General features: G+C 37.9%; 3 protein-coding genes across 3 annotated transcripts; 2 read left to right on the top strand and 1 right to left on the bottom strand.

Annotated features, from left to right (window-relative positions):
* Window positions 1-41848: 41848 nt before the first annotated feature.
* On the top strand, window positions 41849-47778 carry LOC127771784 (uncharacterized). The gene is made up of 13 exons (XM_052297716.1): window positions 41849-42059; window positions 42179-42304; window positions 43185-43282; window positions 43797-43883; window positions 44053-44183; window positions 44269-44341; window positions 44452-44497; window positions 44592-44701; window positions 44787-44894; window positions 45250-45309; window positions 45858-45919; window positions 46164-46476; window positions 47164-47778. The coding sequence occupies exons 1-13, from the start codon at window positions 41864-41866 to the stop codon at window positions 47383-47385; spliced, it is 1632 nt and encodes a 543-aa protein (XP_052153676.1). The 5' UTR covers window positions 41849-41863; the 3' UTR covers window positions 47386-47778.
* A 1719-nt stretch (window positions 47779-49497) lies between these two features.
* On the bottom strand, window positions 49498-53935 carry LOC127771396 (protein TIFY 9). Its single transcript, XM_052297299.1, has 5 exons — window positions 53752-53935; window positions 53443-53633; window positions 51906-51993; window positions 51729-51783; window positions 49498-49896 (listed from the first exon to the last, which is right to left on the bottom strand). Exons 1-5 carry the CDS (start codon window positions 53870-53872, stop codon window positions 49785-49787), a joined length of 567 nt encoding a protein of 188 aa, XP_052153259.1. The 5' UTR covers window positions 53873-53935; the 3' UTR covers window positions 49498-49784.
* Window positions 53936-62036: 8101 nt separating this feature from the next.
* Window positions 62037-67584, top strand: LOC127772277 (histone H2A.Z-specific chaperone CHZ1). Its single transcript, XM_052298297.1, has 2 exons — window positions 62037-62701; window positions 66331-67584. The coding sequence occupies exon 1, from the start codon at window positions 62139-62141 to the stop codon at window positions 62670-62672; it is 534 nt and encodes a 177-aa protein (XP_052154257.1). The 5' UTR covers window positions 62037-62138; the 3' UTR covers window positions 62673-62701; window positions 66331-67584.
* Window positions 67585-72089: the final 4505 nt, after the last annotated feature.

Raw genomic sequence — 72089 nt, 5'->3', positions numbered from 1 at the left:
TGTGCACTTGTGCTTGCAAGGGCAATGCATATGCTACCTGCTACTGTTTTACTCCCTGCCCTGGCCTGCACTAGTGCACTGCTCTGCTGCCTGCCCATTCACGAATCATCATGATCTGGTCTACGTGCAGGCAGAGCCAGCCAGCTAAGCCACCTGTCTCTGCAGGCTCTCCCTCCTCCTCGGTAAAGAAAAAACCATGGCCGGCAACCTCTGTCTTTGCCCTGCGCGGCTCAGGGGATTTTTGCCCTGCCTTTGCCCCCATGGTGAAACAGAGGGTGCTGGAATCAGGGTTCTTTTAGTTTACACGTTTTTTTCTCCATCAAGAGTTAAATGAAGATTAAAATTTTTATGGCATGTTTTCTAAATACTAAACGGTGTGTTTCGTACGAAAACTTTCTATATAAAAGTTGGTCTAAAATATCATATTTATCTATTTTTCAAGTTTTTAATAATTAAAACTCAATCAATCATACGTTAATATATACCACCTCGTTTTGCGTAAAAAACTTCATCTTCATCTTTTGAAGAAAAGAACCCCCGCTAAGTTTACACGTTCTTCTCTTAGTAAGATCAACTACTTCGTTATTACGTTTTTTAAACTATTAAATGATAGTTTCGCACAAAAAAATCTATATGTTGAAGTTGCTTTAAAATATCAAAGAAATTCATTTATCAAGTTTGTAATAATTAAACTTTATTACTCGTATGCTAATAGCTTTTTCATTTTACTTGCACCAGCTTAATCTTCATTTTTATCGGTTTCAAACACGATTGAGTCCCGAAATCGTTGGTTATTGGTTTATGAGAGCCAACCGGTATTTAGCCAGTTTTCGTACGACGTTGATTGATAGTTATTGATTTTTTATCAGTTTTGGTAGATCGTTGGGAGCAGTTTTTACTTCGAAAACGGAAAGATAAAACCCGGCTGGAACTGATTCAGTAAGGGGAAATAGTCTAAATATACAGTATTTTACTTCCCTAAAATAAATTTACTTTTGTAATGAATATGTGATCAATGTAGAAACAAAAGTACACTTATTTTAGGAACCTGGAGCAAACTGGCCGACTTGTCAAGCTACTAGAGGTTTCGAATTAGCTTGAAATTTCAAACATCATGGCCTCTGTCGACGTTTAATGTCGCGATTCCGGTATTTGCATATATGGGGATCGTTCGTACTAGGATATACTAGGATGTATACGAGATTGTAATAAAAGAGATGGAGACGAGGATTTTTATACAGGTTCGGGCCCCTGGATTGTCAGGTAATAACCCTACTCCTGTTGGCTGAAGCCGGTCGTTGCTCTTATTCACCATAATCATACCAGTACAATATTTGGGGTAGCCTATCTAACTGTTGTCGACTTGGCAGTCCGAAGTGCTGACTCGTAGTCGACAACAGGGTAGCCTTCCTCCTCAAATCCGCATCCGGCAAGATCAAAGACAGCGCTATGTCTCTCCCATCAGTATCCGTAGACACCGTAGGGGACTAGCCATGCTTATATCTGAATTCGATATCCGGCGTCTTGTCTTGGCGTATGTTGGCTTGTATGTTGATCTTGTGTCTTGATCTATTATTTCGTCCCCCGTCTCCTCCTAGGGGGTCTTGTATTTATACCCATAGATATCTCCTTATCCAAGTAGAACTAGAGAAACCAATATAGATACAATCCGAGTAGTTCTTGTCGTTTTCAAGTAGAACTCTATTTATCTTTCCTTATCCGGAACTCCTTCTATACCCGAAGGTTGTTTCCGTATAAAACATGGTATGTGATGGGTCCTGCCGAGATTTAGTCAACTACTATTAGGTATGTGGTATCTATAACCCTGACAGCCTCATGGGTAAATCGTCCTTTTGTTTAAAACAAGAGAAATAAAAAGATCTAACTGAAATCGACTAAGATTTCAATGGGATTTGTTTGAATTGAAATCTGAATTTAACAATTAACGAAAATGGAAAAAGGAAATCCTACAAATACTATATGTGTCTATATTCATTAACATCTATATGAATATGAGTAATGCTAGAAAGTTTTATAATATGAAACGGAGGAAGTAGCTAGTAACAGGATTGCAGTACTTTTTGGTGAAGACACTAGAACGGATACCATCATCTCAATCGAGCGGCAACCCCCATCTCAATCGGGCATGGCGTCCGTCACAAGCTAGAAGTCATTGATGTGAAAAGTTATCTCAATCGGGCAAACGACCGTCACGGATGAACCTATCTCAATCGGACCATAATTAAAGCACGTCACCGACACTAGAACGGATACCCTCATCTCAATCGGGCGGTAAGCCCCATCTCAATCGGGCACAGCGTCCGTCACAGGCTAGAAGTCACTGATGTGAAGAGTTATCTCAATCGGGCAAACGGCCGTCACGAATGAATATATCTCAATCGGGTCCTAAGTAAAGCCCATCACCGATAGCTTTGACCCAGACGACCAGTCAAACTATAGCCTGTCACAGATGACCTATCTCTATCGGGCCACAGCTAGCGCCCATCACAGATGACTACTAACCTTTATCGGGCCTAAACTAGAGCCCGTCACAGATGATACTCATCTCAATCGGGTCTAAACTATAGCCCGTCACAGATGACTACTGACCTCAATCGGGCCTAAACTAGAGCCCGTCATAGATGACCTCATCTCAATCGGGCATTTAGTTATGGCCCGTCACAGATGACTATAATCCACAAAAAAAATAAATTTTTTTTTGGCTAGCCTCAGGCCTTTGCTAGCCATGCCCGCTGCAAAAATGACAGAAACAAACACAGATATCCAATATCCCCAGCTCCCCAGCATCACCCATTCATACATATGCATTCACTTACACAGACATCAACATATTTCACACAACCACACATTCACAGCCATCTCATATTTCACATCCATTCACATATTTCACATCCATTCAAATATTTATCATATTTCACCTGCAAAACCGAGTTAATTGGATCAAATATTTATTTAGCAAGTCTTAACATAAACATATGAAATATATACATAAATATAAGCATCACAGTTACATCACCACAGTTGCATAATAAGTGTTCATCATTGCCTAAACATAGAAGTTCAACATTGTTCATCATTTTAGTTTAAGCCTAAACATTCCTTTGGGGTTAATTATTTCGCGGAGGATGAAGCTGGCTATCTCCTCGCGAACCTCCTCAAAGCTGGTAGTCAGAGACTTGGTTATTGTGCCCTACATTGTCATAATTCCAGATTAGTTGATCGATCATATATAAGTACTAAAATGTAATTAGTCTATCACAATTGAGACCACCGACCTCAAACTCAGCCAAAGTCTTCACCTTTTCTCTATACAGAAGTCGCATGTTGTGGCACACATGGAATCCGCACTGGTCACCTATTTGTTGCTTCACCGGGAAGTCCTTTTTGTGGATGAGGGTGTCATGTCCTGTCTTCCTGAGGCCTCCTATTTGCACATATTAGGCCCGCACTTCATCTATCGCTAGTTGAATTGGGGTCCAATCATATGCGTTCTTATCAATTCTGGAGTTCAGGTAATGACATGTACTCCATTTAGGTGTTATGACCAGACGGATCCAATGGGCACTGCGGCATTAATATAGTGAAAGTTAATTAAGTACTCAAGGAATGTGTCATGTTGTTGTGTATATTTAGTTAACACACTTACTATTGATTATAGGCACACATAATGTACTCCTTGCCTCGGCGGGACCACAAGGTGTCGTAGATGTAGTTGACCATTCCTTGACGGTCATTCTGGAGATTTGTGACAGTGACCACTTGTGGATCAAGGAAGGCAACTTCCGGTGCATGCTTCTGACACTATTGCCAACTTAACCTACACACATGATCAACGATCTTGTAAGCAAGTTAAACCGATTGTTATTACCAGAATGAGTTGGGCGACAATACTTACAAGGAGTAGCACTTAAGGAGGCTTGTGTCCACCGCTCGGAGCCTGTAGAGGTCGAAAAGATCCTTGAAGTCGACCATGATATAATTTGTTGGACCAAGGAATGGCTTTCCATCGTGCTGTCCAAGGATATCGGTAGCTTTGCTTGGCTTCCTAGCGTTAGATTTCTCCATGTAGTATAAGTGAAGGTCCTTGCAAGTGGTGCCCATTGCGGCAAGCACATCATCTCCAACCAATGGCAAGCCTAGTTGGAACTCCTGTGGAGCGACGTATTTCTTCTTGACCTCTTTGCCCTTAGTCTCTTCCTGGCCCTTGCCCAGATCTAGCTTTCTTGGAGCTAGAAGCGAGGCCTGCACCTTTCCTCCCCTTCCTCTCCCCTTTGCTTCGGGTTTATCGAGAGTAATTCTCTGAGGGGAAGAGTGTGCCTTCCTGCTCTTCTTCATCGGTGGGGGTTCATGAATCGCCTTGCTGTCGGCCTCCGTTCGGTCCTCCCCAAAATCCGTGTCGTACTGCAACTGCACATCGTAAGATTGTGCATGACGATCTTGAGCAGGAGGGGCTGAAGGAGTAGAGGCGGGTCTCTTTGGTGGACGACCGCCTGGTGCAGTGGTTGGCCTCGCTGTAACCCTGATCTCAATGAGGTCCTTGGGCCATTGGATGAAGGTACCACGGGCATTTCCTAGTGAGAGGACCTCGTCGTTCGGTGGATACTTCAGAGGGAACAGCTCGTATTCGGGCTTCACCGAGTCGACTTGAACTTTTGCACAATCGGCCCTGAGTTGCGCTCCATGCACTCTTGTCTCTGGGGTCGGCTTGTACGCAAGTCCCTCGGCTGCTGGAACAGTGAAGGTCGGCATCACCCTAACTGTGAGGGTGCAGCTCGTTGGTTCCTGCGATAGATTAATCAATTTTTTTTAGAATATTATATATCATATGGATTCGTTACGTCTTTCATGTATTGAGTAAGTTCACGGTTACCGTTATGTGGTCGACGGCGCTGTCGACCGATGTTGGATTTTCCGCCAACTCAGTTGATGCGCAACTGCTGCGTTTTTCGGTGGGACTTCCTAACTCTTTGTGCGCAGCAGCAGCGGCGGCCTAGGGGATCTGTTGCTCTTCTCGGATCTCTTGCCTAATCTTGGCCCTCATCGACTCGAGCTTTTCGTCGAATTTAGATGTCAGCTCAGCTCGTATCGACTCCCGGATCTTGGCTTCAAGGCGTGCATCTTTCTCCGCCTTGTTGGAAGTCCGCTTCTTGTACTGCCACGCGTAGTCTGGAAATCCATACTTCCAGGGAACAGAAGACCCAACGCCCCGTGTCCGTCCACGGTGTTCCTTGTTGCCCAACGCTTTCGTGAGGAGGTCGTCCTCGCGTCTTTGAGAGCAGGCCTCTTGCGAGGCTTGTTGCTCGGCAACCAACTCCTTCTGCATTACAATTTAGTGGGGTCAAATAAACTGCACGATGGGAAACAATGCGAACATCTAGTTTGATTAGGCACTTACTATAGCTTCGTATACTCGTTGATCTTCTGCATTTGGCAAGAAGATTGTGCCATCATCATGTTTCTGGTACCTAGCCCTGGCCCAGTTCCTAGCCCGAGGGTGTGGGATATCGCCAAACACGAGTGGTGTGCACGATTCCTCCACTTCTTCATCCTCACGCTGCCATTCCTCTTCCTTACCGGCATATCCGGTGATACCAAGCCGGTGCGGATGCTGGTTCCTGGTCTGGAGCAAGCGATATGCCTCGCTTCTAGCTCTGGACTCGGGGGTCGACTTCTTCGCATGGAATTCCTCCCAGACCTGTTCCGTGATCCAAGGAAATTTCTCTCTTGGATCTGGATTTGCCGGGTTGTAGACGAACTCGCCGACTAGCTTAGTCTTGAAGTTCTTCCAAGCAGTTCCAATAACCTTGAAAGCAGCCCGCCTGAGATGGTCCTCATGCTCCGCAGGATAATCAAAGCTCTCCTTGAACGTTAGCCAAGCAATGTCCTTCTCTGCGGCCGGCACGAGCTTGAAGTCATCTTGCAGAATACTGAATTTCTGCCTCCCTATGACCCCGCAGATAGACCTAAATTGGCTCAATATTTTCCTTGGAGATGTCGGCAACCCTACGGCGTCCACCGCTGTTATGCGGAACCGTTCCTTAGGAATTTTGTTCCTTGTCCTAGAAGTACGTGCCCTTGAGGACCCACTAGTTGTCGTCGACATTGGTTCGCCTTGCTGAGACATTGTCTACTTTTTTCCAAAAAAAACAAAAAAAACACAATTGAGTGCTACAATCTATTACAATCTATTAACCACATTTCACAATAATTTCATTAATGCACCACATTTCATCCCAACATAAATAAACCACATTTCATCCCAACATGAATAAACCACATTTCATCCCAACATGAATAAACCACATTTCATCCCAACATGAATAAACCACATTTCATCCCAACATGAATAAACCACATTTCATCCCAACATAAATAAACCACATTTCATCCCAACATGAACCACATTGCATATAAATAAAGTTAAATGAACCACATTTCATCAATCACTACAATCATCTATCACAAAATTCATAAATGCACCACATTTCATCCCAACATCGACATGTCTCACTCACAGTTCAATCACATATCATCCACATCCACATTTCAATGACATGTCATTCACAGTTAGCAGAGGGCGGCGCGATGGAGGACTCACCTGAGGATGGCCGGTGGGGCTCGGTGGCGGCGGCGCCCGGGCTCGGTGGAGGGCAGCGCCGGTCGGTGGAGACGCCGATCGGGCAGGTCGGCACCGAGCGGGCGGCGTCGTGCTCGGTGGGGGTCGGCGACGTGGGTCGGTGAGGACGCGGGCGGTGACGACGAGGAAGGCCAACACCGGTCCAGTTGGTGTAAAGGCTCGGTGGCGGCGGCGACAGGCTCGGGGGGAGGGGTCGTCGGTGAGGAGGCTCGGCGGCGGAGATCCGAATGGAGGGCCGAGGAGGCTCGGTGGTGACGGCGGCGGGCTCGGTGGCGACGGCGGCAGGCTTGGCGAGGGAGGATGACGGCGGCGCTAGGGTTCTAAGGAGGCGGGAAACTAGAGCCGGACTAAGAAAAATTTTCGATCCGATCTGAGAAACCCTAGTTATATTAGAGTGATGAGTCATCTCAATCGGGCTTTGCCGTAGAGCCCGTCACAGATGACTCATCGGTGACGGGCTCCATACTAATGCCCGATTGAGATGACATTCAGGCCCGTCACGGATGACTCATCTGTGACGGGCTCTAAGATAATGCCCGATAGAGATAGATTAATCTCTATCGGGCTTGAACTAAGGCCCGTCACCGATGACTATTTTTCCATTTCCCAGGTAAGTCTTTATATTTGTGAGTACAAAATATATAGCTGCTGTATAATAATTCATTTTATTAGTCATAACATATTTTCGGATAGTAAATGATTTCAAATCGAAATATGGTCAACAACAAAATTGATCCTCTCATCAAGATCTACAACTTTTATTTTGGTCATTTGTCTATATAACTTTGTTTCCAACAGCTTGAAATTGATTTTGACAATATGACAAATGTAAACAGCATTTGTAAATATTACATGACTTTAAATGGGAAAGCCATAAACAGCTAACTTGTACAGCTAATCAAGATCTACAACTTTTATTTTGGTCACTTCTTCATCCGATAAAGTGATAGTACCAATGTTTACAAAATTGACATATCTGTGTTGATATTTATAAACCAGATGAGAGAAATGTGATTTTTGTGAATAATATAACTATCACTTTGTCAGATGAAGAAGTAACCAAAATAAAAGTTGTAGATCTTGATGAGAGGATCAACTTTGTTGTTGACCATATTTCCATTTGAAATCATTTAGTATTTACAAATGATGCTTATATTTGTCATATTGTCAAAATCAATTTCAAGCTGTTAGAAACAAAGTTATATAGATAAATGACCAAAATAAAAGTTGTAGATCTTGATGAGAGGATCAATTTTGTTGTTGACCATATTTCGATTTGAAATCATTTACTATCCGAAAATGTGTTATGACTAATAAAATGAATTATTATACAGCAGCTATATATTTTGTACTCACAAATATAAAGACTTATTCGGGAAATGGAAAAATAGTCATCGGTGACGGGCCTTAGTTCAAGCCCGATAGAGATTAATCTATCTCTATCGGGCATTATCTTAGGGCTCGTCACAGATGAGTCATCCGTGACGGGCCTGAATGTCATCTCAATTGGGCATTAGTATGGAGCCCGTCACCGATGAGTCATCTGTGACGGGCCCTACGGCAAAGCCCGATTGAGATAGATTAATCTCTATCGGCTATAAACTAAGGCCCATCACCGATGACTCATTTTCCATCTTTCATTTGTTGTGAGTGCAAAATATATAGCAGTTGTGTAATAATTCATTTTATTAGTCATAATACATTTTCAGATAGTAAAAGATTTCAAATGGAAATATGGTTAACAACAAAGTTGTAGAGCCTTTCAAGATCTAATATTTTTATTTTGGTCATTATTCTATATAATTTTTTTCCCAACAGCTTGAAATTGATTTCGACAATATGACAAATCTAATTAACAGCATTTGTAAATACTAAATGATTTCAAATTGAAATATGGTCAACAACAAAGTTGATCCTCTCATCACGATCTACAACTTTTATTTTGTTCATTTGTAATAAAACAAAATTAGCCAAATTAATGACTACACATATCAAGTCTTTGCAATAAAACAAAATACTTCATTCATTACAATAGATAAGTACAAATGCATCAGTCACAAGGTTATGCCTTCCGTATGATCTGAACGAGCATATGCCATAGGCTCTTGGGGATCATCGTCAAGGTCAATGTGAGGTCTTATATGAAGATTATGGTTGTATTCTTCTTCATCGACGACGTTGTCAACTCCTACAATTCGGCGCTTTCCATCCCTCACGATGTGCATCTTCTTATTTGAAGGGTCTTTTATGTAGAATATCTGCTCGACCTGTTTCGCAAGTACAAATGGTTCATCGCCGTATCCCACCTTAGATAGATCTACTAAAGTAAAACCTTCCTTGTCGGCTTTGACACCAGTACGTAGATTCACCCAACGGCAGCGGAACAAAGGAACCTTGAACTTGACGTAGTTTAGCTCCCAGATCTCCTCAATGTGGTTGTAGTATGTGTTTGACCCAACTTGATCCTGGAATGCATCTATACGGACACCGCTGTTTTGTACTGTGCTTTTGTCATCTTGTTTGACGGTGTAAAATGTATATCCATTTATATCGTATCCTTGCCATCTGTCTATGGTCCAAGACGGTCCCATCCCCAACAACTGTACTGTCTCATTTGGGACATCCGTGGACATTGTCACACGATTCTTGAACCATTCGTTGAACCGAGAATTATGTTCTCTGTTAATCCATGCATCAGATCGCCCCAAGTTCTCATCTCGGATTTTCGCTAAGTGCTCCTCAAAGTATGGGCCAACATCTGCCATATGTTGGAGCACAGCGTAATGAGCCTGCGCGTAAGACGCTTGATTGGGCCTAATTTTTTTCCTTCCGATTGTGCCAACACCTGACAACCTTCCCTCGTGACGAGACGCTGGAACTCCGATAGGATCGGCATCGGACATGTAGTTGACACAGAACTCAATAGCCTCCTCGGTCGTGTAACCTTCAATGATGCTCCCCTTGGGTTTAGCTCTGTTACGAACGTACGACTTCAGAACTCCCATGTACCTTTCAAACGGCCACATTTCCCTTAGAAAAGCCGGGCCACATAGTTTTGTTTGCTTCACCAGATGAACAGGGAGATGAACCATTATATCAAAGAAAGACAGTGGGAAAAACATCTCCAGGTGATAGAGGGTATTCACAATATCGGTCTGCAGCCCATCTAGTTCTTCTGGATCTATAACCTTCTGTCCAATTGCATTGAAGAAGGCGCATAGACGTTGGATCGTGTGACACACTTTCGGTGGTAGAATGCCTCTGATAGCAACTGGCAAGATTTGTGTGATTAGCGTGCGGCAATCGTGAGACTTCATTCCAACAAGTTTTAGATCGTCCAATTTAACATACTTACTTATCCTCGCTGAATAGCCCGATGGAACTTTAATATCCTTCAAGCATGATAACATTGCGATCTTCTCATCCTTTGACAATGTGTGGCAGGCTGGAGGGAGGTACACTTTACCTATCTCTGCATCTCGTATGGGCTGGAGTTCGCTGCGAATATTCATGTCCTGTAGATCAAGGCGCGCGTTCAACCCGTCCTTTGTCTTCCCGGGAATATTCAACATCAGGCCAACCAAACTCTCACACACATTCTTTTCTACATGCATGAGATTAATGCAATGACGGACATCAAGATCTTTCCAGTAAGGTAGCCGCCAAAATATGGATTTTTTCTTCCACATACCCTTCTCCTTTGTCTTGTTACATTTTCTTTTCTTCCCAAACTCATTGCTTATGTCCTTGACCATATTGTGGACCTCATCTCCGGACAAATCTTTGGGAGCAGGCTGAAGTTCTCTCTTACCATTAAAAATTTTCTTCTTTCTTCTAAATGTGTGACATAGCGGGAGCCACCTCCGATGACCCATGTATACCATCTTTCGTGATTTCTTCAGCCACCGGCTTTGTGTATGTTCCTTGCAATCGGAGCATGCCTTCTTTCCTTTTATAGTTTGTCCGGAAAGATTACCGAGTGCAGGGTAGTCATTAATGGTGCAGAACAATAGAACTCTTAGCTTGAAGTTCTCCTGACCATATGCATCCCAAGTTTCCACTCCTTCTTTCCAAAGAATCTCCAGATCGTCGATAACAGGCTCCAGGAATACATCGATATCATTGCCGGGTTGCCTTGGACCTTAGATTAACAAGCACAACATAATATATTTCCGTTTAAAGCATAACGATGGCGGGAGGTTATAGTTCGCAATAAGAACTGGCCAAGTGCTGTGAGTACTACTCATGTCACCGAAAGGATTCATGCCATCCGTACAAAGACATATCCTCATGTTTCTAGGGTCGGCAGCAAAGTCTTTGTGTTTTCGATCTATATTCCTCCATTCAATCGAATCCGCTGGGTGTCTAAGCATACCATCATTCCTTCTTTCCGTGGCGTGCCAACGTACTAACTTCGCTTCGTTTGGGTTGGCAAAGATTCTCTTGAAACGATCAATGATAGGTAGATACCACACAACCTTTGCCGGACCACCCCTCTTTGACTTATTTCCTTTGTCAGCACTTTTCTTTCGCTTGTATCGAGAAGCCTTGCAGACAGGACAAGCATCCAAGTCCGCATATTGCTTGTGGTACAATATGCAGTCATTGGGACAAGCGTGAATTCTACGGACCTCTAACCCTAGTGGACACAGAACCTGCTTTGCTTCGTATGTCGTCTCGGGCAATGTATTCTCAACAGGAAGCATAGCCTTCAAAATTCCTAAAAGATCTGTGAAACTCTTGTTTGTCCATCCACTACTTGCCTTCAGCTTCATTAGGTCCAAGGTAACTGACAACTTAGTGTGTTTTGCTTTGCATCAAGTGTACAAAGGCGTCTCGGAATCACTTACCAACCTGCTGAATTTCATTCCATCTCTCTCATTCTGGGCTGGGTCCTCAACGTTACATAACATGTCTTGCAGCAGATCGTGATCCACATCAACCATTTCACCGCCCAATGGAGAAGGTATAAACATGTCATGCTCATTTTCATCTTCCTGATTATGCGCACCACTTCTGTCTACTGCTGCTCCACTTCCTGATTCTTGCTCTCCATGCTTTACCCAACATGTATAGCCCTCCATGAATCCTCGTTGTATCAGATAACCGTGTACGTCCTCTCCGCTATCAAACATATTCTCGTTCTTGCAATCTGCACATGGACAACACATGTAATCACTGTTTCTTCTTATCCGATCCTCCTCCGCGGCGTTCATAAAATTTATTACGCCTTTTCGGTACTCCGTAGAATGACGTTTCAAATTTTTGGCATACATCCAACTTCGATCAATTGCTACCAAAAAAAAACAAATTAGAGTCACATATTATAAGATCAGTATTGCAAAAGTAAGACGTGATGAAATTGCTCAATTAATGATTTATATTACTCACTTGATTGATCCATTTTGATCACTTTTGGGAATTTAATTTCTGTTTTCCTTGGAAAAAGGACAAAAAATCGCCCCCTACAGCCTCCCACCAAAATAGTGAACAGTGGGATACAGTTACACTAGGTGGTGGGGGGTATTTATACTATGCAACAAATATCTGTAATGGCCCTAAAACAATCAACCGTGACGGGCATACAAGTAATCTCTATCGGGCCTTAATAAAAGGCCGTCAAAAAAGAGTGTCATATGTGACGGGCAATAAACTTATCTCAATCGGGCCTCTAGTTGGAGCCCGTCACAGATGAGGGTCATCTGTGACGGGCTTCTTTTAGGGCCCGATTGAGATATGGAACCCTCATCTCAATCGGGCCTCAACTATAGCCCGTCACAGATAAGTGTCATCCGTGACGGGCTTTAGTTTTATGCCGATATACCATGGCTGTGCGACCATATCTCAATCGGGCGAAACTTCGGCCCGATTGAGATTACTTCCTTGTGACGGCCCGCAAATTCCAGTCTTGTTATGGGCCGTCACAGATGGAAGGATCTGTACTAGTGCGATAGCTTTGACCCAGACCATTAGTCAAACTATAGCCCGTCACGGATGACCTATCTCAATCGGGCCTAAACTATAGCCCATCACATATGACCCTTATCTGTGACGGACATTAACTATAGCCCATCACAGATGAGTCATCTCAATCGGGCCTAAGTTAATGGCCGTCACAGATGAGTCATCTCAATCGGGCCTAATTTAATGCCCGTCACAAATAAATATAATCCCAAAAATAAATTATTTTTTTTTGGCTAGCCCCAGGCCTTTGGTAGCCAAAGGCATGCCGTCCCGCCTCTCTCAGGCAGTCTTTTTTGTCCTAAAACGCGTGCACCCAAGAAGAACTTCCCAATCGGTCACCCATCGGGAAATTGCTCCAGGCCAAGCACGTTTAACATCAAAGTTTTTTTGAAGATCAGCTTCTGGAAAAGTAGTTGTAACTTGTTGGTATGAATATTCTATTAATCGTATTAAGCCCTAGGCCAGGATGTCACACCACAACATCCCTCATTCATATATATTCATTCACATACACAACCATCAAAAATCATAAACAACAAAATTGTATAACTCATCCAAATCTACAACTATTGTACCGGTCCTTTGTACAAATAAGTTCATTTGAACAATTCAAATTTTGAATTTTCAAAATTTGACAACTTCAAACAAAAATTAGGATTAATAAATGATTTCAAATGGAAAAGTCACCAAAACCAAAGTTGTAGAGCTCATCAAGGTGCAAAATTTTTATTTTGGTCATTTCTCCATCTGACTCTATATAAACAATTTGAAATTTGAAATTCAAAGTTTGAGAAATTCAAATACAATTTTTTGTTAGTGAACGACTTCAACTGAAAAAGTCATTAACAATAAAGTTGTATAACTCATCAAGATCTATAACTTTAATTTTGGTCATTTTTCTATATAACATTTTTTGAACCGTTTGAATCTGAATTTGAAAATATGACAACTTCAAACAACATTTTCAAATACTAAATGATTTCAACTGAAAAAGTTATCAACAACAAAGTTGAATAACTCATCAAGATCTAAACTTTTATTTTGGTCATTTCTTCATCTGATAAAGTGATAGTAACATTGTTCACAAAATTGACATATCTCTTATCTGGTTTTATAAACAATAACACATATATGTAAAATTTGTGAACAATGTTACTAACATTTTATCATATGAAGAAATGACCAAAATAAAAGTTTTAGATCATGATGAGTTATTCAACTTTGTTATTGATAACTTTTTCAGTTGAAATCATTTAGTATTTGAAAATGTTGTTTGAATTTGTTATATTTTTAAATTCAAATTCAAACGGTTCAAAAAAGTTATATAGAAAAATGACCAAAATAAAATTTATAGATATTGATGAGTTATTCAACTTTGTTGTTGATAACTTTTTCAGTTGAAATCATTTAGTATTTGAAAATGTTATTTGAAGTTGTCATATTTTTAAATTCAAATTCAAACGGTTCAAAAAAATTATATAGAAAAATGAGCAAAATAAAAGTTATAGATCTTGATGAGTTATTCAACTTTGTTGTTGATAACTTTTTCAGTTGAAATCATTTAGTATTTGAAAATGTTGTTTGAAGTTGTCATATTTTCAAATTCAAATTCAAACTGTTCAAAAAATGTTATATAGAAAAATGACCAAAATAAAAGTTATAGATCTTAATGAGTTATACAACTTTGTTGTTGATGACTTTTCCATTTGATATCATTTACTACGCGTAAAATTATTCTGACTCATAAATTGAATTATTATACTGCAAGTTAATTGTTTTGCTATAGTTCAACTTACAAATATAAACATTTCATATGTAAAATGGAAAAATACTCATCGGTGACGAGCTTTAGTTAATGTCCGATAGAGATTAAGTCATGTCAACCGGGGATTAGTATATAGCCCGTCACTGATGAGTCATCCGTGACGAGCCTCAAGTTGGTGCACGTCACGGATGATGGTCATCTGTGACGGGCCCCAATTTAAGGCCCGTTTGAGATATGGAATGTTATCTCAATCGGGCCTAAAGTTGGTGCCCGTCACGGATGATGGTCATCTGTGACGGGCCCCAACTTCAGGCCCATTTGATATATCGAATGTTATCTCAATCGGGTCTAAACTACGGCCCGTCACTGATAGGTGTCGTCCGTGACGGGCTTAAGTTTTATGCCCATCTAATATGTCTGTGCGACCATATCTCAATCGAGCACTTTTTCGGCCCGATTGAGATGACTTCCTTGTGACGGCCCACTATTTCCAAGTATGTTAGAGGCCGTCACAGATAGAAAGATCTGTACTAGTGAGAAAAAAATAGGGTGAAAAGATTGACATTCACATGGATTTATTAGCGCGAAGCCGAATAAGAAAAAGAAAAGATAAATATTAATGGGCCACGAGCCCAATACCATTCACAAGGCCTAATATACACATTTTCTAGGAAAATGTGATGTTAACTTTGTTTGAATATTCCAGATATAGCAAAAGTCATGCTAAAATTTTCCCCTAATTAATATTCCTACATTTTCTACATTTTTCTATAATTATCTAAAATGTCCATGCATTTTTCTAGATTTTTCTAAGCCATCTTCTAATTTCATGATTTCTGGACAAAAAATCGTTGACTTACCAATAAATCGTCCATATTTCACAAATATTAATGATAGTTGTTTCTTGTCAATGAACTCTAGGTTACCGATAAATATTGATCGGTAATCGATACATATATACGAAGTTACGAACATAGTCGATCTCAGTATGAGTTGGTGTCCTATTTTGAATTGAAATTTTGTTTGGTATTTTTCTAGATAACCGAGTGGTTTCATAGTAACCACTGTACCGATGAATGCAATAAACCCCAGAGGTCAATGATTTTAATGAAAACAGGAAAACCGCTTCTAGGAGTAGTTTTCCGAGATCTGTTTGGGTTTGTGAACCATTAGTATTGGAAGTGGCCGCAGATATTCAAGAGAATCTTAGAGAAATGGCGTAGTGCTACCGTGCTTCTAAACTCAACACTTTACGTGAATAGTGATGTGACCACTTTAAACACTACTTGGAGCACATATTTATCTTTTTTTTGTTTTCTCTACGTGTACATCGAATTCTGAGCTGATTTTTTTTCTTTTGCTATATGTCATAATATTGTACATCTAAGATTTTTTTTTTCCCATTGTCTTCTCTTTTTATAATTTTGTAAGTCTGGCATTCAACTGTAGCACGTCACCCTTTTATAATAGTTGAGGTTCTGGTAGACCTCCTGCACCTGCAGATGCTCGGTGGGGGCGAATCCATGAAGGTTCCGGTAACTCTAGTTTCTTCCTTCTGCGTGAGCCGGCCCACTACTCTTATCCCCCTTCGCTCTCTTCTTCTCTCCATCGGATTGGATCTAACATGATAGGGTAGCTTGAGCGTGCTCTCTAGTATCCACGTTGGATCCACCTCTACTCAATAAGCGCGACTAACACGTGGACCCCTAAATAGCAGTAGGGCCTCGTGGCCCACGTATCCCTGCGGTATCCTGGTAATTGGTTGATGGGAGGTACGCACGCACGCATGCACCGAAAGGATTAGCTATAGCCTATACGACCCGTTTGGTTGGAGGGAGTTTTTAGGAGGGATTGGGAGTTTAGAGGAATGAGGCTATTAAGTGTTTTGTTTGGTTGGGAGACATGAGAATTTTAGTGGGATGTGGATAGGAAATTGAGGAAGAAACTCCCTCCTTTTCAATACCTGTGTAGAGGCAGATAATTGGGAGGGAATTTCCTCCTTTACTTTATCTAAGCAAATCTCAGCCATCCGTTTTTATTAATGACCTAATCTCTAACTAAACTCCCTATCAATTCCATCACCTCTACCAAACAAGATATTGAGATTAAAAATCAAATTCCCATATTAATTTCATCATCAATTCCCTCGTGTAAACTCCCAATCCCCTTCCCTCGAGTTACCAAACAAGCCGATAGGGCTCTCTTCTGAGTAATTAATAATTAAAATAATTAAAAGGCGACGTACCCGTCGACAGCGAGGCGCCTGTGGTGACTTCGTCAATCTCTCTAGTATTTGCCGGCCCAGTCTTCGAAGATGCTCATAGGGGTAGGGTTTGCGTGCGTGCGTTTATAGGGGTGAGTACGCGTGCGTTGTGAGTTTGTGCGTTGTACTGTCTAATTTAAAAAAAAAACAGAGAGAGAGAAGAGTGTAGTATGACGTGGCATGCATGGATACTGTTGCAAGAGGCTGCTTGTATTTGGATTTGGATCTACCATGTTTGCAGATTGGAGACGAATGGCAGAACGAAGATACGCACGCCCCGCCCTACTCCTACTAGTAGCTTTTGATTGCCCCTACTGTAGTAGTGCTCGCTGTACAGTATTCGTACAGACCGATGGGTTTACACAAATTTTAACAATTTGACTCTTTCCGAAAACTAATTTTACAAATAAATCGCGGCTAAAACTTATTTTTTAAAAATGACACTTTTGTTTAGTGCCAAATCGTATGGCGCTGAATTTAGACACCTCAGCGCCAAATAGCACGGTCCTGAATGCACGTTGGCACGCCGACTCAGCCTCTCATCTACGGTGGCACGGTATTCAGCGCCAGTTGACGTGGCGCTGAGGTGTCTAAATTCAGCGCCATACGATTTGGCACTGAACGAAAAGGTTATTTCTGAAATAAGTTTTGGCCATGGTTCATTTGTAAAATTAGTTTTCGGAAAGGGTCAAATTGTCAAAATTTGTGAATGGGTTTGCTTGTTTGGTCACTGCTTGCGAATCGTAATGTATACTTCCTCGATTTGTTCCAAAATACTATATAAGTTTAATTTTAAGTAATCATTGTGTCAGAATTTATGAAAGTAGATAAGATAAATATATTGAAAGTGGATAAAAAGAAGAGTAATTACATTGGGATTTGATAATGTGAAGTATTCTTTTTTATTATTTTCGTATTCTTATAAACGGGACATGTAAAATGACCTCAGTTTGGACGCCCGATAGCATAGTACAACGAACGTGACGCTGGCTTCGCAAAATGGTACCTGTAACAAGTACAATAATCGGTTCTTCTCCCATCTCAAATAATAACCCAATCTAAAATTCGCTAATAAATCAATGCAACCACTAAGATTACTACATGATATATTCCTAATGTAGGAGTATATATCTCTTGCTAATGTAGCTAAACAAAGGCCAAGAAGATATGATATGATGTAGCTTTGCTCCAGGAGAGGAAGAGGATCCCACTCAATGCGATTCACATCGTATAGTGCATGCAGTAGCACATGATATACAAACACTATACATGCATATGCCTTGTGCCTAAGCTTACCTTGTATGCCTAGCAAGCAGTGATCGATCTCTCTCTAGCCAGTAGTACCTTTTCTTTTTTGCTCCCTTTGGGCACGCAACATGGTAAGATCAGTACACATATATGATATACATATATGTATGCTTATATGTGTGTCACGAACTCACCATACTAGCTACTCCCTCCGTTTCAGGTTATAAGACGTTTTAACTTTGATTAAAGTTAAACTACTCTAAGTTTAATTAATTTTGTAGAAAAAAGTAGTAATGTTTTTAACCGAAGACAAATATATTATGAAAAATTATTCAACTATAGATTTAATTAATGAAACTATGATGGTGTTACAAGTAGTATTATTTTTTTTCTTATAGAGTTAGTCAAACTTAGAGTAGTTTGACTTTGACCAAAATCAAAACGTTTTATACTTGAATGGAGGGAGTAGCTAGTACCTTTGATCATCTGCATCAATCGATCGAGATATATCACCCTTTCAAACTGCGATATGATTGATGATTTCCCGTTTATTTGTCTTCCTCTCTCGTCTTCATATCCTCCTGCGCATGATATGTCGTATGACCATGCATGCATTCTTGGCATGCAGCTACCAGAGATGGATCGATATATTTCTAGGGTAAATATGTTGCAGGCCCTAATATTTATAGGTAAAAACAAGTGTAAATATGAAAAATACATAGTACAAGAGTACTACTTCCGCCCCGAAAATACTAAATACTTATTGTTTTGAGTTTTTTTTATGTAAAATTTGACCATTCATCTTATTTTAAAAATTATGTAATTATTATTTATTTTGTTTGTGACTTGCTTTATTATCAAAAGTATTTTAAGTATTACTTATTATCTTTTATATTTACACTAATTTTTTAAATAAGACGAATGGTTAAACGTTATCAGAAAAAGTCAAAACGGAGGGAGTGTATTTAGGCACCTGGTTTTAACTGCATGTGTGGCTGCATGTTGATGTGGGAGTTATGGTTGATGTGGGCCTATTACAAGCATGCAGTCCTTGCAAGGAGCTTGAAGGAGAACAATTGGATTGGTGGGAGAACACAACTTTTTAGGTGAGGAGCTTGAAGGAGTAAATAATTGCGGTATTTTGACGACAATATTCCAAGATTATTTATCTTAGATGTAGATTTCTCATGGATTTCGTTATTTGCATTGGTCTTTGTGATTTCTCTTGGATGTAATTTGAATCGTAAAAAGTACTTGTATTAGGAACGGGGAAGAAGCATATATATATATATATATATAATTTAATTACTAGTAACTTTGCATGATGAATGAATTCCTCCATAATGACCGTATATATATAAAAGGCCCCTTTACACTATATTGCTATAGTTCATCATGATCAAGTTTTCCATTGGTCGTCCTTTCATGTCAGTGTGTCTTTTTCTTTGTGGCATCCCCACAGGAATCATATCATGGCATACATGCATGCTCGATCGAGATCAACCCCAGTAGCTCCAGTCTACGCTCCACTCCATGCAAAGACGACATACCACCAATTTTCGGATGCAGCAGCATCAGCAATGCATGCATGCATGCAGCTAGCTATAGCTAGCAGAGATCAAGGGGGGTTCATCAGGTATAGGGAAAAGGAGATGAAAAAAAAGGGCCAAGATGCATCCAGCATAGCTCAAGATGCTCTGATCATATCACTTAGCTAAGCTACATCCATGAAGCCAGTAGTACACTGCTTCTCACCTACTCCCTCGGTTCAAAAAAAAAAAAGACAAACGCTGGCTTTCCGTGTCCAACGTTTGACCGTCCGTCTTATTTGAAAAAATTAAAAAGACAAGTCACGCATAAAGTATTAATCATGGTTTATCATCTAACAACAATAAAAATACTAATTATAAAAAATTTTATATAAGACGGATAGTCAAACGTTGGATACGGAAACCTAGAGTTTGTCTTTTTCTTAGACAGAGGGAGTACACACTGAGTGAGAGAGAGAGAGAGAGAGAGAGAGAGAGAGATCAGGGCAGCACTCCATGGTGATCCTTAGTCCATTCTCATCATCATTCAGGCTTCCCCAAATGGCTCCTTGCTGGAATTATAGATGGGTGGGGTTCTCATGCTACCTTAGCTTTTGCTTTTCTAATTTATGGCCTGGATCACTACTGCTATACTGCTCATCTGTTCTCACTGTTGGAGTTTAGCCTCTCTCTCTCTCACACACAGTGTGTGCCTGGACTGGACACATGCATGGTGCCGCAGGCCCACAGCAAGAACATACTCCCATGCATTGGAAACATGTTCTTAAAATCCTGGTAGAATTAGGTATGTATGTTGGAATTTCATGGCTTTTTGACCTCTTTTTTAGTGCTACATGTAAAGGTGCTACTTAATTTTAAGCGAAAAAGAGTATCCCAGTTGAATGGTTGGCAAGTATATGTTGCACTCTACGTGGGGTGCTTGTTTCGTTAATTAGTTCCTATACTTTGCCAAGCCACACTTAGTCATACTACAATATATTTCTTAAACGTGTTTTTTTTTCTTTCTAACGGTTGTGTCGTACCACACTTTTTTAGCCTTAGATTTTACGTGTCATACTATCAGTTTAGAACTAACTATGCCACACTTATGATCAACTATTTTTTAGCTACGTACAATTTTGCTTTATGCCATAATTTGTCTAAGTCTTAGTTCTGGTATCCTTAGGCATAATCCAAATATTCCCTACGTATGTCTAACCATCTATCTATATCTATATTAAACTAGAATCAATGAAAAGGTGTTTACTATGCTAATTCAAAATTCATTTAAATTACATACTCCATATGCGATGCATTTTTAGCAAAAATTTAGTGATAGCATAGATTTGCCATTGATGACTTCCATCTCTTCTAGCACGCGTAAAAGGGGTGCACTCACAGACATGTGCGTGTGTATTCCATGTAATCGAACAATGCATTGCTCATTTATAAACATATGGCAATCTAACTTAAACTCACTACTTCATTGGGTGCATACCCCCTCCGTACTCGTAAAAGTAAAAGAAGTCGTTTAGGATAATGTTTAAGTCAAATCTTAGAAATATAAATCATAAATAACTCTCAAGTTGTTGAGTTTGAAAATGTAAAAATTATATGAATAGATTTGTCTTGAAAAATACTTTCATAAAAGTATACATATATCACTTTTCAATAAATATTTTTATAGAGACAAAAAGTCAAAGTTGTATTTTGTAGACCATGTCGCTGTCCAAAACGACTTCCTTTATGAGTACGGAGGAAGTATATAGTTAGAATTGTACTCCCTCCATCCCAAAATATTTGACGCTGTTTACTTTTTAAAAGAATGTTTGACCGTTCGTCTTATTAAAAAATTTAAGTAATTATTAATTCTTTTCCTATCATTTGATTTATTGTTAAGTATACTTTTACGTATACATATAGTTTTACACATTTCACAAAAGTTTTTGAATAAGACGAACGGTCAAACATGTTTAAAAAAGTCAACGGCGTCAAATATTTAGAGAAGGAGGGAGTATTAATTCCTTTTTAGACTGGGGTAATAATATTAGTTCTATATATACCGCCTCCTCTGCACACAGGTACGTATCGGTGCATGGGATCAATTGAAGTATGCATGTACTACTCATTGATGATCCATAATGTGTTAACCCGATCCCCATTTATAGCATTCGCGTGTGCATGGAAGAATGTGCATGTGCATATGCACTTCTGCGGCATAGTTAATGTGCAAACACATAGTACTCCCTCATCAGGCCCAAAATGTAGCCCGCCTTCGCAGCGATGAAAATTTATCTTACAAATATCGTAACTTCTCCTCTTACTCCTTCGTCTCAACCAATCATAAATATCTATCATCTAATTTATCCATACGCTTTACATCTCGATCACAACCGGTTTTTATTTAATTTTATCTTTATCTGAAATTAGTTAACCTCTGTAGAGTGTAAAAGAAATCCTTTATGAAAGAAGTGATTATATTTTGGTACTAGGATGGAGGAAATGGCAATCCCTCCGTCCCATAGAAAATCAACATAGTACTGGATATGACATATTCTAATACTATGAATCTAGACAGCTGTCTGTTTAGATTTGTATAGTACTAGGACGTGTCATATATCTGGTACTAGATTGGTTTTTTTATAGAACAGGGGATATATGGGCTGATGCTATAGTATTTGCGAAGAATTAACTGCTTGCACACATGCACATATGATCATAATGAAGCCGTACAACTTCTGCATGGTAAAGCAGCTAGCTAGCAGCAGGAGCAGGGGAGGGAGGGCCGGCCTGCAGGAGAGGTGTGGCACCACCATTACATTCATTCATTCATTCATTCATTCATGTACAGGAAGCAACACTGCAGCATAGCATATGAGAATGATGGCTCTCTCTCTGTGCCCCTTGATTTGTGCTGATAGCTGCATCCTGCATGCCACACCCCCCTTCACCTTCGCTGCACTGCATGCAGCATATATACACATGCAACCATGTACTGTGGAGAGTACTCCTCTCTCTCTCTCTCTCTCTCTCTGGACAGCACGCATGGTGATTGTGTGGCAGGGGCTGGTAGCACAAACACACACAAGAAACAGCAATGCAGAAGCACTGCAGCAGAGAGAGAGAGAGGGCATGCAGGTGCAGTATATTTGCAGGACAGCAGCAGGAGAGATTAGGTTTGGCAGGAGCTCAAGGCCATTTATACTGGGCCTGTCTAGCTAGCTCGCCGTATACTACCTTCGTCCTAAAATATTTATCGTTTAAATTTTTTATAATATTTAATCATTCGTCTTATTTAAAAGATTATAAAATATTATTTATATATTATCAAAAATACTTTAAATATGACTTATCATGTTTTATATTTGTACTAATTTTTTTAAACAAGATGAATGGTCAAACGTTGTAAACGAAAAGTCAAAACGATATCTAATTTGGGACGGAAGGAGTATATATATACAGTACTGTGCTATACATGCCATTGATTGCATATAAATGTACATATGGCGCCATTCACATTCAGTGCCTGTGCCTGCATTATGCTCTGCTCAATCACTAGCTAGCTAGAGAAAGCTAGCCGGCCGCGCCGGCTCCTATATGTTACAGTATGTGTGGCAACATCAACATGCGATGATGACACTACGAGACCACACACATGATCAGTTTATATCACTTGAGTACCAAGTGCATGGATGCATCAATATGCATATAAACAAATTAAATGCTCTCTCTGATCATTAATTATATTTCTCAAATATTCACAACTAGATATCGTCCGTAGTCGAATAATGTGTGCAGACAAACCTCGTAATCTTGTATTGAAGAATTTTTAAGATTTTATATATCTGAAAATGGTACTAGCTAGTAGATTCTTCATTAAGGCCCTGTTTAGATCCTCCAAAATAGCAAAAGTTTTGCCATTTTGTAGCACTTTTTGCCATTTTGGATCTAAACACTAGTAGCAAAAGTTGGCAATTTGGCATTTGTCATTTGCTAGTCCATAGTAGCAAATTGTGCCAAAAAGTGCTTTGAGACCACTCCCTCTCTCTTTCTCTCTCTCACTTTAGTGCTAGAATGGCAAAACTTTAACATGCATCTAAACACCAACTAGTACTTTTGCAATGCCAAAACTTTTGCCATTTGCCATTTGTCATTCCAAATGGATCTAAATAGGCCCTAAAAATGATTTCATGTTGTTATATATTACTTTCATATAAATATATGATTAACAAGGGAGTAGGTGTTGTTTCAGAAAGCATGTAATGAAGCCTCAAACACTTAACTCCCCAATATATATAGATACATTAATTTTCGATATGTGAAAAATAGCACTGTAATATTTAATTTATCGTGAAAATACCTTTTGATTTAGTTATAATTCTAACATGTTTGACTAACATATTTATAGAAACAGTCATGATTAATAAAGGCTTAAGTTTAACACTATGTCATTAATTATCCTAATTAAACAATACAGTACTCCATATTTGTTTTGACAAAAGAAGTACTACTAACCAATCTAGGATACGTACACCACAACCAATTAAACTGTAATTAAGTGAAAAAGTAAGTGAGGACTGTTTGTATATATAGGACTAGAAGTACAGTGAAAAGACGTGGCACGCATGACGCATGCATGCATATGATATGGGTGCCCCTTGACCGATTCGACTTGTCCTTGGCTTCAACTATATATTGTCACGATGATGAAGATACAGTGAGAGATATAGATATACTCCTCCGTCCTAAAAAAAAATCCATTCCTAGCATTCTAAAGTTGAATTAGTGAAGATGGAGAATAACTAAAATATTCTTAACCATTGAAAAAATTAGTAAGAGTGATAGATAGATAAAGGGTATTGAAGAAATTTTTACGTGCTAAAGGTAGGTAGGAAGGTAGAAGTTACCTTTTTATGAGGTAAAATTTAAACTCTGTAAGTTGAGTTTTATTTACGGAGGATCGGAAGTGTACAGTAGTAACAGTACATATATATTTTTGCATATGCAGGCTCAATCAACTATAGCTTGCTTGCTAGCTGGAGTAGACATATAGTGCTGATTATATCGTTGATCGATATATATATATATATATATATATATATATATATATATATATATATATATATATATATATATATATATATATATATATATATATATATATATGTGCATGCATGCGCCTTACAATGATTTCTCTGAACAGATCGATGCATGCATATTGGATCAGCATTGTCTCTACATGGGCGTCGGCACTTGGCCAAACTTTTGCGATTGGATATCGAATTGATGGATTAACATTATTTGAGGTAGCTAGGCTATGCAGGGATAGTGGATACATCGGTAGGTCAGTCGATTCATTCATATATACATTGGTCTCTAGGAACTTATAAATCCTTTAAGGGTGTGTTTAGTTCTTTGGTGTAAAGTTTTTAAAGTATATAGACATGCATTTAAAGTATTAAATGTAAACTAGTAACAAAAGCAAATTACAGATTCCGCATGTAAACTGCGAGACGAATTTATTAAGCCTAATTAATCCGTCATTAGCAAATGTTTACTGTAGCATCACACTGTCAAATCATGGCGTAATTAGGCTTAAAAGATTTGTCTCGTAATTTATAGGTAAATTGTGCAATTGGTTTTTTTCCACATTTAATGTTCTATGCATGTGTCCAAACATTTGATGTGATGTTTTTGGCCAAAATTTTTTGAAATCTAAACAAGCCCTAACTTACTGTAAGCTCTTCAATTTAAGGTGGTGGACATATGAACCATTTAATGGGACTCTACGTCTGTGACTCATATCAGAGAAACCCATCCATGCATCTCTCTCATATATATATAGATTGCTTCAGTAGCAGAGCCACCGCCTGGCTAGCCCGGGCAACCGATCGGGGTCACTGGTGAAAACTCTATTAATTGATGATGAAATTATATTATTATAGTATATACTAGTTATATTGAAGTTTTTTCGGACTTAATTTTTTTTTCTTGGCGTCGCCGCCACTGGATTGCTTCAAAATGAGCTTGCCCCATGTAAAGATATAGATATATATACGACAAACTAGAAGCAACCCGGTGTATGCATTACAATGAGCTTCCCCATGTAAAGACATACTCCAGTGGTTGCTAAACGTACGTCAAACTAATTGCGATAAAAATATTAGAGAAATTAATATTTATGAGGGAGTTAAAGAGAAAGCCAGGCTGGATCTATCTCGGTCTAACCTCTAGTTTGGACTCATATTCTGAAATACGTTGATGATGTGGCTTAATGTGGAGCTAGGCTTCTTCGTATATATAGTACTTATTGTTTAACGGGATGTAACCATGTAAAATAATACGTACGAGTCTAAAATAATGATCCTTTAGGCACTTCTTTCTCTAATTCTGGTCAATAAAAGCTTAAACTGACGAGAAAACATGAAGATCAATGCCACTATACGCGAGGAGATTAAACATACCTAAAGCCCCTCCTACAAAAAAAAAAAGATCTTAGGAGGTGCTTAGATTCATAGGTGTAAAGTTTTAGCGTATTATATTGGATATACGGACACACATTTGAAGTATTAAACGTAGACTAATAACAAAATAAATTACAGATTCCGTCTGTAAACTATGAGACGAATTTATTAAGCCTAATTAATTCGTCATTAGCAAATATTTACTGTAACACCATATTTTAAATCATGACGCAATTAGGTTTAAAAGATTCGTCTCGCAATTTACATGCAATCTGTGTAATTAGTTATTTTTTTCGTTTATATTTAATACTTCATGCATGTGTCCAAACATTCGATGTGACAGGGTAAAAAATTTTGCCAGTATTTGTGGCATGGTAATTGTTTTCATGAGTTAGATTCCTAGTAGACAGCAGGGTGCGTGCCAGCAATAATATAGTGGCCTGTACAACACATAGCCTGGTCAATCCGCAATCGATCGATATGCAATAACACACATATGTATGGAGTATATATGGACAAGTAAACATAGGTACTACTAGCATGTAATGCATCAAAGGAGTAATTATGATCCATGCATACACAGCAAAGAACGAACGAACGAACACGATCGACGGGGACATGGGGAATTTTTTTCTTTCGATGGATTTGGTGTGCGTGCATGTCAGCACGAGAGATGATCAGTGTGGGCCAGAATGCAGCAGCAGAATATATCGATCGCGACCTGATCTCGCGTCAGTTCATCGCACCAACATTGTATACATGTGCATGCAGCTCGGCCATCGATCTGGTCGGCGTTAATGGCAGCGAGCTAGCTAGTCTGCAGGCTTTTATTCACTACAATTTGCTGGTATACATACGTAGGGCCTGCTACTCCTGATCCGAATTGTATCTTTTTTTTTTATTCAGCGGCTTGTATGTACATTGATGATGATATATATATATATATATATATATATATATATATATATATATATATATATATATATATATATATATATATATATATATATATATATATATATATTGAGTCTATTCTACACCTGGGTATAGAATAACCCCCCTCCTCCCTTCCGATCCTCCTCTTCTCTCTCGCTTTCCCCTCCCCCCCTCCCGATCCCCTCCACACCGCCTCTCCCTCCCTCCCGCGATCCCCCCTTCCCCTCCCTTCCTCCCCCTCCCGATCTCTCCCCTTCTCTCTCGCTTCCCCCTCCCGATCCTTTTTTTCTCCTTAAAACATTATCTTTTCTACGAAAATAAAAAATAAATTGCTAAATTCAAGACTTGAACCCATGACCTCATAGTTCAAAGCACATTCTTCTAACCAATTCATCTAATGATGCTATTTGTTTCAAGAATTTTGTGAGAAAGTAATATGATTATCAATTGTAATATCTTTCTCTACCATTGTAAAACAAAAAACAAAGATATGTTACTACGAAACTCATAACATGTACTATGCTCCAGTAGTAACATTATTGTAAAAGTACAGTAACACGCCACGTTACTGTAGATCAAATAGGACGTTACTGTACTTCTGGCAGTAACGTCGTGGTAAAATTATAGTAGACCAGAAATCGGAACAAAAATATATGAGTTAAAGCCTCACATGCTAACCATATACTTATTACTGCACAAAAGTAGAAGTGTTACTACATAATAGGTGCATGTTACCACTTCCAAGTAGCTATGTTACTGCACGATAATTGTAGTTTTACTATATCATTTTTATGAGATGAAGATCGAATAGGTGGGTTATAGGTAAAGTCTGTAGGTGGCTTTGAGCGAGGTCTGATTGATGTAAGAGTGTTTTCAACAATTTTATACATTTGGTAAAACTAAGTTACTGCATATATATGCCCTTGTTACTGCAAATTACATATTCTGTTACTGCATGTGAATGGTTAAAGTTTAAAATGCCAATATTTGAAAATCAATATCTCACAAGATAAGTATTATTTTTTAAAACCGTTTTCATAATGATGCTATAGTGTTACTGCATGTGGAGGGTAGAACTTCAAAATGCATCTACATACTTCCCTTCTCAAGAAACCGTTCTTCATCCCTCTTCTCAAGAAAACCGGTCTCCTCTCTCCAATATAGTGTTATTGCATGAATGTATATGACGTTACTACACTTTTGACAGTAATATTGTGGTGAATTGCATTAAATCAGGAATTGAAAGAAAAAATATATAAGTTCAAAGTCTCACATGCTAACTATATACTTGTTACTACACGAAAGTAAAAGTGTTACTGCACAGCTTATACACGTTACCACCTGACAGTTACATATTACCGCATGTTTATGTAGTAACACTATCCAATAACTGCAGTAAAATACGTTGTTACTGTAGAACATATAGAACGTTACTACACCTTAAACCGAGTTACTACACCTTAAACCGAGCCAATTCCCCTCTCTCCATATTACTGCACTTCTTTTCTTACTATACGCATTCGTGCAATAACGTTATTAAGAAATCGCACTAACACACTATATTACTGTGAAACTTATAATCGTTACTACATCATGTAGTAATCGTATGATGTGATTGCAGTAACACATAGCAGACAATAGTAATACATATGATATAGTATTACTGCTTATAGAGAGTTAAATTTTTTAAAAATAATCTTTGTAGAGTAATATCTCTCACATCATGTACTACTTTTAAAAACCGTTTGCACCATGATGTTAGAAAAAAAGTGTTTATCAAAAGTCGATCCGACATGACTATATTATGACTACATTTCAATATTGTTACTACAAGTAATACATGGTGTTACTGCACGATGAACATTACGTTACTACGTCGTTTGGAGACGAGAGCTGAGAAGAGTAGAGGTGGTGGGGAAAGTCACAGGCGGGTTTGACCAATTTGGGGGACCTTTGACCAGGTGGGAAGGGGGGTTTGCCCTCTTGGAGGGAGGGGAGGTGGGTTGGAGGGAGGGGGTATAGAATAACTATTCTATACCCGGGTGTAGAATAGTTTTTCTATATATATATATATATATATATAGGCTCCAAAATCATCCACCGTTCATCTGCTTTACAATTTGTGCTAGGCAAAACCGGGTATCAGTGAAAATTAACAGGTTCAGTGAGTTATAAAGAGATTCAAATATATATATATATATATATATATATATATATATATATATATATATATATATATATATATATATATATATATATATATATATATATATACATATATATATATATATATATATATATATATATATGGGCTCCAAGATTCAAATTGAGTATATACCCAATTTGAATGACTATGAAATTTTTTTAAAATGTTTAGATATGAACATTAACTTCTTTACTAACAAGTTTGAACTAAGTTTGAACTTTTTTTTTGTTAGATTTTGGTTCTAGGTATATAACATCCAAACATATAATTCGTTAGGTATGTAATAATGAATTGTGAAATAAAGTTGAGTTTGAGTTATTTTGCTGTTAGGTATTTGTATGAATCTAATTCATATACCTAGGTATATACTCACAATTTGAAATTTTTTAAAAATTTGAGAGAAGTTGTGTGTTCTATACCTTGTAGCCCGGGCACCATAGAGTCCCATATAGGTATTTATAGTTACAACTAATTAAAAACTCGATATACATTGAGACATTCGATGTGTCAGTAGTCTACGTTTAATACTTCTAATTAGTATTCCAATATCCGATGTGACAGGGACTAAAATTAGTCCATGTAATCCAAACACCACTAGAGTCTCATCATTCAAAACAAGAGCCATTGATCATTCTCATACTTCATCACAACCATCCAATATATATTAAATATATGCATTTTCTAGTCCTCAGTAGTTACTAAATAACTGAATATTCATTGACCTCCTCATATATAGTACAGTTATTATTGCTTAAAAAGACCATATGAGAAGTCATGTGGTGCTTTTGTGATTCAGATCAACCCATAATCCTTCTCGTATATACACATTGAAATTTTATAATACATGCCAGTATCCCATGAAAAAAGAAATATGCCATCTGGTTTGTACATCCCGTCATCTAGTACTACAAGCCATATGTGCCATCTGGTTTATACAAAAAAGAAATTATACTGTTAAATAATTTTTTTCTGAATTGAATTCTAAATTAAGTAGTACTAAAATTTTGGCCGCCTAATAACCGACTATTGCCAAAAAGGAAAAAAAATAATTTCTGCCAACAATCACTTATTGCCACTGTAAAAATAAAAATGACAGAGCTAAAAATGGCACTGAAACAGACAAGTCCTAAATTTGATTGCTATAGGTGTGCGTTGCAGCTGACATGTTTTTCCTCCACTATTTTTTGCAAACATATATATACCCAAGTGAAAGAGGTGAGGTATTATATACGGGCATATTTAGTTCCCCTGGCAAGTTTTTTCACCCTGTCACGTCGAATGTTTGGACACATGCATAAAGTATTAAATATAAAAAAAACTAATTACACAGATTGCGTGACGAATCTTTTAAGACTAATTGCTCCACAATTTGACAATGTGGTGTTACAATAAACATTTGCTAATGACGGATTAATTAGGCTTAATAAATTCATCTTGCGGTTTACAGACCGAATCTATAATTTGTTTTATTATTAGACTACGTTTAATATTTTAAATGTGTGTCTATATATCTGATCTGACACGAACAAAAATTTTCAACCCCTGATCTGAGCAAGTTTAATAGTACAGCCCACTACTAGCTTCAATTCATCTATATAGCTAATCTAATAGCCAATTCATACAATAGTTTCTTACTATACTATTAATATATGGTCCCACCTGTCATACACACATTGCGTCTTGGAGTCCATAATACAACTGGCTATAGATCTGTAGCCCGTTGCTTCTCTCTTATCTTTTATTTCATTAAATATGTTTGTAGCTGGCTAATAATCTGCTATTGTACCAGCTGTAAACACAGCCTACAAGTTATCAATCCTCAAAAGACTTAAAGCCGATCGAGGTGGGCCCGTGGGCCGGCCGATCGAATGCTCGCACGCGCCCTCAGCTATAGCCCTCGATCCAGTCTCAGGTGGTGGGCGTGGGGCCCCACGAGCAGGCTGGATGGGCCCCCTCCCATGCAGCGCAGCAGAGCCCTGTGCCTGTGCGAATGGGTGGGCCCGGGGTCGGAGGAATATTTTGCATTGGACGTGACTATATAGAGACCGCACTCTATATTGTCTTAACCAGATACTCATCTTAGACATGGTTGCATACTAGTACATCAAATGATACATGTTTTTTTTCTTCTTATAGATTTTTCTTTTAAATTATTTATCTGATTTATAATCCGATTACACTATTGTGTTCATTACAATTACATCTTTACAACAAGATCTTACATGACTATATTTTGATAAAAGAAATATATATGTTGTAAATTACTTTTATTATATATGTAAGTTACTTTTATCATATATATAAATTACTTTTCGATTTGATTAAATTACTTATTATACAATCATAATGTTGTGAGTTGTTTATTTTATTATCTTTTTTAGTCAATTCCATATTTTGTGCTGATTAAATTTAATTTTTAGATAGACTCACGTTTTTACCTCCATAATGGAACTACTTTTAATGTCATGACAAAGTTACTTCTTTTTTGTCTTAAGTTACTTCTATAATATATGTAAATTACTCTTAAGCTTTACTGAAATTACTTTTATATGTCTAAAAAGTAATTTAGTGAAATGTAAAAGTAATTTAGATATACTATAAAATTAATTTGTAATTTTTCATCAAAATATAATCATGTGAGATCTTGTTATAAAGATTTAATTCTTACGAACACACCGTGTAATCGGATGAATAGTTTAAGAGAAAAATTTATTTAAAACATAGGTGATAGGAATATATTTTCTACTTACTTGATGGGGACTAGTACTACAGTTAAGACATCTAGGTAGGGTCTCTCGTTAGCACTAAAACGAGAGGCCTTTTGATTTAGATTTTGCCTTTTGCATTCCCCTCGATCTCTTCTTCTTCCTCCTCCAAACTCCAGGAGTCTTCGTCCCCACCACGTAGCCAGATTTTAAGTTTTTACTTGCAACGTTTGACCACTTGTCTTATTCAAAAATTTTTGAAATTATTATTTATTTTATTTATGACTTACTTTATTATCTACAGTACTTTAAGCATAACTTTTCATTTTTTATATTTGAAAAAAAAATTTGAATAAGACAAGTGGTTAAACGTTGCAAACAAAAACTTAAAATCCCTTATACTGTGGGATGGAGGGAGTAGCTAAGAGGGATATGCATGCAGAGGTGCAGGCCCTGCTGCAATCTAGGGTTTTCCGCCGGCCATTCATCGTCTGCCGGCCGCCGGCCGGCGGCGCAGCGGCGTTGCAGTGGGTTGATCGATCGAGCAATAGAGCTAGCTAGCCCGGCCACACCCACCATGTGGAGAATTTAATGAATGAGATCCGATGCACGAGATCGAGGCAGCTGGGCGGAGGACCACACAACCATGGGGAATTTTGTGTTCTTCTTCTTTTTTTTTCCCCACTTTTTTTCTAATTACCACCGGCCGGTTTACATGGAGGGGAGATCTGTCGTATATGCACGCATACACTGCTACGCACGCAAGAGCACCACATACACCCACTAGCATGCATGTTATTTAAGAGTGCAAGCGGGCAGACCCGTACGTGAAACCACTTAGGCCATTCCCAACCCAAGATACTAGACATAGTTTCCACAAACTCCACATCATCAAGAAACTAGTACTAGACACTACTCTTCCAATACAAACACCACTATTCATACTTAAATTTAATATTACTTATCTCACATGATGTATTGGATGTTGTGTAGAAACTATATCTCATGCAAGACATGGTTTCCTTCTCTTTCCTCGTTTATTCACTTGCCACATCATTTTTCATTCTAGGTGGCAGCCTATTTAATGCTATGGACACCATCCTAGTCATTGGGTTGGGAATGGCCTTATAGCGCTTATTTGTATTATAAGTGTATTCGCGGCCTGCGGGTTTGCACCCTCTTGTTATTAGTATCAACACCGGCCTCTTGATTGTGGATCAAATAACGAATGGACTTATCGCCGGAGCTTAGACGTGATCTTATCCAATCAAGCAAGCAAGAGATAATCCGAGAAATGCCATTGACAAACATCAAAATCCAAGAAATATCATTGACAAGCATCAAAATTCAAGAAATGTCATTGATAAGTGTGAGTTTCAAGAAATGTCATCGTATGAACGGTTTTGTTCTAAAAATGCCATCGCCGTTAGGGTTCCGTCCATCCCGCACCGTTAAATACATTGTTTATCCAATAGCAACTAACGGCGTGGGATGGACGGAACCCTAACGGCGATGGCAATAGCACATAAAACACAACTACCACTAACACAAAAATTAAGAAAAAAAAAGTAGTATCACCTCCTCGTTTGGATTACTCTAATAAATACTACGCATGCATCCAATCGGATTAGATATTACGAGGGTGGAGCATTTAAAATATGAATTAAAGAGAAGAGAGAGATGCTAGTTAATGGTATGTAAAAGAAAAAATAAGTGTTTCTAGTATATTTTAGGATGGATGAAGTGCATCTAAAATAAGTGGTATCTTTTTAAGTAGTGTCTCATTCATTCTCAGTACAATAGTGTAAATGCATGAACTTCTCGCTCGATCCCATGCATGCAAGCATGCAAGCTAGTTGCATGCATGCACACCGGCCAGAGAACAATGGTACAATTAATCTTAATTTACAGTGCATGCATGATGAACCCTAGGATTAGTGTCGGAGCATTGCCTTCCTTTTGTTGTTAGTGGGTTATATACATAGTTAATTTAATTATAACCCATGAAAGCACCTTTTTCTGCTGGTTATGCTCCTAGTAGTACTCATCATACATTTTCAATTAATTTCTAGCTCTACAAACTCGTACGTCTATATAGTATAAATATCTAGCAGCTTTAATTTGCAAATCGAGGGGACGTGTCGTACACGTACTACGTACTGACTCCCAAGTAAAAGGTCATCATGCATGCAGAGATAATTAAATTAATTTAAGCACATCTTATTCACCAAAATACTGATTAGTTAATTAATTAAACCCTACAAAAAGTAGTGTACTCATGGACTAGAGGAGAAAAAACAATAATCATCACGAAACTACGATCGAGATACACCCATAGTACACATACTAGTACTTAATTAACGTATAGAGAGACAATCATATGATCATTTCCTAATCTTGCATATGCCAAATTACAAAAGCGCAACGGTAGGTAGCTAACTGAACTTGGGTTAGTCTCTCCCCTTTTGCATACATGCATGCACTCTACTTACTCCTCATCATGCTTAATTGAAAAGTTTTTACTTTTTACCAAAGCATCATCTTGGTCATGTACAACACCTTGGCTTTGTGAATGCATGATAGCATGAGTAGTGCTTGTGATCAGTATGAGTAGTGGAGTACTAGTAGTAAGAGCAGGTACAATAGCAGACTATAAGGACAAGTACTATAAGCCTCTACATATTGCCTCTAAATTTATCACATATGATTAGATGATGAGGGGGAGGAGAGAAGTTAGAAGAGAGAGAATGAGCCATCCCTCAGAGCAAGGATAATAGTATAGCTCACTTCTTACTATTAGCCTATCTTAAAGCCGATATATGTACTAGATTAGCTATAAGGTTGGCTATAATTTTCTTCTCCTCTCTCTATTTCTCACTTATACATTTAATGTATTTGTCTTGGAGATTGTGTTAAGCTAGCTCTTGCATGAGAGCCAACCCCCTTAATTTTTTGTTGTCTCTCTCCTCCACATAAGTTTATAGTAGGCTTATAGTTCAGTATTATACTTGCTCTCATGTAAGGGGCAACCTCTATACAATCTCCAAGAAAAATGCAAGATGATGTGAGAGTGGACTAATATTGGGATTTGTGTATTATATGTGATATGTTGTATGTGTTACCTCTTAATTAATGAGAAGATGACACATTCTAAATTAGATGTGACATCCACCTCCACTATAAAACTTGCCCTAGGCCAGCTATAAACATATTTCGAGGAGATAAAATAGGAGAGAGAAGAGCAGCAGGCTAGTACATATTTGTAGCCAGCTGCAACACGAACTCCCAGATGCATGTGTGTATGATAGGTAGGACCAGGTATTATTTGTACAACATATGTTTATAGGTAATTGTTGTATGAATTGGCTATTAAAATGACTATGAATGATCTGAAGCCTGTAGTTGGCTTATACTATTAAATTTGCTCTAATACCAAGCTTTGATCCATTGAAGTTAGTGCACATAACTTGTTCATAACAGAAACAAAAAGGGCCACTCATGCCCCCCCTCTATTTGGGCCTTAGATAAGGGACAGGACGAATATACTCTCTATTTGTAAAAAGGGGTTCCAAAGCAAGGGCTTACACAAAAAGCCCTGATTAATTATGCAAAGGACATGATGATGATGGTGTGTGTGCTAGTGATGGTTTGAGACAGAAGCATACTACTACTACTACTACTAATACTATTCTCATCCATGCATGCATGCACAGCATGCAGCAGGAGAGAAAAAAAAGGGCCATGCAGGGAATATTTGGGGGCCAGTGGCATTCATGCATGTATGTCCCTAGCTGCTGCCTGCAATTGCATTGCATATATATGGTCCAAATCTCATCCATTTCTCATTCATGATTTTATTTGAGGAGTTCAAGATTTTAAGTAGTAGCCGATGAGAATATAAAAAAAGTTAGGTTTTTCATTTATATGCTTCTAGGTTATTTGGTGGATTACATAATTATAGATTTTTAGAAATATTTAGGAGAGATATAGATTTCTGAAAGAAGTTGTAGCCAAAGGCCCTAAATTATTAACAACATTCTGCCGTCAGCAGTAGATGTATATTTATTTTGGTAGGTGACAAATATGGCACAGGTACAAGTGCTGACACTCCACTGGGGGCACGGTGAGATGGCAAAAAGTTTAATACTATACTGCTAGACATTATATACTCTGTGTTTGTGTGTGCATGCAGATGCAGTAGTGTGATGCTTTTCATGGGAATGTGTGGGCTTTTGTGTGCATAGTGAAGGCCATGAGTATGGACACAATAGAGCTTTCTATGCGTTTGTTTGTTAATTAATTGATCATTCGTCCTTTGGCTTCTGTTCTATAACATTGTTACACGCATATGAAGGTACTGTATGTCGTCATCACAGTGATTGGTGTCTCTAGCTAGGTAAAGTTATGTATCTCGCATTTGTGACTACAAACTGAATCACTCCATTATTAACTACCCGGCCGGTAATGTACTGTGTACATGGCCCAATAAATTTGAAGTCTTCGTGTGTTAAAGCTAATTATCCATTTCTTGAATATTTTTAGCTTAATTTTAATGCCCAAAATACATATACATTTTGAGTATTTATTGTTCTATCCTTGATGATGAACTTTATGCTAGTAGAAATTAATTTAATAGTTCTTGTAAGATCCTCTTCATTCCGGTTTGCCCTATAGAGTATTTTATTAAAATGTTGTGTAAGAACAAAGAAAAGTAAAGGTCGGTTCATCTGATTGGTTGTATAATCATCCCGACTAAAAAAACAAACCTAGGATAGGAGGAGACATATTCTTGTACAATAAATCTACACAGTAACCTGTCCAGATTCGTTATATATATAATAGGTTATGCTATTGTCCCCTCCTATCCTAGATTTTTTTTCACGGAGAAAATTGGCGGATCTAGGAAACTTTTAGAGTCCGAAAAAAATAAAAGCAGTATATAGCTAACTAGTAGCAGCATCGTCATCAAACATGACATGACATACTTAATAATATTATATTATTTAATTTAGTCAGAAAAGGCAACAGGAAATAAGAAAAGCCACCAGCTTGGACACAACAAAAAACTAACAATCTGTAATGCCCTCTGAGGTGGATGCATGCCTGCATATGCTTTCTACATGCATGGAATATAATATAATTAGAAAATGAGAATGAAATATTTTGATATCATTATAGCGTGCGAAGCGCACGAAGAATTATACATGAAACCCTAGCTAGCTATAGTACAACTAGCTAGTTAGAACGATGTGCCACAGTACACTGATTGGCATGCATATTTTGTTAAAGCATCGATCCATGCAAAAATATTCTAAGAGAGAGAACCAGTGGCGGAGCTAGAATTTTATACCTATGGGGTAAATTACTAGTGGTTAATATTTAAGTAGGGTCATTTCTTTAATTTTTTTGGATTTATACATGAAAGTCGAGGTTTATAGGGTGTTTTTCAAAAAATTGTGGGGTCAGCCGCCCCCACAGAAATGGTCTAAATCCGCCACTGGAGAGAACAAATACAAACGAGATCGATGACAATGAACTAAAATAATTTTCTTTCAATATTTTTTTTGCGGGGAATTTTCTTTCAATCTTGCCATGCCTTGATTTAGTTTGTCGAAGCATATATACTCTCTACGTTTCATATTATAAGTTGTTTTATTTTTTTCTTAGTCAAAGTTCTTTAGGTTAACCAAGTTTATAGAAAAAATAGTAACATTTACACCACCAAATTAATTTAATTAATTTAATATTAAATATATTTTGATAATATGTTTGTTTTGTATTGAAAATGTTAGTATGTTTTTTTTAAACTTATCAAATCTAAAGAAATTTGACTAAGAAAAATATCAGACGACATATAATATGAAACGAAAGAATTACATGATAGTTGCATATAAATATACATATATGCATGCATGGATTCAGCATACAAGCTACAGTGTCTGATGAAATGTGTGTGTGTGTGTGTGAGAGAGAGAGAGAGAGAGAGAGAGCAGTACACAGATTTACAAAACGATCGAGTTGCCACTTGCCATGGCACCGAAATTAAGTTAGATAGCGAATGGGGATCGATCGATCGAGCAGCAAGCTATATAGCCTAGCATATGCATGCATGAATCGAAAAAGACAGACAGATAGACAGACAGTGAACCCCACTACAACATACACATATACCCTCATCACCGGCTATCATTGATCATCACTACATGCATGGAAAGAGATCGAGTAACTTAGCTAGCCAGCACAAACTAAAGTGCTCACATAGATGCATGCGTGCCCTTGGGTATATATGTCTCGTTTTCGCAAGAGACGATGCATCTCTTTCTCCCGTGGGGTCTGTTTGGGGAGCTTTAGATTCTAGGCTAAAAGAGCTGTTTGGTGAGAAATCTAGGAAAACAAGCTTCTGACTTATAATTTATTTTCGTTGATTCCATAACTACGGCTTCTCAGAATCTGAATAAGAAACCGAACTATTTCAGGGAGTTTTTAATTATGTGAGAATCTACTCAAAGCTCCCAAACAAACCTGTAGTCTCGTATCTCTCCCACATTTTGCATGGCTATGATATTGCTTGCTCGAGCAAAAGTGGGCATCGACATCGAGATCCATGCGTTGTTCTTGCATGCATGTGGCCCATGTATGCATGGCATGCTTAAATATATGTACTATGTGTCGAATGTGTGTACCTTTGCATCCGTGGTTTTTTTTTTTCATAAGTTTTGATTTTTCTCCTCTTAATTGTTTAGGAGATTTGTGCAATTATACTGAAGATAATGTGGGGCAGTAAGGACGACGTGGTACAGTACATGAGGACCCATATATATGTAGCTAGTATGTAAATGTCGCCAAGGTGATGATGGTCACTAGAGTTCCACGCATGATATATATGGCTCAGATGATCACTATTCACTACTCCCTTCGTTTCATAATATAATTTTGTAAACTTGTAGCAAACTTGCAGCCTAGCTGCTAGCTCCACAAATTAGCCGTGAAATAAATATTGAAAACACAGATTAAGCAGTAAGATTAATATTATCATTATTTCATTCGCTACACCCGTGGAGCTAAGCTATACTACTACACAGAGAAATTATAAGATGTAAATAAGCTGCAAATTGAAACACAGCTAGCTAGTTACCACGTAGCTGCTTTCGAAGCCCAAGGTGAAGTATACGTACCGGAGGCCCATACACCAGTTGTGGAAAGGCGACGTGCCTGGCCCTGGCCCATATGCTACATCGTGTGATCTATTTGTAATGGAATAAGTTCACTTTAGGTCTCTCTTCTTGACGTCGAGTTTGAAACACGTCCCAAAACTGCAATACCAGATATAACGCGTCTCTCAACACCTAAGAATAAGTTAACTTCTATTTGTAATAATGGAATAAGTTAATTGGTTTTGCAACATAACAACAAGCACAATGTGGTATAAAAGCATGTAGTAAGCAATAAAATAGTTTTACTACCAAGAACAAGCATCGTGGAAGGTGGCAATAACAACTATCAGATAGTATGACTACTACCAACAATAAGCAGCTTATAACTATATTATTATCCCTTCTTCCTATATAGTTGGTACTCTGCTATAAAGCAGCCATCTGGTGCAGCCACGTCATCTGTATATCTTAACCGTTGGATCGCTGGTCTTGCTCTGATCTGAGCTGTCTGATAGCATACGCCATCTCCTGAGTGGTCAGTTTCGCGGATTGTGTTTATCAACCTAGCCCAAGTTAGGTGGATGTATCGACGGCCCATCCAATAATCCTCACGGTCGCACGGCCCCCTTGCGTCCAGAACCACGCCGCCGATTAGTGACGTTTGTCTTTCTTCAGTAGAAACCAACAGGTGTAATTAAAGCGAATCCGTCTCCACACTCCAGACCTTTTGCAGTCTTGCTATCTCCCCGTCTTCCTGCACAATGAAACCATTGTTTGGCATACGTTTCTGCTACCGCCGACGGACTCCTCACCTTCAATGAATGATATATATATAGTGATATGAGTAACTGACGGAGGCTTCATGGCTTTATATAATCACCATCATTACCTCCCATCCCAACCCTGCAACCCATGCGTGGATCCTATATTAACACCATATAAGATTACACTTGCTTGCAGCTTGGACCAGGGTATAGCAATCCTTCTTTGATACGTAGAATATCTAGATACCATGCTCAGACAGGGAGATCAGGTGAAGAGGATATCAGAAATGGGTGAAACCAGCGTCCAATTCGTCGGATAAGATGGTGCATAACGTGGGCTAGCGCAGTCATCAATCCATATGCCGGCAGGGGCTGCATTGTGGAGCCGAACGGCGTCAACTTCATCAATCTCCAACTTCAATAGAACATCCGGCTCCTTGAATTAAACTGCTCCTGCCCAAGCTGGACTTTGTCCTCTGCCCAGACGATGACCCTTGGGGCATCAAATTAAACTCCCGCAATCATTATGATTGTAGATATATAATTGAGTAGACAAGCATGCTTGCATTAATTCCTGCAACAAATATTCATGCACTTAATCTTTCGAAAGCAGAGACGGTCTACACTATCCATGTCCATGGTGGCCGCTGATTCCCATTTCCCTTGCAAACATGGTACTCGAGGGATGACTCACACAGCTGGGATGGCTGCTGGCAGCTCAACATGCTTAACCTGGTCCAAATTGCAACACAATGCAAAGATATATGGCCTCAAGTGAAAAGATTAACATTCACCTGGTCCATAGTGCAACTATGGTAAGAATAACTTGTCCATAGTGCAATTCACTCTTTTTTTTATTTATGTATTTTAGAATCCACTATCTTCTTTGATTTGTGCATATTTTTTCCTTACTGCATCCAAGTCTTGCTCTTAGACATCTAAGAACAAGTTCTACATAATTGAATATTTTGACTCCAATAGGACTTAAATGTTTGAAACTGTTTATATTATTTTTAAAGTATCAAAATATTTCAGCCGTTGTCTTTTGATATCGATATCTATTGCTACCTGCAACCTGTTTTTTGCTACTTACCACAGCTGCATATATACCGCAGCTTGCATGTAGTGTCAATATGGACCGTAAAGGACAATCATATGCGTTATCTGAATATAGATGTAATGCATCCCCGTAAACTAATATTATGATTTTTAGAAGGCACTTAGTTTCCCATTTCGTTATTATTTGAGTCTCGAAAAATCTATGCATAAGTCATCTATCAAGCCCGCAACGCGGCGGGGTATCTACTAGTTTGTACAATGAACGGTGTAGGGGAGGTTAGAAATTGGTCTTTTTTTTTCTCTTGTGGGCCCTACCTTATATTCACCTTTTGCATTAGCATATGTATTAGCTACCACTCACTTATTTTTGGGACCATCTTATTGTCAACCTTGTTAATAAACATTGTTGTTTGCCTTAAAGGATGTGTTATACCCGGTTTTAGGGTTGGCGGATACAATTCAAACTCAACCGTTAGTTGAGGGATGTAAGTGAACTTCTTTCCACTTGTAATTATTTTTGGCCTCATTTTTTCACTTATGTTTATGCTTACCAGCCAAAATTTGAATTTTTAACCATAAATTTGGAGTTGATTTTATGGGTTTTTTCATCGAAATTTATTTTTTAGCCTTTACTTTTAGATCGCTAAAAACACGTATATAAAAGTTATATTCACAAATTATTCTTCGTTTGCGAATAAGCCGTTAGTGAAACGATGGGACCTTTGTATATCAAATATAATCTCAGGTTTCCCTCAGTTTATTTACGAAGAGATACGTACGTGATGATAGTGAAGTGGAGTAGAGTCTGGTAGAGATGGATCGATTCAATTCAAGTACTCGTAGTGCTATATCGCGATTTCCATTTTCCATTAACCTTTTTTGTGAGGGATCCGGTACGTTGGTAATCCTGGCCTGCTAGAGCGTTGTGGGCTTTACTTAGCCCATAGAGCCCATGTCTCGATCTCTCCGGCCCACCATCTGGGAATGCACCTACTGGGCCGACCCAAACCGGCCATTACCTGGGGCCTGGTAAGTGGGCCCCACCGGTCAGTGGCAGTAGAGGAGAGTCGCAGATTACCTTCTCGCCGCCTCATCCATCCTCCTCCTCCTCCTCTCCTCTCGCCGCCGCCGCCGCCGCCGCCGCCGGGATGGCGCTGCGCACGCCGGAGCTGCGGTTCGCCGCCGCGGCGGGGCTCGGGGCGCTCTCGCGCCCATCCCGCGTCGCGCCGTCCCCGCTCGCCGCGCTGGCGGCGCCGCGCCGGCGCAGGCGCCGCTCCCCGTCGCCCTCCCCCGCGCCCTCCGACTCCGACTCCAACCCCGCCTCCTCCGCCCCCGCGAACGCCGGTAAGGGTTCTTCTCCTCCCTCCTCCGCGTCTGGTGCCCCGTTCGAACTGTGCGGCTCTGCTAGTGCCCGCGTCGTCGGTTATCTTACTTGCCGGATGTGGGGGTGGCTTCGGGCGCAGGTGGGGCGGCGGCGGCGGCGGCGGAGGCGCCGGAGTGGAAGAAGGTGAGCGCGAAGCGGTTCGGGATCAAGGACTCCATGATCCCCGACGAGGCCTGGAACGTCCTCCACCGCCTCCGCAGCAGAGGTGCGTGTGCGTCCATGTCTCTTCCTCTTTTACCGTACACAAGACTCAAGTGTTAGTTAATCTGAGTTACAGACATGCTCGATTTCTTGTATGGGTTCTGATGATGCCCCGTGGTTGCGAACATGCAATCGTTTGGTGGAATCAAGCACCAAGTAGTGGAAATGATCACTCTGTGTCCCTCGTGTATCATGTATTATTCCCACGGTTTATGTGGTGGGGAACATAAACCAACATCCTGAAAATTTCTCCGGTAGGAACAGGAACATATCGCTTCCCGTCTCTGGAGAAACAAAAAAAAAGTTACACATGACATTTCATTCGACTGACATCTGTAAATCTGTTGATCAGGATTTAGTGTAAAACTGTCATTTTTATGAATATTCCTTATGGCCATTGTTTAAAAAATATTTATTTTGACATATTTGTTTTATTGTTATATTTATTGTGGTAATTTGTAGTCTATTGCAATGCTTAGATTTAGTGCTAGCCTGTTCTTAATAAGAACAGGTGAAATGCTGAATTATTATCTGAACTGAATTTACTCTGCTTTATCATCAGATACCTTGCTTGCTCATCTTGTTGTAGATTTCACTAAATATGTCTGAGAAATTGCCTGTTTATGGCAAATATTATTGCATTTTACTGTATTCGATTTAAACTACCATGTTTTGTCTTTCCTTTTTCTGAACTAGGTGCAATCTTATATTAATTGAGTATGCTATTTGATTGAACTGTTTTTTTTTTTGTAAAAATAAATACTCTAAGGCCACAGTGATAATATAAGATTTTGTGTTACAGCTGGGCTACCGCTCTTTTTTTTTTTAAAAAAAAGGTACTTGCTGTAATATAATATTTGATGGTTTCTTTCTTCATTTTGCAGGATATGATGTCTACCTGGTTGGTGGTTGTGTTCGAGATCTCATAATGAAGAAAACCCCAAAAGATTTTGACATAATAACCACAGCTGATCTTAGGCAGGTTATAATTCAAATTACCAAGCTTCTTATCCTGATGAAGTGATGTTCTTATTTTTGTTAGAAGGAGGAAGTGTTGTTCTTACATTAATTTTTCTAGCTGAGGTTTGTGGCATGCATTTTCCTAGAGCTGGTTTTTTTTACTGAAATTGGTTCATAGGAAGTTTACCACAGTAGTTTGCTTTTGCTTTTGCAAATATCAACGTCAACAAAGATAAGTAAATAAGTAACTTGCTTACCGTGCATTTGTCACCTCCCTTTTTCGCAACGGCAAGATTAGATTGTTCAGTGTTGACAATGATATATTCCGTGCACTAGAAAATGTAATATCCAATGTTCTGAAATATAGGAATATTTCAAGCATTCACGTAAAAAGCCTGCAAAATACTTTATATGTTAATTTTTCACTTTTGTTTGTGAAAAGTAAAGTGTGATTGTTAAATGTTGATACCAGGATTACATCGGTTAATTTATAATACTTTATAGAGATTAAAAATATTACTTTCCAACTCCTGCAGGTGAAAGACACTTTCTCAGGATCAGCTGTTATAGTAGGAAGGCGGTTCCCAATATGTCATGTATATGAGAACAATTCAATTGTTGAGGTTAGGACATAATCATTCTTACTATCTGTCAATTCTGGTATCCTTGACATATATCTTAATTTTGGGTGCTCATTGCAAACTGCGCACTTTGATTCTGACAAATTAGATTTTCTTTCACAACCTAAGATTTAGAGCGACCTGGATATTTCTGGTGTCTTCTTGTTGGCAGGTATCAAGTTTTAACACTTGTGCACGAGGGTCAACTAGCAATCAAATTTACATGTCCAAGAGCCCCCATTGTAGCAAAAATGATTATATCCGATGGAAAAATTGCCAAGGGAGGGACTTCACTATAAATGGGTTAGTGTATCTATCCTTTTTAATGATATCTGCTGGCCATATTGCAGGGTCTAGTGTATATTTTTCTCAAGATAAATGTTTGCAGGTTAATGTTCAATCCATATGCAGAAAAGATCTACGACTACTTCGGAGGAATCGAGGATATTAAGAAAGCTAAGGTAAGCTGTACCTATTTACTTTATATGTTTATTGGTTCAATTTCCAATCATCCTATTTCCGTGTTCATGAATCAACTCATCCTGTAATCTTCTTTATGCCCTTTCACTAGGTTCGTACCGTGATTCCAGCTGGCACATCATTCCAGGAGGACTGTGGTCAGTATCTGAAATTCAACTATGCTTTTTCTAGATTTTTCTGCCTTGTTTTTCATGTGAACTTTTGGTATTAATGCTATCATGTAATTAACAGCTCGTATTCTACGTGCAATCAGAATTGCAGCTCGTTTAGGGTTCAACTTTCCAAAAGAAACTGCTTATTATGTGCGAACTCTTGCCTGCTCTGTGGCAAGACTTGATAAGGTCAAGGCTTGACATGCACACTGTCTTTTTTTTAGAATGTTTTGGATCTTTTTCTTGTTTGCCTCTAAATGTCTATCTGCTACAGGGAAGAATACTCATGGAGATCAACTATATGCTTGCTTATGGTTCAGCTGAAGCTTCTTTAAGGTTGCTTTGGAGATTCGGTCTTCTTGAACACCTGCTGCCTTTTCAGGTATAACCATACTCTCCCCTGAGCATATATATACTCCATCCATCCACTTATGTAGGGAATATTTTGATTGGGAGAACTCTTCAGAATTAGACTTTTGACATTGGTTGCTTATGCAATATACTGTTAAAGCTATAAAATCAATGCCATAAGAAAGTAATTTGAAATACGATTATATTGGTAATTTGTTATAACTTTTGATGCATATAATTTTATTAATTGCATTTGCTGGTAAAAATCTACAAGTCTTGCATGCGCTATTAGTGGATGCATGGAGTATCTAGATTCTAAAAGTTAAGTTTTCATATGGCTGTTAGGTTTTCTGCTTTTGGTTGAATGATTTGAATGTACTGTACAGGCAGCATATTTTTCTTCAACTCGTTTTAAGAGGAAGGATAAAGGAACTAACATGCTACTGGTAAGTTTGATTTTGAGCTATTTAGTTAATTGAAGCTGGAAAAAGATCATTCACCTCGGACCGTGATTATGAACCATTGTTATCCTCGAAATTGTTGCTTCTTGATGATGTACAAGAGATTGATTCAAGTGGACCTTCTGCGACAAGTTAATATTGCCGTGTTGCAACTTTGTATGCTGCAGGCTTTCAAAATAAATGGCAGCCCTTGTTTCTTGTGCTCTGCTTGTTTTATTTGTGTTTGCTTTCCATAACAGAATTTTGTTCATGTGCACTTTAATTTTGTGATGGAGGTCATTATGAATTACTTTCAAATTCTTGATCATGGAAAATTTTATCAATTCAAATTCAACTTTTTCACTAGCTGTATGTAAACTGTAAAGCTTAGCTGGTTTAAGTTTTTTATTGTTAAATCTGGATTAATCAGAAGTAAGGTGTTTATTTTCTTTTGAAATCATCAATTTCATGTTTTGGTGGTATGCTGCTAATTGAGATATGCACAATGTATTTCAATGTAGCTTTAGTTGCTAATTTGTTTGTTGTGTATGCAGGTCTTATTTTCTAAATTGGATAATTTTCTTGCTCCTAACAGGCCATGCCATAATAGTTTGTGGTGAGATATGCATTATTCAACTTGCTATTTATAACCGAGGCCAAAATTTATACATTGATTGCTTTATTTCTAGCTGTTTGGATTGTTTAAACTGACAAAGATGGAATTTATGAAGCTAGTATGAATGCTACTCAAGAACTAAATGTTTCAAACTTCTTTTCAAAAAGCACATGTTTTTATTTGAGATTACTTGGATTCACTATTATTCTGCAAAATGGCATTTTATTCTCCTTCCATTTTACAGGATAAGTATTTTAGCACTTCATGAAGCATTAGTACGCCAACCGCGTGATCCTTTAGTGGTAGCTACTTTTGCCCTAGCTCTATACCTTGGAGGTGATATGTCATTGGCACTAGATATTGGAAAATCAATCAACCGTCAACATAATACCGGATTTTCAGAGCTATTAGAACCCCAAGTCTGGGATGATAAGCATTTGGTAGGCGAGGTGCAAAGCCTAGCTGTCTCAATGCGGCGGGCACTAACTGAAATGACTGATGAATATTTTGTTGCAAATGCTATGGCAAAAATTCCTCAGGCACCATCCTCAGATCTTGTAAGCACAACATACTTCTACCTTCCATTTTTAGTTTGGACTCTCTTTTTTTCATTTATTGGAAGTCATGAGATCTGTCTATTAGTATCAAGTTACTCCGTTTAGCTATTTAGAAATATATAATATGGAAGCTCAGTCATACTTCTATAATTTGATGATGAACTTCTATCATGGGGAAATTAATATGCTGCATATGTTCGTGCATTTGAGAAACCAAAGGAAAAAAAAAACATTGGTGTAGCATATGTTATAACATGTGAATGAAAAAAATTATTGATCATGTGAACTGTTAAGACAACTTTGTACACATCTGTTGTAATTGAAGTTCACTTGTTTATATATTTGCGTAAATGTATACAAATGCATGTGTTCCAACTTGTCCTACATCTATGAAAATTTTCAGGTGTATGAACTCAAATATGTTCATATTTACCGAGATGCATAAGATCCACTACTGTTTTTATTTTGTTAGCCAGGCAACAATAATGTTGTTAAATTGTGACAAAAAAAAGTTCATCATTTCCTCATAAGAAATTACTGGTCCACCTTGATAGAACTTATTTTAGACAATAATATCAGTACGAGGGCTTTGAATGTCTATTTAGAACATTTCATATTTACAGTCACTGCAACAGTTTACATCATTTCCCTGTTTATTTCTGTTAAAAATAGCTCTCTTCCTTGTAGGTATTCATCCCACTACAAGCCTACCTAAAGGTTCTCAAATTAATTGAATGTGTTCAACATGGGAAAAAGGAGCATGGCTATGAACCGAAGAGAGATGGAAATATTGATTATCATGATCTATCTTATGGTACACCTGCAGAAGTAAGAAATGTCTTTACACTGGTCGTCTTCGACACATTATACCCCTCAAATACGGAGAATCAGCAGGATGTCAGCTCTTGAAGATAAAACTCTTGGCGTGATCATGAATAATTCAGGGGTTTGCAGTGGATATGCTGCAGCCTACAGGCTGCAGCTTAGACCAAACATCACAGGGATGGCCTACTGAAGTAGCTTCCACATCTTGAATGGCTTGAGCTCCTTTATGAAATCACGGCAGAACATCAGGTCAAATTGCTGGATATGTTGCTCAGGGTATTATCTCATCTAGCATGATGGCTATGTCATCGGCCCAAGTGTACGGCATCAGTCCAGCTTGACAGAGCTTCAGGTTTTTTTTTGTGGCATACTTTCTTCTAAGGCTCTTTTTGGTTCCCTAGAATTTAAAAAATGTGTTCCATTAACATTTCTACAAGCATTATAATCAATAGCAATTGCATTGTGAATTAAGGAAGACGAGCCTTATTTTCAAACTTTTCAAAATGCTACTAAATTATGAAAGTTCTTCAAACGCTTTTCAGCATTGGTTACCACCAATCGATGCCCTTGCATTCGATGACACTTTCTTCAAATATGCAACCAATTGGTGCTCATTAAAGTTGCCCAAAATCATTGTCACAACTACAACATTTACTGATATAGTAAAATCATTCTTAGAACACAGCATATCTGCATTGCCCCTTTTTTTCTTGTGGACTCTTGTTTCTCTGGAACGGTATTGCATGTGCAGTCTCCACTTATTTCAAGTTAATTTATCAATTTTTAACTTCTTTCACCAAACAAACCAATGATGCTTGTACACTCTACCTTCCACTTTGATGGTTGCAATGGTTGCTGTTTATGGAAAACGAAAAGAACCGTGGAAACGTCTACGGCTCTGCAGATTGGTGAAGAACAAATCAAGTGCAATTGTGCAATATGGAAGGTTCACTACTCTAGTTCCTTGTCAATGCCTTTATGGTAACACCAATTCCATCATGCTTAATGTATGCTTAATAATCTATATGGTTAAAGTTCATAACCATGCCTATTAATTTACAGGTGGTGAGCTGCATTCCAGACTCACCTTTTTTTTTTCCCCATTTCAGTTCTCTCTTTTGCTCCCTTTTGACCCCTTTTTTTCTACTTTTGCAAGGCAGCTTGCCTCAAACCAAGACTCGTCCAACAAAACCAACCCAAGCAACCTGGATTAATTAGTGGATTTTTACCACGTTTTCAAATTTGATCGTGAGGCTGACTGCTCACGCGATAGTGATTAGTGAGCAAAAGGACGAGAAAAATTGCCCAACTTCTCCTAGCTGTGTTTTTGGTCGACTTGAAGATTTGTCCACAAGCTCTTTTTTTTCTTTTGGATGTTCTCTGCTCCAATCATTTCACAATTTGACTGCATCAGCCACAGCAACAACCACACACACCCAAAAAAAGAAAAACGTGTTTGCAAATTTGCGAGGTTTAATTGGACGCTTGCAGTCAAAGGTTAGCTTGGAATACTTCTAATTGTAATGGTAAGGTTGAGGTCGACTACTTGAAGGATTATCGTAAGCATATTTCCTCAAACTCCAAAGTGGTATAATCTTTTTATAAAAACTTTCTTCATCAACATTTTTTTTAAGTAAACTTCTTTTAAAAGTCGACTATCACCGTTTCTGTCCTCGAGTAATTGTTATAAACTCAACTTTTTATCCGTCATCCATCGGCACTATAGAACGGAGTTGAATTCATAGCCGTGATCCATAAGATTAGTGCACATTGTTTCACCTGATACTCCACGTTGTTATCAAACATCCTCTGATTATTTGTATTTCAAAAACATTTCGAAAATCTAATGTTGTATCTACCATTAATGAGAGTGGAGAGTCTGATATAATGACCATAAATTTTCCAGCCTTATTGTTTTGCTTATGCTTATCTAAGTCAAAATTTGAATTTTAAAATTTAATTTTAGAGTTAATTTGAATTTTAAATTTTAAATTTAGAGTTAATCTACTTTTGAATACTCATGAATTATTTTTATTTACTAATAAATACTCATGAATTATTTTTATTTACTAATAAACCTTACAGATAAGCATATCATAAGCGAAATGATATGGGTGTTCGTTCCCAGCACATGTTCAGTCTAAAAAAACAAAATAACTCAGGCACATGGATGGAGTAATTTGTACAACTACATAGTATAAACCATAAATCATAAATGCATCCAATATTCACTCTAAGCTTGCTTTACACATCCATAAAATCCATGACCTTGTAATCAACTATAGATACTACTATATATATAAATCAATATTACACACAGACCTACATATGGAGTATGGTTAATCTATCGATCGATCAACACTAAACAGGATTATTAACTGGCCCCTGCCTGGTCTGTACCCTCTACTAATGATGGAATCAATGAAATAATTATTAATAATTAACGATTAATCAAGGGGACCAAATCAACAGTAATTAGCTAGCTAGGACGCCGTGTGCTCCTCTTCCTTCGCAAGAAAAGACCTGGTGGTGGTCGACGTCGTCGCACCGACGGCAGCGGGCCCACCCACCTGGTACGGACCCAAGCTGGTCAACCTGCACGTTTCAATATCAATTAGTAATGAAAAAAAAGAAAAGAAAAAGGCAATGCAATATATATATATATATATATATATATTCGTTAGTTAAAGTGGGTAACAAAGTAGCTAGGTTTGGTGGTGATTATTGGAGTATTAACTAGGTCAACACCTAGCTACCCCAAAAGGATGGAAAGTGACACTGGCAACGTCGTTAAGCAGGATGGTAATTAGCCAACAATTTACTACACTACCCTACTACACCTGTTTGTTTGGCTAACTTCAATTTTAAATTTTTAAATATATGATGATGTTAACTTTCGAAATGATCATGTGTCTTATTTGAAAAACTATCTAAGTATCACTTATTCTTTTGGATCGATCATTTGTATTATTTAAAATGCTGTATAGGTATCATATTATTTTGTTGCGGCTTAATTTTGTTGTTGAAGATAATTTAAAGGCTACCTATTTTTCATCGTATTTACACTAATTTTTTTAATAAAAAGAATGGTTAAATGTTATGTTTAAAAGTTAATGGTTATATATATATATATATATATATATATATATATGTATATATTGAAAGGAAGAGAAATCAGTGCCACATTTTTCAAGTCTGGGACAAACGAATTAGACCATGTTTAGATGGGACTAAAACTTTTAAGTTTCTATCACATTGGATGTTTGGACACTAATTATAAATATTAAATGTAGACTATTAATAAAACCCATCTATAATCTTAGACTAATTCGCGAGACGAATCTATTGAGCCTAATTAATCCATGATTAGTCTATGTGATGTTACCGTAAACATTTTCTAATTATGGATTAATTAGGCTTAAAAAATTTGTCTCGCAAATTAGCTGTAATTAGTTTTGTAAGTAGTCTATATTTAATACTTTAAATTAGTGCCAAGATATAGAGACTAAAGTTAAATCCCTGGATCCAAACACCACCTTAGCCAACACACAACCAGAACCAAACCGATCTTTTAAAGCACAATCAAATCAAAGCCTTAATGATATGTGCGTGTGGTGTGGTCAAAGACATATCTTTGCTTTCAGTTAGTTTATTGCTTCTTTAGCTGCGATAAGTCTTAATTTGATTCGGTAGCTAGTTGGTCAATGAAGTAGTACAGCCCCCATATATCGATTTCATTGCGATATATATATCATCACCAAATCGATCGAGATATTGCATATGCAAACTTGCTATCCTCCACACACATGTCGATATGATCCATAGCCCATAGACTTTCCATGCACTAATTCGTCACGACTAAAACGTGGTTAATTAGTAAGAGGTCGATGGGCACTGCTCATCCGGGCCCACACGGCTTCTGGGGTCTCCGGTCAACTCACCATGTGGTAGCTTTAGCTACCATGAGCTTCCACAGTATGCAACTATAGTTAGATAGCTAGTCTCACACTGAAGATTCCAATTAGAGAGAGAAATAATGAAAATGTTAATACTCTTTTATTTAAGTGTAATTGAGTTCTTTTTGAAAAAGGTTTGATCAAATCATTATTTCTATGTACTTATACATACTCCTTTTCTTTTCAAATTAATTACTTCACATTCATTTTGTCCTAAGTCAAATATTTCTATTTTGTTCGTCGATATCTAAAAATTTGAATAATGCAAAAACATGTGATTATATATTGTGAAAGTTTTCTCATAGTGAATACAAAACATAAATCTTATGATGTTAAATTATATAAACTTCTGGAAATTGGTGGTAAAAAATACAAATGCTTAACTTATGATAAAACTAGAATAATAATTAATTAGAAAAAAATGTATATTTAGGTGACAAACAAAATATATGAAAATTGCATTGTCTATACCTCTCTTTTCTCTTGGAGAGGAATCGTTGCAGAGATTTAGTTCTTGTGAGTGGCTCTGCAAACAAGAAGAGTTGAAGAACAATACTATAAGCCACAGGAAAAAAAAACAGATTAAAAAAGAACATATTTTTGTTGTTCTGCTGATTACTTTTCGCAAACAATTCTACTTTAACAAACCTTTGGCAAAATTGCCTACAATTGCATTGCCACGAGCGAGTCCTTTTGCTTTAGTTGCCTCGGTTGCCATCCTCATTATAGCCTCTGCCTAGGGATGGAATATGGAAAGGGAAAGCATTGAGAAGATTGTATCTCTTTGAAATTGTACTATCTACCACTATCAAGCTAATTTAAGGGAGATAGTATATCATTGTGTGCATCCCTTCCAGCCATCATGCATGAAAAACAAGAACTCTTTTAATTTAGACTTGGTGCAGTTCGATCCTACACCATGATTTTGATTGTAAATTAATTCTATGTTAACGCTGTATGATTTTTAATGGACAGACTTTTCTTCTCCTAGGAAAAGTCATATCATCGTAGTTTTGTCTTTGGATAATTAATCTATATTATCCTCCTTTATTTTGTTTTGCTATTAAGTCACATCACCTTAGTTTCATTTTTTTTTCAATGTTTTAAATTGTTATAAACCATATCATCTTAATTGTTTATAATTTTTTATTGATCAATCAAAGATGAAAATTATATAAAGTAAATAATCATCCAGCTGTCTTACATACTACTTCCATTTTTTAATATTTTTTAATATATGACGCCATTGAATTTTTGACAAATATTTGACCATTCGTTTTATTCAAAATATTTATGTAAATATAAAAAATATTTAAATCATGTTTAAAGAATATTTGATGATATATCAAATCAGAATAAAATAAATGATAATTACATAAATTTTTTTAATAAGATGAATGATCAAACGTATTATGAAAAGTCAACAGCATATCACATATTAAAAAACAAAAGGGGTATTATTTATAATATTTTTATACATAATTCTCGCAGCAGTAACGCGCCGAGTTTCGTTAGTTTTGTAATCACACGCGTTCTGTGAAGGTGAAGGTACAAGTGTTCAACAGGTGCCCCGGTTCGCTGGCCGTTCTATCTCCGACGACAGTATTAATATAATATTACTGTGTTAACAACTAACTAATCGCGGATAATCTCCTAATAATTTGTGATTAATTAACTTAGACGATAAATATATATTGAGTAAATTGCATCGCCGGTACTTGAACTTGTCAGGTGGGTGCAATCTAGTGCACGAACTTGTAAAATGCTCGTTTTGATGCATAAACTTGTCTGGTGCGTGCGGAGGAAGGAAAAAGGACACTACTTGGTTAATCTTATTAATTTAGGGGCTCATTAGGATACCATGTAAACATATATATACGTGAAGATTTGCTATTAGAAATACACCTCTTCAATAAAAAATAGAATGGATATAGTGATTGTAGAAAAAAGATTAAAAAAAGCAATGATATAAGGGTTAGAAATATATGAAATTCATCACTTCCATCACATCCTAATCAACATCAGCTTTATAAAACGAACATTGCCAAGCTATTTTAGTCTTCGTTCGCACGAACTAGACAAATTCATGCATCGAAATAAGCATTTTACAAGTTTATTTACTAAGTTGCGTCCAGCTAACAAGTTTATATACTACCAATGTAATTTACTCATGTATATTACACACCTTATCGTGGGAGACGTCGAAGACGGCGACTGATCCGTTGTAGAAGAGCGTCATCGGAGCGGCGGCGGCGGCGGCGCCGGGCATCTCCTCCGGCACCGGCGCTGTCGACGGCGGTGGCGGAGGTCCGGCGGCGGCGATGACGCGGCGCAGCAGGTGGGGCCCTATCCTCGCTATCGCGCTCGTCTCCATCCCTGCTCTCGCAACGCAAGCAATCGACTCAGATCGATCGAGAGGGACACGGAGCTAGCCGGCGGCGGTGAGATGAGATCATCGATCGACGGCGACGTCGACAGACGTCACGTCACGTACCTCGGATGGAGGAGGAAGAGGAGGCGGAGGAGCCGCCGCTCTTGGCGTGGCGGTCGTCGGCGTCGGCGGCGGCGGCGCGGAGGCCGAGGAAGTCGAGCTCGACGGGCGCCCTCGTCGACATGGCCGGAGAACGAGAGCTAGCTAGCTAGCTTAGCTAGAACACGTATAGATTAGAAGTAGCTGCAAAATGTGGTGTTTGTTGGGTTGGGAGGTGCGCGCGGGGTATAAAAAAAAGAGGCCCCGTGCCCATTCGTTTTTTCTAACCAATGAAAACGATGGATTAACCCGCACGTTTTTAGAAAGCTTACAAACGCTAATGTATTTTTATGATTAACTTGAAAAAAATATCGGTGCGTTGCAACAGGTAAATATATTTTTCTTAGTGGTACAACAACTCTATTATGAACTGAGCAATAACTTGAAACATTATAATTGCTATACACTATAATTGAAAACATGTTAATCAAAATTTTTTCTTCGTTTTGAGCCGAAAGCTCATTACTTTTTTTTCCCTTTTTAGCCCTAGCACAGTCTGATGTCTCCTATCTCTTCCCGCTCGGCTTGCCTCTCTTCCGTCCAGTCCACAAATACCTAGTTATCACAGCTGGCAATGTCATTCAGTATACCGTCTTGAACCTTCGGGAGAGAATCCTTGTGTGCCCTCCCATAAAAATCCAGCTGATTCTTTTTTGATCTCCCTGGCCAAGGGATTTTGATTCACTCGATCTCCTCTTTCTGTTTCCCAAAAACAGAGCAAATCTGTAAAACTCTGGATAAAAATGGAATGGGGAAGCTCGTCGGTCGGTCATTATTGGTGACAGTTAAACGAAGATTGAATCCAACGAATTAATTAAAACCGAATTGAAAGGGAAAATCATGGGGGAAACTATGAGGGAAGGATGGGGAATCGATTTTTGCAATTAATTAAAGGAGAAAACGTAAGGGGAGGTAGATCGATGTGATGGCGCAGTTAGGGTTCAGCCCAGGCGGCGACTGGAGATTAGATCCGGTGAATTAAAGCCGAATTGTAAGGGAAAATCATAAGGAAATTAAAATAATAAGAAATGAGTAGGGATCTATTTTTACAATCAATAAGAGGACAAAAGGTACAAGAAGATAGATCGAGGCGGCGGCAGAAAAACTGCTGCGGGAAAAACTGGAAAAAAATAAAGAGGAGAAAAATACGGACAAAAAAGGATCAGGAAATAAAAACAGCAAGAAAAGAAAAAAAAGATAGAAAAAACAGCCAAGAAAAGAGAAAAAAAGACGGACAAAAAAGTATTACCGGAAGCTTTATAGATTTTTTTAATTAGGTATAGATAGATAAAAAATATAATATATTTATTCGTTTGTTTGCCCACTCAGTTTAATTATCATAAATCATTCGGTTATTTAGCCATTTAACAACAAATATTTTAGAGAACATATGTATAAGTTGTACAACAAGTTACAATAATAAGGAAAAGAATCAAAAAGGGATACAAGGCCTATGTCTTGTGGTATTGATTTTGCGACCGACTATCAACCATTATGTGTGCTAGCTAGCCGCGGGTAGCTGAGGACCCCCGTGCAGGCTAGCTCTTATGCTCTATTAGTCCTCTTACGGAAATATAAATCCCTATGGAGGGATAGGAATACATGTCCTTCTAGAGAAACTTATGTTTTTTTTAGAGAAACTAATGGAGGGGCTTATATTTCTGTGAAAGGCCCTCCCACCCAAACAGCTTAAACTGTCGTGCTCACCAGTCACCACTTTGGACAAAAGCATTATTACTGATTGAAGACTCCTATATATTATTGTGTTCTTTAATTACAAATCGACCATGCTATCAAAACAATAATGGTGTCGATGCTTGTTGATTTAATTTCTACGGCCACACCTCCAAACTATTGAAAAACTCGTCGTAACCAGGAAATAAGGTTGCCCAATAGTGTTGAGGATCAATCACTAGAACTGAAGCGACTCAGGGAAGGCTATTAGGATTTGGTCAATTGATTCGTCCTGATGGCCATGTTGGTTGATTTTATCAATTCATTATTGGTTAGTTAGGAAAAGAATTAAATTCCATCGGTTTTATTTTCCTAACAAGAAATAAAGTAGAGATAAAATCTGTTATGTGTTATCGTACAAAATAGATTTAAATTTATTTGGAAATAAACCCCCGGACCCCACTAATGTCCTTATGTCTAGGAAGAGGAGAAGAGGCAAAGGCGACTTCACCGAATCCTCTCTACCCTAAAGCCCTAATTCAATCGCCCGATCAATTTTATCACTGGAAAGGATTCGTGACGTATGTCGCAAGAAGAAAAAGAAAAGAGAAGAAGAAGAAAATAAAAGTATTAGATCATCGGCTTAAATGCCTTCACATCAAGGTCAATGAATCAATTTATTTCCGCATAAGAAATTAAGGTGATTATATTTAGATTAAGAAATTAAGATTAGATTGAGTAAATAAACTCTAACTTGTCGCTGGACATGCTGCGATCAGATATGGTAGCTCCCTTGCGTACATGCAATCGACAATCAAGCATCATATGCATGGGTGGACAACCGAGGGTGACACCACACATATGCAGATATAGAAGTTGATGAAATTTTGGATACTTGTTTACACGCTTTTCAAACTGCTAAACTGTGTGTTTCGTGCGAAAACTTTTCATATGGAAGTTGCTCTAAAATATTAGATTAATCTATTTTTTAAGTTTGTAATAATTAAAACTCGATTAATCACACGTTATTACCACATCGTTTTACGTGAAACACTTATCTTTATCTTCATCATCTTCAGTAGGTTCAAACACCACTATCTCTAGCCCTACTCCTACGCTCAAATATCCATCGAGATTACTCTTCAAATTTTTTTTTAGAGAAAAACAAAAACATATACTAGTTTACCTCTACTCTTATCCCTTCTTACTATAAAATTATAACCCACTAAGTGCAATTAAGATCCTAAAACTCAAACCTCAATGTGTCACATCATCATTAATTCTCAGTTGTTGGATCAGTAGATTCGATCATCTTTGAACCGTTGGATGAAAAAAACACAGCCCAATCCATCTCACACCGTCACCACGGGAGGCCCATCTAATTTTATCGTGGACCAATTCAATAGTGATGGATTTTTTACCACTTCAATTTACCAAATGCAGCCACCAATCTAAAGAAAATATCCCGCTACAATACGCGGGTTGGGGTTTCAGCTAGTATAAATTATGGCTTCGCCCCACTAATCGTGAGGTGAGATAAGGTCGGAACGTGAGAGCATGGATATATCGATCGGATGTGTATGCATGAGAGATCTCAGACAGCAGAGCCACGAGAAAACGACCCGATCGATGATACGCATGGTCGACCAACACAACTGGCACGTACGCTTTAATTTTCTCTCGTCTGCAGCTAGTCCAAACACACACTTTGTCTTCGCGTGCTAAAAATTGCATATGAGAGGAGACCGAGTAGGCAAAACTGGACAAGCAAAAGGTGATTCGGGTACCAACCACTTCTCGTTGTACCAAAACCGTATATCATGTGTTTTCAGGGGAGGTTGGAGGTGGCCCATGCTGATCTCGCTCAGTTAAGAAGAAATATTAAGTAATCCATTGAATATACTCCTACTATGTATCTCCTGTGTTAAATTATAAAGTATTTTGACTTTCAGACTACTTTAAGTTTAACTAAATTTATAGAAAAAAGTAGTAACATTTTCAACCGAAGACAAATATATTATGAAAATGTGTTGAGTTACCGGTTCCAAATTTAATGTTGTAAATATTACTATATTTTTTATAAATTTAATTAAACTTAAAGTTATTTGACTTTGACCAAAGTCAAATTGACATAATTATAATTTAAAAAGAGATAGTATCTTAATTAGCGTGGTCTCCTACTAAGTGATCACACAAGTTGATGGTTAGCGAGGGCGTTGCATGGGATATTATTATTGATTTAGTAAATATGACAAATGTGTTGGTTGCATATCTATACTTTCTATAAAGTTATAGCCCATTAAGTTTAAAGCTCAACACGCAATCATGCCACATCATCATCCACTAGCAATAATTACATATTTAACCCATGCAAGCATACAACATCATCTACAATTTATTTAATTCTACAAATCAACATGCAAGTATATCCAATCATCATCCCTCACATTATTTGCACAATATTTTAATAATTTTATCTATCACTTTTATAATATTTAACATATACTTATCAATATGTTTCACATTAAAACACGAGTATTATTTGTTTGTTTCATGATAATTACTGGTAAATCTTGATGTTTTATTATTTTTTTCCCTCTAGCTTGATTGTCGGAAAAATTGCTTAGTAATTTTCGCAGCAAGGTGTAGGGAATCACCTAGTTTTAAATATACACACTACCACATAATCATTAATAAGTGGCACACACAATATTATGGAGTTTCATAACAAGTGTATGGGATACCTACCACATACGAGAGGCACATATATATACCTGCGTCAATGGTTACTCCCATAGTTTTCAAAAAAAAAAAAGGTTACTCCCATTCACACGTGTCTCTTAATATGCAGTACATGTTTCAAATATATTTAAAAATAAATTTTCAAAAATGATGGAGACATGTTATGTATCAAAGTTGTACTGATCTCGACACGATCTATAATAATTTTATAGTTGACAATGTTTTTAATTAATATTGCTTACATGCTAGATTATGCATTACAAAGTTATCAGATCTATTTTACAAACTAATTTTTCGAAATTTTAATGACTTTGATGGATATATGGTCTATATGAAAATTGCAGATCTCAATGGCATGATCTACAACTTTGTTAACAACTTTTCAATTGATATTGTCTACATGTCAGAAAATACATTTCAACTTGTAAGATCTACATTTTTTCTTAGAAAAAGACGTCAGATGATGCCATATATATCAAAGTTGTATATCTCAATGAGCTTGCAAGTTGATGATCTTTTCATTTAAAATCATTTGGAGTATTATGTATTACAAGTTAAGGTATCAGTACTAACTGAAGTCATACGTTAAATTGTAGGATCGGTTAGGGACAAACTGTAGGCATCTAAGTATATATGTTTTGTGCAGCCAAACTACCAAATACAAGTACAATGATATATAATGTCTATTTTTGCAAGCATTCACTACATGATGATGTAGCGGATATTCTATCCTTATCGACCAATACATGTCTGTTATGCTTAATTCATCCACACATTTCCTCTTCTCCCCCTCACTCCAACCATTCTCTTTCAAATTTATTCTCATCTTACCTCAACAACTCCCAACCAACCCTTATTAAGTGAGAGGAATTTATTAGAATTTTAGGATAATAGTTATTTAGAAAGAAGCATACTTACCAAGTTGGTTTGTCCCACTGCCATATAGTTAACGTTACTTCTTTCAGTGAGATCAAAAATGTCCCGTCGGTTTCCATCGATTAGAACATGTGTTAATGCATGGATATATTAATTCATATGGTGTGAGTGTGATATTAATGTGTGTGTGTATAGTGATGCATGTGCGTGTCGTGTAATCGGAAGAAGATGATGATGAAGAAGAAAAAGTCATCGTCGACCGGCCGGTGGCCGGCTATGCACGTATACCACATGCGCGCAGGTGTGTTGTGTGTGTTCTTCTGCGTTGCTTCCTTCAATGCGGCTATTCCTGACTAATTTCCTTCCTCTCGCTGTTGGCCTTGCGTGTATGTGTGCTCGGTTCGAGCCGACAGCATATGGCTGTGTTCTTATCACAGTTTTCCCAACTCCTCTCCCTCGTTTTTCGCGTGCACGCTTTTCAAACTACTAAACGGTGTGTTTTTTGGAAAAAGTTTCTATACAAAAGTTGTTTAAAAAAATTCATATTGATCTATTTTTGAAAAAAAATTAGCTAATACTTAATTAATCATGTGCTAATTGACTGCTCCGTTTTCCGTACCAAGGGGGAGAATTCCCAACCAGAAGATGCGAACACACCCATATATATATCATCAGTCTGTGCAATTCCATCCATGCGTACACACTATTGTGACGAAAGACATATAATCCCGTTTCAGCTTATAAGACTTTATAGTATTGTCCACATTTATATATATATGTCAATGAATCTAGTCATTTATATATGTCTAGATTTATTAACATATATATGAATACGGACAATGCTAGAAAGTCTTATAATATAAAACGGAGGAAGTATTTAACTATTTACCACTCTTATAATTGACAATTAAGTATTTGTCGCTGGATTCATACGAGGATCCACATGTAATAGATTGCAAGTAACAAATTCTTAATTAACACATCTTAAAGGTGGCAAATAGTTAAATGCCTCTTACTGTGCGTGATATATATTTTCCTCCACTTCTCGGTCCTTCCCCTCCTATAGTACTGTACCACCTAGTGTATACAAGTACTGTAAATAATAATAATAATCAATTCCAACCAAAGAAAAACAGGGGATATATTTTCTTGCTCTTTAGCTTATCAATCGCGCATAGCCAAAAATTTTAAAATTTAGAAATTAATTTTAAAGTTCATGAGTTTTTCTTCACAATTGTTTATTTTTCAGCATCTGACTATTAAGCCACTAAAAACATACATCTAAAAACCTCTATCCACAAATTAATTTTTAGCAACTAATAAGTGTTAGCAGATATGGGCATCGAGTTAGGTCCACTTACTTTATCTTTCTTTCAATTTTAATTTTGTAGAATTAGTTGGTTTGATAAGATCCCCTTTTCTTGTTGATCAACAAAAAAAAGATTTTTTTTATATAAAGTGCTTATTTTTATTATAACAAGTCCTTTATTTAAATATCCGTTGAAGAGAAAATATATCTCATTATCTTTGAGCCAATATCCAGTTTTAGAATTTGAAAAAAAATAAAGAAGAATTTTCTTCTTTTTCTATTAAACATTAAGAAAAAAATATAACTAAAATGGAATTATTGGAAGCTATAGGCGAAACGATGGGATGCCGTTGTTGTACGAGAAACGTTGATGTCCGTTATATTAACGTACCAAAGGGTACTCCACCACCGTTTTTTTTTGGAAAAATAAATTGGCCATGTTGACCGAAAATATGCGTATTAGAGCAATTACTGTACTGCCTCATTGTACCATCCAATCTAAATTGACTAAATTATATATAAAAACTCGATTTATGTCACTCAAAAAAGCAGAGGAGTGTGGAGGGTCGTAATTAAATGGAAGAAAATTTCTCGGGAAGGGCACACACATGTCAACTATTTGAAAGTAAGAAAAAATTAAAGAAGTGATTCGTGCTATATAATATATGTACGGTGGTGACAGAAAAAAACTTATAAGGCGAGAAAACAAGTTGCCTATACCACACCAATGCCCGCCCCGTGTACTCTAGCGTACTATAGCTACCTTTTTTTGGAAGTGTGACATCTAAGTACGCTGGATAAAGATGAAGAAAACTTTAGAACCAAATGTAGTATGAATATATATATATATATATATATATATATATGTATATATATTAACATGGTAAAAACGTAAATGTTTATAACACACATAATCACTCCTATAAATGTGCACACGCTCACCCTTCGTATAGTATAAGTACATTCAAAAGATTAGACCGACATATTTTAAGATTGACGAAGTCGCCATATCATATATAGACTCTTCGCTGTCAATGGACATGTCTATTATACCAACGAAAAAATAATTAGCCACAAATGTAACCTCCCGTGCTAATGTGGTTAGACTTTTGGCACTATTGGTTTAGGTACTTAATCGAATTTCTTTCTTGCTTTGGCATAAGAAGCTTGGCTGTGCGCAACTTAGATGCATAAACCTGAAGATGTAATATAAAGGTACTTGAATAAAAAGCCTACTAATTTTGCTAACATAAGATACCGTACTCTCTTAATTTCTTTTTAATATATGATGTAATTAACTTTTAAACATACATTTAATTAATTTTATTATTCAAAAGAAATATATATTTTTTATTTATTTTATCATTATTTTTTCAAAAAATATTTAAATAGGAAATTTGTTTAAAAACATATTAGTTCATTTTTTCTAAAAGAATATATAATATTTAATCGAGCATATGCTAATAATCCGCTTCGTTTCGCAATAAACCAAGCTAAGCTGGCCCATGGCCCATGGCAAAACGGATGATGCCCCACAACCTTCATGGGCCTGTGCCTGCAATTGTTTCGGGGCCCAACAACACCTCTCAGCAGAATCCACAACATCGAAAGCCCATCTCTTCTCCCCTTCGCAAATCAACACAACACAACACAACACCCACCATCTCGGCGTCTCCCCCTCTTCCTCTTCCTCTCCTCCTTCCTCGCGTCGCTCGCGCTGTCTCCTTGAACCCTAGCTCTCCCCTCCGCGATGGCGGCCACCGACGAGGCACCCGCCACCGACCCCGCGCCCTCGCCCTCGCCCTCGCCGGCAAAGCGCAAGCCCGACGCCGAGGCCACCGACCTCGCCCCGCTCGACCCGCCACCCAAGTCCGCCCGCCCCGACGCCGACGAGGCCGCCGCCGAGGAGGCCGCCAGGGCGCGGGCTGCGGACAAGGGGAAGGGGAAGATGGTGGTCGAGGACGAGGACGAGGAGGAGGAGGAGGGCGGCGGCAGCGACGAGGACAGCAGCGACGACGACGACGACGACGACGAGGAAGGTGGGGGAGGCGGCGGCGGCGGTGGCGGGGACGACAGCGACGACGGGTTCTGCGACGACCCGCTGGCCGAGGTCGACCTCAACAACATCCTCCCCTCGCGGACCCGCCGCCGCGCGCCGCCGCAGCCCGGGGCCTACTTGGTGCCGCCGGAGGAGGCCGCGGAGGACGACGACGACGAGGACGCCGACGTCGACGTCGACATGGCTCGCGGCCACCAGGCCGGGGACGGGGAGGACAGCGATTAGGCTTCTCGCGGCTCAACAGTCTCGCTAGGGTAATAATGCCTCTTCGACCCCCTTCATCCACAATGCTTTTCTGATTAGATCCATTTTTGGGGATCTAGCTGCCGTACCGATGTATTTGAATCGTGCTCCTTAATTTTCTACTAATTCATTGTCGAGTTAATCCTATAGGTTTGGCTGGAATTTAGTCCTTTAGCCTTGTCCAGTTGGATGTTTGTGCCGTGTTTCCATCACTTGGGATGTGAATGCGCATCTGCATTGTGCATATTAAGTGTGAATATGCCTTTTTATTGTCAGGTAGAAATGCTTTTGAACAATTGGACAACACCTTCCTAATTGCATGTTTTTGAAGCTAGATTTAGAACCCTATGGGTCAATCCCTTTGCTGAACCAGGATTAGAGCGTTGATAGAAATGGTCTTCTATGATTGCCAAAAAAAAAAAAAAACATGTGGGTTCACCTGACCCGCAGGTAACGTGTGCAAACGTCACACACTAATGTTGCATTTGTGAACGAGTTTAAGGCTGAAGCAAGTGCATTGTTGTGCTCAAATGAGTTTGTTTTTTGGAGATTTGGTGAACTTTTCCCAAAATGATCCTGTCTTGCATCCTTTGAATCTATGGTCGCATTGTATGACTTGGGTAGGTGTGCCTGTAGATGTCCACTTAACCTAATTTTGTGCTTTCATTGTTTGTCTTCTGTACTTGTTTGATATAGTATTGTCTTACAGTTAGTCCTCATGCATTTTCAACCATTGGATGGTTCAATTGGATACCCTTTTAAATCATGTAATGTTGAAGTATCTATTCTTATGCTGTTACCGTGGAGTGCTTTTGTAACCCATTTTTAGTGTTTTGATTCCTTGCAGATTCTAGCTGTCTTTGTATATCTAACTTTAATGCTAGAGCAGATTACTGTGTTTGCCTGAATTGCGATTCTTTTATCAGAAAAAAACAGCCATTATAGCTTTACTAATTTGAATAGTTTTAAGATCCCTTTATTAAGTTTGAATCAGAATGGATAGCGAACAAGCTATGCCGGGATAGTGTCATACTCTCATTTGACGTGTGAGCACTTGGAGTAGGAGCCAGCACTATAGGCTTTGGATTCTTATAAAAGGTACTTTAGATTGTGTTTAAGATTTTTTTAGTTGACATATCCTCCTGTTATTTGGGCATTATGTTCCGTGTATCACTTTTGAGATTTTAGAGCTTTGCTCAGGATAAGCTTAAACAAGCTTCCTCAGAAGGCTTGAAATGACCAGTACTCAAGTGATCCTAGTGAAGCTTGGCTAACTCAAGGCTTCCTTTGGCACTTGGTTGAATGATGCTAAGATGGAAAATAGAAAGGTTCTGCGAGTGTTGTCTGATTTGTCATTCTATGAGTTATGAGTTTAGGAGAGACCAGGAAGTGGGGTTGGTTGGAAGTGAGTTTGGATAGAGTCTTGGAAAAGTGCATGTGGGTTTCAACTGTGGAAGTGCCAAGTGCATATGTGGCTAAGGAATAAGATTGGGGGATTTGCATTTTCTTTCCTATATACGATGAGCCTATCAGCACTGAGCTGATTCAGGTGGGATTTTGACTTGATTTTTAGCTAAGAAAAAGTTCAGATCTATATTCCCGGTCAACGAGACCATGAACCTGGATCAATTTGCTCACCCCATCATCATATATTGCTTTTTGTTATGCAACTGATCCATTTCATTGAATATTTCAACTTGCTACTGTAAAATGCATTTGTAGAGCATGTTGCACAATCTTCCAAATAGAACATATGGTGCAGGCGTGCAGATTTTGTGCTTCTACCTCAACAAGATAACAGCTTCAATCATCAAATTATATGTTTTTTCAATCATATTTTCACAGAAAGAAATGTGACTTCCAATTTTTTTTATGCTGCATAATTCATATTTGAAAACATCAATCAAGGTTTTCAAAATGAACTTTTTATGTGTTCAGTTTCAATTTTACTTTGTTATTACTACTTATTATGCCAGAAAGTAATATTGCTGTGCTTCACATTCTGATACAAGCATGTGAATAGTTCAGGCACCAATCTTTGAACTGCTATCTGCTATGTTGCTTGGTTGCATGAGTTGATACTCGATAGTATTTTTCTATTAAGCCTTTTGGACTGTTCGTTATCACATAAGAACTATATAAAAACCTAGTATTTGTGCTGGTTCTTATTCTATTAGCTGTTTTGAATTACTAGTACTACCTCCGTCCCAAAATATATAGCAGCTGCTTGGCTGTGTACCTGGACAAACACTTGTCCAGGTACATAACCAGAGGTAGTTATATTTTGTGACGGGGTTAGTAGTTTGATTACTCGCAGTAGCAGCAACTGCATTATAGAATCAGTTTTGTTTTTTGTGAAGTTGACACGTACATACTTTACATGTCAATTTCCATGATTATTTGCCCCGCGCCCACCATTTACAACTACTTTTGCTCAACAAGGTTCAAACCTCTTTATCTCCTTCCAAATACTGCTGTCTGCTTATTTGCTTAGACAATGATCATAGTGTACCACGTGCATTGGACATAAGTCAATCCATTCCTATATGCTGATGCCATGTCATGACCCACCTTGAAGTTTTCCTTTCCCCTTAGTACCATGTATTATTTTCATGTCCTCTTTAAACCTCTATTTAGTTTGACTTTATCTTTGTAATTTTTTTCCATCAATCGATGGTTCTGAATAGTAAATATTGAGTTGTCAACTTGCCATACCCTCCTGCTCCTGAAAAACTAGCTGTTATGCCTATATGTAGACTCTACAATAGTTCTAGCACAAATTGTGTAGATATTAGAGGCTTCTTACATTTTGTTGGTTAAAATTATTAACTATGGCATATTTGCAGTTGGGCTTTGGTTTAATTGGTGGCCAGCCTGTGATCGGAAATAAGTTTAGTTAATTCAATAGAAATCAATAGGAATTTTCATCTTTATACTAGCACTGTGCCTGCATGTTGAGACAAAACAAAATAAATAGACTGTAAGTTCTGAGTTCTAGAAAGGGAATAATACTTGCCCTAAATCTAGACAATTATATGCCATATAGCAATATCTTATCAACCAGCAGCCACGTTTACATATGTGTAGGCCACGGAATAGTCTATCCTATGGCTATGAAAAGCATACTATCGCCAACGCCAACTCCCATTTGAAGTACCTAAGGATACTATGAATATTACAAGCATGACCAAAAATAGCAGAAATATCACCAGTTTCTCTTGTTTCTTTTTTTTAGTAGAAGAGAGAGATAGAGATAGAGGTTTACAGTAATATCTGAAATGATCAGTCAGCTACTTCCTACTTGTTTTTCCAAAGAACTGCATAGTGCATAGTTATCTGGGCCCCTGCCATGTGTTGCGACTAGTGGCTTATTAATATGCTTCCAAATCCAACCCTGCTACTGACCACTCAATAGTTGATGTGCTTCCATCCATTGCTGATTGCTAAGTTGGGACCGTACATGAATAAAGTTCTTTCTTGGTGCTCTACTAAGCACATGATTGAAACACGATCTACAGGGGAAAAAAAATATCCCCATGACGTGTGCTGTTCAAAAGATGGCTGTCATGCATCCTTTTGGTCATTTTAGATAGAAAACCAATAAACACTTTTTACTAATACGATGCTTTTGTTTGCGCAGGAAGAAATGGTGGTTGCCGGTGCTAGGGATATTACTACCTGTAGGGAGACGGTCTTGGATAACCTGATTGCCGAACGTTCTGTAGTCGTTAGAGCTCTGTCACCATGGTTTTTCAGCATCGTTAAAAGGTTATTTGAACTCCTAAAAGGAGGCGCGACTAGTACTTTTTCGTGATTTCAAAGAGTTGTCGACGAGTATGCTGTGATCATGGTTGAACTGCTAACATCTCTTTTGTATACATTGCACTTCCAGTTCCTGGTGACTGTTAACTTTCTCCTTAGTTGATTTAACCCTGCATTGACATGATGCAGTTCTCCAATAATCTTGTGTCCTTTAATGAGATTGAAGAGCTTCGTAGGAGTAAATTTTGGCAACTACTAGTGTTATATATGCTGTTCTGGGATTTCTGTTCCGAGATAGTTAGCTCATTCTATTTAGAAATAACGGCAGCTGTTGCTTGTGAGATCTGCTGCTGTTGAGGTAGATTTTGGAAGTTTGTCAAAAACAGGAACACCTCTGGAGTTTCCATGTAGCCCAGACTGGTTAGTTGGTTGTGATCTGCTTCTGCTTCTAGTTTCAACCTGTCGCGTGATCACGTCAAGGTTGGTTCATTTCATTTGACAGAGGACGGTGATGTGCCTGTCTGGTTCTGTTTATAGAAGTTGATTGGGGGGACGGAAGGAGTAGTCATCCGGGTCCTTGAAACGTCTTGGAGGAGTTATTGTATGAGAAAATTCAAGAAAATTCAAAAAATGCCATTGACAAACACTAAATTCAAAGAAACACCACAAGTACAAGTTTCATAAAATACCATCAAACAAGCGATTTTATTCTAGAAATGCTATCGCCATTTGGGTTCGTTCATCGCGCACGGTTAAATACACTATTCATCTTATAGCACTTGAAAGAGAGCTGCTAACAAAATCCTAACGGCGATGACATTTTTTTAGATAAAGTCGCTTGCACGGTAGCTTTTCATGGAACTCATACTTGTAGTTGTCGATGATATTTCTTAAAATTTAGTGCTTGTCAATGACATTTGATTTTCTCGTATTGTATCCAGTGGTAAGCTTGGTAACCACGTCATATAGTTATCTCACTGAATAATGGAAAAACCGGATAAATTATAAAAATTCAAAATTTTCATTTATTTATTTTTAATTTGGGTCACCAGGCGTTACCGTACCTGGGTGGTAGTCGGTTACCATAATATTCCACCACTAAGTAAAAAAAAAAAAAAGAAAACCTTTATCGGATTTGATCCGATGGCTTAATTACCACGACATTACTTTACCACCGAATGAAATGGCATTCCTATTCAATTCTAAAATTACTCACTTTCATTTTCCATTATAGGTCTCTATTCCATAATTGTACATTATATATGTAATATTGATATATGTAAATCTATTCTTGACCAGGTTTATAAAAATATTAAGAAAATCAAGAAAAATATGAAAATATTTCATACCATCTCTTATCACTTGCACAAAGTAGAGGGTTTCTTTATAACCCGGTTAATATCCATGCAGTAACCGGCATAAAGGAAACACTAGTGTAGACTCTTTTTCTTTTTTTTTTCTTTACATAAATCCAGATACATATTTCTACCTGCACCGATTTCAATAAGCATCTGTGTAGTTTTGTTTATCCCAAGTTTGGAGATCCTATGTCTATTTTTCAAGCTTGTCTTTTGAATCATGAATAATATACATATAAAATGTTTAGCTATAATTATATTTGGTTGCTCTCTTCATATTTGTGTGCATTATTAGTCGTAGCTCAACTGATCAGAGCGAATGGACATATATGTAGGCCCTGTTTAGTTACACGAAAAGAAAATTTTTGGGTGTCATATCAGACGTTTGACCGGATATCGGAAGGGGTTTACAGACACAAATGAAAAACCTAATTTTATAACTCACCTGGAAACCGTTTTACGAATTTATTAAACCTAATTAGTCCGTCATTAGCATATATGGGTTACTATAGTACTTATGGCTAATCATGGACTAATTAGGCTTAAAAGATTTATCTCGTAATTTTCATGCAAACTGTATAATTAGTTTTTCTTTTTATCTATATTTAATGCTCCATACATGTGTCTAAAGATTCGATGTGACGTTTCTAAGGAAAAAAAATAGAACTAAACAAGGCCCGTAGTCTCCTATCTGACATCTCTTTAAATTATTCATATAACATATGTAGAAGCCTAGGTCCATGTGGTCATTATCTAGCTTGTATATATTCAACTTCAACAGAGTACCAAAATATCACAACAGAAGAAGTCAGCTCTATGCTTGGAGGGGCCAAACACTGAAAAACAATTATATCCCCAACAGTTCATTTCTTCCTCTCTCTCTCTCTGTTTCCTCAAATAGTTCAGTCACTAATCCCATCACTTCTCCAAGCTTGCTAGATAGATAGAGACCAAACTAACTTTGAGTAGTTGACTCAAAAACTAAGTGCCCCCACCATCTCTAGTTGACAGTGGAAGGGCAATATCACCACATGATTAAGCCATGGTGCTGATGATGTTGCACTCCAGCATTAAAGAACAGGTCACCATACATGCTCATGTCCTGATCAGTGATCACACAAACTAATGCTATATAGCTATCTAGGGGGCCGGTGGTTATCTCTCTCACCATATACTCCCTCCGGTTCAAAATGTTTGACACCATTAACTTTTTAGTATACGTTTGACCGTTCGTCTTATTAAAAAAATTTATGAAATATCTAAAACTATATGTGTACATCAAAGTATATTTAACAATAAATCAAATGATATGAAAAAAAAAATAAATAATTACTTAATTTTTTTAATAAGACGAATGATCAAACACATACTAAAAATCAAACTATCCTAAGTTTGACTAAATTTATAGAAAATAATGATAAAAAATATGATATCAAATGAGCATCATTAGATTTATGAGATATGTTTTCATAGTTACTTCTTTGATGCGTTAGGTGTAATACTCTCTCTACAAATGCTCAAACTTAACTTAGAATAGTTGACTTAGAACAAATGCAGAATCCATTATATTTTGAAATAGGGGGAATACCTCACAAAATATGGTAAATTATGGGAGGCAACCAAACAACACTTATTATTCTTATCATTAACATGTGACATATTTTCCCCCATAGTTGCAGCTATCATATAGCTTTGGCTCTGCCATTTATTCCCAATAAACAGGCATTATTTGCCTAGGGGCCCTGCCATGTGTTGCTAGGTGATACGCCTCTATCCATCAGTCCATCCATCCATTATTCCAAAAAAGAAAAAAATCTCCTCTTTTGTGTGTGGCCTTCCATGCATGCATCAATATGATGTATCTATATCTATAAATGTATATATGTATGCTTGGTTGATTGGTAGTAGCTGAGCTTGGACCAGATGAATAAAGCTTTTGCCCTTCTTTTCTCTTCATTGGGGTGTGGTCCTCTTGCTGCACACATGATTGGAACTGGGTCTACACAGAATAAGTTCTCCCAGGCCCATGGCATGCTTGGCTTCAGCCATCAGAGTAGTGATCCATTTCTGGTCCTCTTCATCAGTGAAAGGGGATGGATGGATGGAATTTGAAAGGGAAGAGAGAGCATCTCTGCAGTGGTAGTAAGAATGTGTGTTGATATAAATGCCATCTGTTTTTGATGTGCATTCAAGGAAGTTGAGCTGGAGGAGGGTGTGATGATATATGATGGATCTATATATGCATGCAAGCCCTGTGATGATGGATCATGCCAACATTTTATCTGTTGGGGCTAGCTAGCTCATGATTTTCCTTGATGGCATTCACATTATGCAAATGGATTTGTTTTCTCTCCTTTTTTGTTTTTTGTTATTGTTCTTAATTGTTCTCCTTTTTTTTCTGTTATTGTTCTTGTTCTCATGTGTTGTAATTAAGTATTGTGTGAAACTAATTTTAATGCATAGTATTGTGGGTACTATGAACTCAACAGCATATGCAGCACCCACTATCACATCTATCCACTTGGCTTCAATATTTGTGCATGATTTCCTTTCGCTTTCATTATATATATATTTTTAATTACCTTCAATGGGGCAGGATAAAAATTGTACATTTTGCCAAAGTTTTCTCTCATATTCTTGTCCATCGACCAGATGTTGTGCAAAGACGCCAAATGGACCACTGATAATTGAATGGACTAGTCATATATCAGTTCAACATATAAATCTATAGAAAATTTGTTTTGTATCCATGAGTTTTGACTCAATTTCTTCTATATTCCTAAATTTTACTTCATCCCCTGTATGCCCCTTAGTTTTTATTTTGATCCCTTCTATACCCATTCTTTAGTTCTTGACCGTGAGTTGACCATTATTTTTCTTTTTGAAAAATAACTATATTGTTCTTTTCTCATACTTAAGCTACATACTTCAAAAACATGGATCTTGATGTGAAAATGTTAATTTAAAATAGGACATAATCATGTGACCTCAAATTTGAAAAATAAAATTTAAGTTTTCAAATATTTTTAAAAAAAATTAATGAAATCCATAGAAAGTTTCACCGAGAAATTGAAAACCAAAATTAATTTTCTATTTGGGTTTAAATTTCAGCGAAAATGTTGCACAAATTTTATCAAATCCGATTGAAATTTATTTTATATTTTAGTTTTCAAATTTATGATCAAATAATTGTGCATGTTTGTCTTTCCATAAATAAACCCTTTTCACGTTAAGAACTGTGCTTTTCTCAATAAGCTAGCATATAATTATGAGAAAGGGCAATCTAGTTATTTTGAAAAAAAAATCTAATGGTCAACTTACGGTCAAATAATGGAATGGTTATAGAGTGGATGAAAAAAAACTCAGGGACATATAGAGAATGCGAAGCGCCTACAAATCGAGCGCTGTTTCACTAAGTAGATCGTAAATGTTTCAATAAGTAGATGATGAAACATTTTTCCCAACGTATGAAACAACGGTTTTCAAAAAATCGTGCGCTTTTTCACCCTATATAAAACAATGTTTCAGCAAATAGCGAAAGAATGTTTCAATTCTTATAAAAAAAGTGAAACACGGTCAGATCACTAGATGAAACAATTTGGTTCAACGTATACAACAAACGATTTTAAGCCATTGCAACACTTAAACCCCGTGTACATCAACAACCACGTGTCCATCAAGATAAAATTACTAAAACAGTATAAGAAATCCACTGCAACATTTGGTACATACATAGTGAAACATCACGAGTACACTAGCTGAAATATTATTGTGGAAAAAAAATAAGACGGATCCCCTTAATAGGGTGTTTCTGTTATATCTGGATGGTTTTTGCAACGGAGCGTGCGTGGTGAGGACACGTGGGGGGGGGGGGGGAGGGGATGGGCGGCGAGCGCGCGGGAGGTGCGGCGTGTGGGGCGCCTGATTTTTACTCCCCAATTGGGCGCCCGATGGGGAGGATTTTCCTAGGGAATGTGGTGAAATTCAATGCCACAGTCAAATAAAGGATGGGTTACACTAATAGGGAAAACCCACCAGTGTTGTCATCTTCTTCCCCCATTGGGCATGAAGATTTTGAGGGGCATATTCCAACTGATATGGTTTTTCCAAATATCTTCCATATTCCATCTGATTGGTGTGATTGAGTGCTTGTGGCAAAAGACCAAACATTCTCTTATTTTTGGAATATCACAAGGGGTACTACTAAGTGCCAATATTCAAAGTATAGCATAATGTAGTAGTACCTTTTCATGCGCCCCCCATCTGAGACTTTTTTTGA

This window comes from Oryza glaberrima, chromosome 4, assembly GCF_000147395.1.
Source record: "Oryza glaberrima chromosome 4, OglaRS2, whole genome shotgun sequence".
Lineage (NCBI taxonomy): Eukaryota > Viridiplantae > Streptophyta > Magnoliopsida > Poales > Poaceae > Oryza > Oryza glaberrima.
The sequence above is the reverse complement of the archived record's forward strand: the minus strand, read 5'-3'. Positions and strand labels throughout refer to the sequence as shown.

What these genes read in the sequence shown, in the direction of transcription:
- LOC127771784 (XM_052297716.1), top strand. Translation starts at nt 41,864, where the DNA reads ATGGCGCTGCGCACGCCGGAGCTGCGGTTCGCCGCCGCGGCGGGGCTC. An exon ending in CCACAGCTGATCTTAGGCAG is followed by an intron (nt 43,283 to 43,796) that starts GTTATAATTCAA and finishes CAACTCCTGCAG; the next exon opens with GTGAAAGACACTTTCTCAGG. An exon ending in AGGCACCATCCTCAGATCTT is followed by an intron (nt 46,477 to 47,163) that starts GTAAGCACAACA and finishes TCTTCCTTGTAG; the next exon opens with GTATTCATCCCACTACAAGC.
- LOC127771396 (XM_052297299.1), bottom strand. Translation starts at nt 53,872, where the DNA reads ATGTCGACGAGGGCGCCCGTCGAGCTCGACTTCCTCGGCCTCCGCGCC. An exon ending in CTCTTCCTCCTCCATCCGAG is followed by an intron (nt 53,634 to 53,751) that starts GTACGTGACGTG and finishes TTGCGAGAGCAG; the next exon opens with GGATGGAGACGAGCGCGATA. An exon ending in CTCTCCAAGAGAAAAGAGAG is followed by an intron (nt 49,897 to 51,728) that starts GTATAGACAATG and finishes TGAAACGTGCAG; the next exon opens with GTTGACCAGCTTGGGTCCGT.
- LOC127772277 (XM_052298297.1), top strand. Translation starts at nt 62,139, where the DNA reads ATGGCGGCCACCGACGAGGCACCCGCCACCGACCCCGCGCCCTCGCCC.